General features: G+C 38.2%; 6 protein-coding genes and 1 long non-coding RNA gene across 8 annotated transcripts; 1 reads left to right on the forward strand and 6 right to left on the reverse strand.

Moving 5' to 3' along the window:
* Positions 1 to 25,693: 25,693 nt before the first annotated feature.
* On the reverse strand, positions 25,694 to 27,306 carry LOC116159029. Of its 2 annotated transcripts, none has more exons than XR_004142883.1 (5): positions 27,061 to 27,306; positions 26,466 to 26,837; positions 26,250 to 26,415; positions 26,034 to 26,194; positions 25,694 to 25,982 (listed from the first exon to the last, which is right to left on the reverse strand). It is a non-coding gene; the product is annotated as an uncharacterized LOC116159029 (long non-coding RNA). The 2 variants fall into 2 exon arrangements; XR_004142882.1 differs by having other exon boundaries at positions 25,695 to 25,988; positions 27,061 to 27,304.
* Positions 27,307 to 36,052: 8,746 nt separating this feature from the next.
* LOC116160842 lies at positions 36,053 to 36,673 on the reverse strand. Its single transcript, XM_031473976.1, has one exon. The coding sequence runs from the start codon at positions 36,671 to 36,673 to the stop codon at positions 36,053 to 36,055; it is 621 nt and encodes a 206-aa protein (XP_031329836.1).
* Positions 36,674 to 44,248: 7,575 nt separating this feature from the next.
* Positions 44,249 to 46,104, reverse strand: LOC116159856. The gene is made up of 2 exons (XM_031472941.1): positions 44,701 to 46,104; positions 44,249 to 44,641 (listed from the first exon to the last, which is right to left on the reverse strand). The coding sequence occupies exons 1-2, from the start codon at positions 46,061 to 46,063 to the stop codon at positions 44,256 to 44,258; spliced, it is 1,749 nt and encodes a 582-aa protein (XP_031328801.1). The 5' UTR covers positions 46,064 to 46,104; the 3' UTR covers positions 44,249 to 44,255.
* Positions 46,105 to 51,301: 5,197 nt separating this feature from the next.
* LOC116160855 (protein ALP1-like) lies at positions 51,302 to 53,361 on the reverse strand. Its single transcript, XM_031473987.1, has 2 exons — positions 53,119 to 53,361; positions 51,302 to 52,120 (listed from the first exon to the last, which is right to left on the reverse strand). Exons 1-2 carry the CDS (start codon positions 53,359 to 53,361, stop codon positions 51,302 to 51,304), a joined length of 1,062 nt encoding a protein of 353 aa, XP_031329847.1.
* Positions 53,270 to 55,913, forward strand: LOC116160683. Its single transcript, XM_031473946.1, has 3 exons — positions 53,270 to 54,006; positions 55,509 to 55,649; positions 55,698 to 55,913. The coding sequence occupies exons 1-3, from the start codon at positions 53,949 to 53,951 to the stop codon at positions 55,838 to 55,840; spliced, it is 342 nt and encodes a 113-aa protein (XP_031329806.1). The 5' UTR covers positions 53,270 to 53,948; the 3' UTR covers positions 55,841 to 55,913.
* A 5,324-nt stretch (positions 55,914 to 61,237) lies between these two features.
* On the reverse strand, positions 61,238 to 63,952 carry LOC116160861. The gene is made up of 3 exons (XM_031473999.1): positions 63,105 to 63,952; positions 62,568 to 63,046; positions 61,238 to 61,989 (listed from the first exon to the last, which is right to left on the reverse strand). The coding sequence occupies exons 1-3, from the start codon at positions 63,818 to 63,820 to the stop codon at positions 61,238 to 61,240; spliced, it is 1,947 nt and encodes a 648-aa protein (XP_031329859.1). The 5' UTR covers positions 63,821 to 63,952.
* Positions 63,953 to 64,123: 171 nt separating this feature from the next.
* Positions 64,124 to 67,500, reverse strand: LOC116160869. Its single transcript, XM_031474012.1, has 4 exons — positions 65,553 to 67,500; positions 65,295 to 65,466; positions 64,951 to 65,068; positions 64,124 to 64,870 (listed from the first exon to the last, which is right to left on the reverse strand). Exons 1-2 carry the CDS (start codon positions 67,498 to 67,500, stop codon positions 65,447 to 65,449), a joined length of 1,968 nt encoding a protein of 655 aa, XP_031329872.1. The 3' UTR covers positions 64,124 to 64,870; positions 64,951 to 65,068; positions 65,295 to 65,446.
* Positions 67,501 to 71,903: the final 4,403 nt, after the last annotated feature.

Consider the following 71,903-nt stretch of genomic DNA (forward strand, 5'->3'; position numbering starts at 1 on the left):
AATTAGTAATGATCGGCTGCTAAAAATTACGGAAGAAAAGGTCTGAGCATTCACTGAATTACTTACGCAACTGTTTTACAATACCTTATTGAATTGTACATTTTTTTACTAAAATCAAACAATATTTGTTAGCTAAATTACCAAATCTATTTTTTAGATTGAACCTACAATAATTTATAAACCACCGCCAGAGGTCTCTCTAACTTGCCTATATTTATCTTCTTCACTCATGCAACACAACCATCCTATTTGTTTATCATCTTGAGAATTACTAGGTTTGTGTTTTTTTAAATCTCGGACAATTTTCTTCATTCCATGTCTTTAATTTGTTTCTTCTAGAGGAGATTGTTGTAACAGAATGTGTGGGGTCGGCGCCAGACTTTAATCTGCAAAAGTGCCTTAATGCCAAACAATAATCACCTATAAATTTATTTCCGTTTATTTTCGAGAGTGAAGGACACATTGCTAAAAGAACAGTTATTAGTTTGGAGTTTTTAAAATCTTCTGGAAACTCTGCCATAGTTGTCGCTGATGTGAAAGTTGAACTAAGCTTAAGATCATACTGCTGTATCCATAAAAATTGTACACGATCGTCTCAAGCATCAGGGTCTTTCAAATCCCAATGAGTAGCAATTAGTTTCGATATACCACCAATTTTGTTAATTCCCACAGGTTGTTCTGTGCAGTTGGAGTTCTGTCGTGGATAGCCGAAGAGCAAATGCTTGCCTATTATAACTTCGTTTGTTAATTAATATTTAATAATAATAATAATAACTTTATTGTCTGCGATCAAATATTTTGACATAGACATCGTCATACATTCATGGAGTTGATATAACATTTTTTTAAATACATTTTCTGGGCCTCTAAAATGTAAGGTGGAATCCCTTTTTCAATTCTTTTCAATACTAATTCTGGCAACACACACTCTTTATAAAATTTCTCCAACCTGGAAAACATTTTATTGACCAAAACCCTTCATCCCTCGCTATCCGTTCTGTAAAGAGGGGTTGAATTCTATTAACAAATACGATGAAGTGGCATACTTTTCTTCTCGTAATGTGCAATTGCCCTTGTATTTGGTAGAAGTAGCCATGACTTCGTTTCAATCGTAGGTCTCCACTAGTTACTTCCAAAAATGTGTTCTTATATCGCTTAACGAATTCTTTCAACGTTTCATCTTCTCGTATTAGTTGTGACGCAGTGTACATCCATTTTACTTCCACTATTTCGTCCGATCAAATTAATCCCTCTGGAGCAGCACCAAGGAACCCATGTGTCAATAAACAATCCTGCTTCTTCTACCTTGCGATTTTTTTGTTTTTCGAATTCACGTTTAGCGACACTTTCGTTAATTTTTCCGTGCTCAATTGCAACAGTACTTATCGTCTTTGGGTAAAGTATCATTTTTACCAAAACGTTGCATCCATTCGTTTACATACCACGCCGAAAAGCCGATCTCTCCTGCATGCTTTGTAAAACGAATTATCGAACTGACCAATGGTTTTTCCAGCAATATATGCCTGCTCATCTTCGGAAACCTGCAGTTGCTGTAGTCTATTGCCACATGCATCATGTAACGTTTTGGAGTTGATCTCTGGCTCGGTAGCTCTTTCTCCATAGTCCTTATCTTTTGTTTTCAGTGGTTCGGATCTGTTGTTCGTCTCGTTGTCTATTAAGTGTTCTCGTTTTAGGATTAATCGTTCTAACGCGCCATATATGTACGAATAGAGACCAGAATTTCTCAAATTCGCTACCGTTACGCTGTCTTCTACAATTGAAGGCGTCTCGCAATAGTGTTCTTCGCAATGCTCGTGGGAACCAAAAGTATGCAGAATGCTATTTAATAAATCTTTCATTGTATTTCCCTTATTTTGAATTATATTGCAGGTATAATAAAAAATACTATAAGAAACACAATTGGTCTTTAAAGAACTTGCAACGCGTCGTGCCCTTAAATTCGTTGCGCGTGCTTTAAAGACTTGATCTTGTCTCTTAATAATACTGTTTCTAAAGTTAGTATCTTTTTTTCTATATACGACCTCACACTTTCCAGTAATTTTTTGAATAGTTCTATTGACATTCTATAAAACAACTGAAACTTTTTGCAATTTTCGTAATTCTCTAGCTACTTCAGAAGTCCCATTGCATCTATTGTTCTTAATAAATGGATGGATCCACCATGTTCTTCTAAACTTCCTTTTTCAAGCAACTGATACACAATAAAAAATGTTAATGTTAACAGTTACAAATGCAAATGCAACGTATTAGAAACAGTCACCTCGATAAAGGTAAAATACACTCTAATAAAATGTTGATTCAACCATTGTTAGAGTTGTTTACGATGTTTTATGGTAAAATCAACTCTGTGCACAGTTAAAAAGTCGACGCTTGTTTCTTTAACTTTGAAAGCGTAAAGTTACCCTTTTTTCTCTGTTGTCTGCAACTGTGCGTAAACGGTAGCAGTAACTGATAAGAAAGGCTCATTGTAAACTGTAAAGGTTGCAGGAAATTTGTAAGTTGTTAAGCCACCCGATTTTTTGTTGATGGTAGATGAAATGCGATTAATTTCATAATCCACAGTAGAGTAGCTAGGTATACTTTATACGCGTTTTCAGTGTTTATAAGTGAGTGATACTGGTAATAAATGGCCGACCTGGAAACGGTACAAAAACTTCAAGAATGGGAACTGGGGATGTATTGCCAAAAGTTTAAAGGTAAGTAGACACTTTTAGTATGATGTGTGAGAAAATTCTTCAAATATGTATATGGTACCTACTCAGTACAGTGTTTTATCGATTCGATGTTATCGATATTAAGGCATCTTGTCAGTTCGTAATTTTAATCGTTGCCGCTCTTAATTTTGTCCACAATTGAAATGTACAAGGACAAAGGTTCGTCGACAGAGTAGGACTTTATGGTAGGTTCGTAGGTGAGAGCGAGACAGTAGCATATACAGGGTGTTTCTGTGGGATCTGCTTCTGGGTCGGGAGTAGAGGTCAAAAAAATGAAAAAAGTCAACCATCTCCAAATCTACCGCTTTAAAGCAAGCAAAGAAATTCAAAACATTCACAAAAACACATCTTAAGTGTAATATGGTTCACACCAAATTTCAATTTCCAAGCACATCAACTGACGACTAAGTGTTTCCCTTGATTACCTAATAGTGCGCATTCTTAGTAACAAATTTCCCTTTTAAGAGGGTCATTATTAACTTATTTATACACATTGTTGTTTATTTTTTACAAAGCATTGCATTGGTTTTAGGCAAGTGTTTTACCAATCGAAGAAGGTCAGCCATATAACCACTGACTTCGAAAGTCAAGAGACAGCTGAGGTTGTGCATTGTCCCCAAGTTGATGCTCAAGATAAAAACCGCATCGCAGTGCGAGCATCTAGTTCTAGTTCCTGCTAAAGAGGTTGGTCTTAATCTTGTTAATAATTGACTATATACCTAAAGTATAATTATTGTTATTACTAATAGATTATAATCTCACTAAATGCCATAGGGTGATGTGCGTTTTTATTACAGGATCTAGTTTCTCTATTGTCTGCAACGGTAGAGGGCCGATTTACGGGAGCAGGGGCGACAGCAGCTTTGTAAAATCATCGCAAAAGAAATTCTAAAAGAAAACTCAAGCTCCAATGACATGTTTCACATACCAACACTGGGCGCAACAAATCACAGTTACCTTCATAAGGATTTTTGTAGGTAGAATAACTACTTGTATTTCTTTTTTATATAATACATACTAGCGTTGGGCAAAAAAATCGATTAATCGATTATAATCAAACGATAATCGATAATCGGGTTTGATTATTCTATTAAATTAATCGATTAATCGATTATTTGATTAATCGATTATTTGATTAATCGATTATTTGATTAATTGATTATTTGATTAATCGGTTATTTGATTAATCGATTGTTTGATTAATCGATTATTTGATTAATCGGTTATTTGATTAATCGATTGTTTGATTAATCGATTATTTGATTAATCGGTTATTTGATTAATTGATTTTTTGATTAATCAATTATTAAGTAAATTTTAATTGATTATTATTAGCTGGATCATCAGTTTACGCAAAAAGGAGCACTCACAGCTCACAAGTACATTTCAAGTGTTATATTTTTAAGGTCTCGTTTCTGCTTAATTTAAATTTTTTTAATATGAATGCGGACATTAACCTAATAAAAAGGCGCGTATGCAAAGATCAGCGGTAATGCAACAGATAGTGATTTTCATTTCATAATGTCGTTGGCCGTCTTAACCTTAGCATAATCCTTTTATTTTACCGCGATAAGCACGTTGCTATAAATGTGAATTGTGATGGCTTCCAGAAGAAGTATCTTATGGAGCTATTTTACAAGTACGGATGGGGGAGAATCGTCAAAATGCGATTTATGTGAAAACCTAATTCGTAACAAAGGGAACACGACGAATTTGAGAAACCATTTAAAAAATCGTCACCCAACCCAATTACTTAAATTAGAAAAAAAGGAGAAACACTTCACGAGTTCAGAGGAATAGCGTTGGGCAAAAAAATCGATTAATCGATTATAATCAATCGATAATCGGGTTTGATTATTCTATTAAATTAATCGATTATTTGATTAATCGATTATTTGATTAATCGGTTATTTGATTAATCGATTGTTTGATTAATCGTTTGATTAATCGGTTATTTGATTAATCGATTGTTTGATTAATCAATTATTAAGTAAATTTTAATTGATTATTATTAGCTGGATCATCAGTTTACGCTAAAAGGAGCACTCACAGCTCACAAGTATTATTTTATTTTATAGCGGATGTTAAAACGTCACTTTAAGCAGCTAAAATGAATTAAGATTGTATCATCGAAACTAAAGCACACCTCATCGGAGAGTAAGCTGCCTAATCATTTATTTTTATTTATTTATTTTTATTTTTGACCTTCATTTTCAAATGGGCAGGGTTTCAGCCAAGGCTGTTCTACCAACCAACCCACTATGCATTTGCAAATATCCATGCCCCGAACCCAGATGCGAACCAGGGACACTTTGTTGATTATTGATTAATCGATCTGCCTAGTAATGAACGATTTAATGAAAAGAGTAATGGAATTATTTTTTATTTTTATTATTAAATAATTAACGTATGCATACAAACAGATATTTATCACTCCTTGTATGTGACAATCGACTTTTGATTAAACGATTAGGTGATTAATCGATGATTTGATTAATCGATTATTTGAATAAACGATTATTTGATTAATCGATTAATCAGTGTAATCGATTATTTTTCATAATCGATTATCGATTATTCAAACCCGTAATCGCCCAGCCCTAGTAAGAACTACCGCTAAAATGCGGGACAATTTATCATTTGTATTTGGTAGGTCTCCGTTCTGTCGCTCCTCGCTCTTGCACTACTTTCCTCAGATTTTTTTACCAAAGTATGCCTACCTAAATCACCAATGTCAAACTTTACCTGAATTGCAAATAATTCTAACTTATTTAGTAGTGCACATTTTCGCACATTAAGAAAATGTAGTTCGTTTCGATCTATCAATGTTGACGTTATTATTCATAACACGCTATATAGATACAGGGTGTGGCTGACCGATATGCCATAAATTCAAGGGATGGCGAAGGGTCACAAAATATGACCATTTAGCCAGATTTCGTAGTAATTTTTTAAAGGCGCTCTAGCAATGGCGCATAAATAAATTCTTATTAATATTCTTCTTGGTAGGACGTAAAAATCAGAATGATATAATTATCTAGTTGCAGTTTGGTGGACGTGGATGAAGACTTAATAAATGAATCATCAAGACCAACGCTCTCCGAAGACGCTTCCAAAAACACAATTCGTTCTGTACCATCTACTTCTGATGCAAAACCTATAACTGGAAATGTCACCAAAACGACAAAACAACGTCGAATGGATAATTATACGTGTACAATTAGTGAAAAAACCAAAATTGATCAAATGCTGACAAAATTTATAGCATTAGATATGCAATCGTATAATTTAGTAGAGAAGCCTAATTTTAAAAAATTTGTCAACTCTCTTAATCCGAGTTAGACGTTGCCAAGCCGTAAAACTTTAACTTATAATTATATTCCGACATTATTTCGTAAAATAAGAGAATCGGTTGCTAACTCATTACTAAATGTAGATCATTTTTCCTTTACGACTGACTGCTGGACGTCGATTGCACGACAAGCCTATATTGCGATCACCGTGCATTTTATTAACAATAGTTTTCAAATCCAAAGTGCATGTTTAGGATGTTATGAATTAACCGATGACCATACTGGCGGCAATATTGCTGATGCGTTACATTGTGTCCTAAATGAATGGAACATTGGTGAAACACAGCAGGTTGCGTTCTCTACTGACTATGGCGCGAATGTGGTAGCAGCAATTCGCAATCTAGACAAAATTCATATTCCCTGTTTTGGGCATTGTTTAAATACAGCGGTAAATGACGCCTTAAGTATGGAAGAATTAGTAAATGTTATTAAAAAAATTAAGAAGATACAATCAGTATGTGCACATTCGTGGAAATTGAACAGAGAACTGAAAAGGTGTCAGGAGAATCTAAATTTACCCCTAAGAAAAATTCCTTCATATTCTTGAACGCGTTGGTGGTCGCTTTTACATTTAATGATTGTAATTAATGAACAACAACACGCCTTGCGTGATTTATTTCATTCTTTTGGTAATGGAAAATTTAAAGGTTTTATATTAGACAACAAGGAAATGGAAATCATTGCGGAGATAATTAATTGCCTTAAACCAATTGAAGAGATTAGTGAACATATGTCTGGAGAGAAGCACGTTACAGCAGGAATTATTATTCCGTTGTATGAAAAATTAGTAAATTTATACGGTTCGCAAGCCGATAGTACGCAAATATTTGAAGATGCGATAAATATAAAAAACAACTTTATGTATTCAATACTTGCAAAGTTACGCGAGAGGTACATAAATAATAAAGAAACCTACAACGCACTATGCATCTGCACATTTCTGGATCCCCGATTTAAAACTAAATTTTTTACGACCGAAAAACAAGAAGAGGTTAGACAACTGGTTACATTTGAATGCGAAAACTTAAATTTAAAAGATATAGACAATGATCAACATCAGCCCAATAAAAAAATCAAGACGGGACTTGCGGCCATTTTGGGAGACGTCTCTAATGATACAGAAATTCCAAATGTGAATGATGGTTTGGAACAAGAATTAAATCATTACGTCCATAGTCCTGTTTTGTCCTTGGATGGTGATCCCTTAAATTGGTGGAGCGTAAATAAAGAATTTTACTGTAGACTGGCAAAATGTGCACAAAAATTTTCATCTATACAAGCAACAAGTGTATCTTCTGAACGAGTTTTTAGTAAGGGAGGCTCTATTGTAACTGATAATAGAGCTTCGCTTACTCCAGATCACGCAGAACAATTAATTTTCATTGCGTGTAATGCACTGTACGTTACATAGATTATCTACTTTTCTAGTAGTGAGTAGTATTATTATAAGTGTACCTATGTTATTCAATAAAGAATATTCTGCTATACTGGTACATTATAAACACTAAACAGAATGAGCGTTTCACCAAATCGTTCTTGTAAGACACGAATGCAATAAGAGTACAATGGTAGGTATTACATAAAACCAAAAACCATAAATCAATAATTATAAACAGAGATATACTGTTTGATCATAATGAATAAAAAATTATTTTATTTTATAGCGGATGTTAAAACGTCACTTTAAACAGCTAAAATGAATTAAGATTGTATCATCAAAACTAAAGCACACCTCACCGGAGAGTAAGCTGCCTAATCATTTATTTTTATTTATTTATTTTTATTTTTGACCTTCATTTTCAAATGGGCAGGGGTTTCAGCCAAGGCTGTTCTACCAACCAACCCACTATGCATTTGCAAATATCCATGCCCGAACCCGGATTCGAACCAGGGACACTTTGTTGATTATTGATTAATCGATCTGCCTAGTAATGAACGATTTGATGAAAAGAGTAATGGAATTATTTTTTATTTTTATTATTAAATAATTAACGTATTAATGCATACAAACAGATATTTATCACTCCTTGTATGTGACAATCGACTTTTGATTAAACGATTAGGTGATTAATCGATTATTTGTTTAATCGATGATTTGATTAATCGCTTATTTGATTAAACGATTATTTGATTAATCGTTTTTTGATTAATCGAGTATTTGATTAATCGATTATTTGATTAATCGATTATTTGATTAATCGATTATTTGATTAATCGATTATTTGATTAATCGATTAATCAGTGTAATCGATTATTTTTCATAATCGATTATCGATTATTCAAACCCGTAATCGCCCAGCCCTAATACATACAACTATGATTATGGCATCTTTTGTTCACTACCCGATTGAATATGTTATTACAATCACGGACAAAATTAATGACTTCACATAGTTTAAGATCATTAATTTTATGCGTGACTGTACATTACCTACAATACGCGTTTCGCCTACAACGAGAAAAGGGTTATTACTACGTATATGTTTAGTTAAATTAACTTGCCTGTAGGTGTTGCGTTAACTTTATCTGTTTGTATAATCTACAAGATATAAAAGTGAAACGAATTTTCAAAAAGTTGAAGCAACGATTTTGCCAGGAAACCGAAACGTCACATTAACACGACTTTCCAGTACAAATAAGTTTGTCACAATTAATGTTACTGTATGAAGCGGTAAATCAAAATCCTTTCATAAGTTACTTTAACTCTGGCTTTTATACAGAGTAACGCTTTAACACGGGTTGAATCAACTTGCTAGTAGGTTGTCAACTACGCCATGTGCGGTATATCTGACTTATTTAAGCGTCAATTGAGAAACGGTAGAATTAACTGGTTGATATGTTCATTGAGCAGTATTCGTTTTACCGTTTAATATCAGTTATATCAACCAAGAAATATGTAGGCTGAGATGGAACCGAATTGGTCAGGTAATATCACTTATATTTCTTTTGATTTGACTGATTTTTTTTCTCAGTGTAACCGATGGTCGCAAGCAACTTTTTAATTATTCGAATCGCAGTCGCGCCGGTGGACGAACGGCTTAAGCTGTATGCTTGTGAAACCTAAAGTGTGCGTTGTTTTTGAGGTTTTGTATGTAGGTGTCAGAAATAGACTACATAAAATAAAAAAGACAATTAATGATACATACATTGTGTTTGCTCTCTTATCCAAGTTGCTGGAGCTTAAGAACATCGATAAAATCTTTGAGCAATTCCTTAAAAATTTTGTCATACGTTCATTTCAATGAAAGCCCGTTTTGTTAGATCCTTGATTCGTTCCAATATTAATGAATTTCTTCGTTTAACTCTGGACAATAATGGGATCGATGATTTTCTTTTTGGAGGTGATCTCGAAGAGAAAGTCAAAGCGACCAAGAATTTAGAGAAAGCTTCCAGGGATTTAAGTTTGACTAAGCCTAAGTCCAGCAATCAACAATCAAAAAACGGACAGAATCCGTTTGCATTCAATCGCTTCATTACAGAGGAAGGGGAGCCTGCAGATCACAGAATGCAAGTGGACCGAAACGCAACAATGCAAACAAAATGCAACAATGTACTCACTCCATATACATAGAAGTGAATATACCTGCTTATATATTTTTAAAACCAGAACCGCAAACATTTATATGAACGAATCTCCCCCTGGAACAAGAGAAAAGCTTCTTGGATATCACAAGAAATGGAATTTGGACTATGGCTCCCCATCTATAAAAAAAAGGGTATGTATAATTATTATGATCGATTATTTGTAAATATTAATAAAATGTTTAGGCTTTGTATTACCAGCTTTAACATGGATTGGTACGCTGAATTTACTAAGTGTTAACTATAGAACAGAGGGGCAAGAAAAGCGTGTTATGTTTTGATGAAATGTCAATTATTAAGATTTTGGAGTATTCATTCGATATGATTGAGGGTTATGGGGATTTGGGACCGGTTGGACGAAAAAATAAATATGCAAATAAGGCGTTGGCATTTATCTTACGTGGAGTTTACTTCATATATATCTATTTAATTAAGTGGTACTGAAAGGGCAGACCTATTATGTAAATGTTAGAACTTCTAAGCATTAACTGAGGCTAAAGTATTCTGTAACGTTTGACGGCGAGTCAAACGACATTTCAGCATGTATGTACTATGTAGTACTCTCTTAAAACGAAACACCTAACCTTTTCTCTTAGGCAAACAGAAACTCCCACACTCGATCACGAGACAATCTTCCTAGGATTACGTATCGATGACAAGCTCATTTGGAATACACACAGCATACGTCAGGGATAGAATATCTAAAGCCACGTATCTAATTAGGGCTCTATCTAAAACGGTATCCAGGAAAGTGCTAATGGTGGCATACTACGGTAAAATTCAAAGCATACTTTCCTATAACATACTTTGTTGGGGGCACGCGACTAGTTCAACTGACGTATTCAGAATTCAAAGACGAGTAGTGCGAGTAATAGCGGGACTAAAATATCGTGACTGTAGAAATGCATTTATCGACTTGAAGATACTCACTCTTCCATCAATATACATCCTTGAATGTGTTGTGTTTGTGTGCAAAAATTTTAACTCTTATGTTACGAACAATATGCTGCATAGTTACTCTACAAGACAACAAAGCAACATTGTGCTCCCTCATACTAGGTTAAATAGATCAAGAAACTGTAGTAACTATTATGCCATCAAATTTTACAACGCCTTACCTCCTGAGGCTAGATCTTTATGTCCCAAGCTACTGAGGAAAAAGTTAAAAATGCTATTGTTAGAGTTGGCAATTTTTAACATACACGAATTTTTAAATTATCGGTTTGAGAGTACTCAATTTTTGTAGGTTTGTCCATTTATGTGTAGGTGTGTCCATTTTGTTTTTTGACTTATGTAAAACTATACTGTTATCACACCAATAAATTATTATTATTATTATTAGTAATTTTCTATTAAGCGTGCCATATGATTAAATTAATAAAATGCAACTTGCGAGACAAAAAATAATAAAATGTGAAAACTAATTCATTTTTATGAGATTATATAGTGTGAGTGATGATAACAAATAAACATATTAATTTTAATGATAATAGAATGAATGCCAAATTAGCAGCACAGGTTTTGAGTCGAAGTACTGCAATTGCGAATGGAAATATTCAAACCGAAATGATCACCAGTGAAACTTTTGATGTACTAAAGGAAGAGAGTCAAAGAATAATAAAGTATATTACCACATTAAAGGATAACAATATAGATTTAGTTGAAGTTCATAGCAGGAATGATTATAATTTATAAATCTTCTTCAACTATATTTGAATAGGCCCCAAAGGATTATCTCCTGACATTTAAACTCTCACAAGATTTTTTAAAAGATTTTGTAGTAGAGGGGCGTTCAATAACAATCCAAATAATAGACACTAAACAGTCTGAAACTGCATTTAAGATTGTTGATCAAGCATGAAATTCATCAATTTTAAAATTCAAACGTTGTTCAGTCAAGCAGAAATTATTTATTTTTTTATTGATTATTTGGTGTAAAACTGAAATTTATATCAATGTTAATTCTTTTAAATATTTCGCGGCTCTACATGTTAATCGCGACAGCAAGACAGCCTTGTTAACCGCCCGGGAAGAGTCGCACGCCTTCGCCGGAGTCGAGAGATTGATTGGCAATTGATCGAAAAAAACAGAACAAAACGGTTGCGTTCAACCAAGCCATATTTCTCTTCTGTGTGTGTGAAAACTAAATTTTGCAAAAACGCGAACGTGTACCGCAATCTTCAACAAAGCAACAGCCCAACAACGAGACAGCACGGTAGGCCATGTTTTTTAAATAAGGTTGTCTTATGTGTTTTTATTTTGTTAATGAATACAGTCCATTTCTCTACAAATGTATTGGAAGGACGTGACTATTTTAAATGTTTCGTATAATAGAACGGTAAAAAAACATTTTACTTCAATGACCATACACATCAATCCGCGTTATTCAATAATAGTTCTGTGGCAAATAGATGTAGTCTAATGCTATAAAAAAAAAGCTTACCGAAAAAATCTCGTCGGGTGAGTTTTTGTTCGGACCCAATTTAGGTGAGCTGGCCAAGTCTATTAAGCCCTTGGAACGGTCAGGATTAGCACTGCGCTCGGCTCCGAGTACGTCTCGACTAAACCGTCCCTTCCAGCCAAATTAGCAAAGTTACCCGTATGTCACAGGAAAAACCTTTTTTCTACAATCAATATACAAAGTAGGCATTTGCGCTCGTATTTGACAACGCAAACGTCATCTTTTTCGAGGAATGTCACTTTGTCGCTTATAAGCGACAAAATAGAAAAAAACGCTCGCTCTCCCAATTATTAAGTATAAATCAAATATGCATTGCTCAGAGTATCCAATGACAACGAGTAAATGACATCTTTCATTTGGGCATAAGATTAATATGATTTGAGTGAAAAATTTAAATTTCTGGAAATATGTGAACTGCTCGATTGTAGAAAAAATCTTGTGTGTAATTCGAGCGCAAATTGATTGTCGATTTCAAGAGATTGCCGCGCTCCTTCGTCGCGCGTCAACTGTCTCTTTCAATCGACAATATATCATTTTGCGCTCTTAATACACAAATAGCTATTGATTTTAAATTAAACTGTATGTTCTGTGGTGAAGTGGCGGATGTGCAGGCGGAGAAATTAAAAAAATTACCAGACTCTACTTTTTTGCTTAATTTGGAACGTTTTTTCCCTTTTTTCTCAGTAAAATCCATTTTTTCGGAAAAAAATTAATTATAATTAAAACTGCATATTTCTTATGTTTCATATTTTTAATCATCTGCATATGAAATAAGCTTTCGAATGATACCTAGACGAGTACTCTAGCACAATTAGAACTCGAGTTACAACAGTGGGGGGTGGCGCCTAGTGTCCGAAACACAAGGTACAATAATTTTAGTACAAATGAAATATGTGTTGTACACATCAATATCTTTCATTCAGCTTTTATACAATTTCTGGTAGGTCAAAACTATCCACGACAACGGATAGTTGGAATGTCAAAGATAACAAGACAATTAGATTTGGTTTTCAACAAAGATAATGTTCTTCTTGCAACGAACAGGGAATCTGTTTTTAAGCTGCCTATCTTAGACAGCAATGAAATGAAGGAGTTAGAAGATATAATAAAACATGAAGAAAAGGGTAATGAGTTAGTAGGTAAGTAAAAGTCAAAAGTAACTTTATAAGATTTCACCCCTATTCAGCGGTCCCCATAAGCGCAGTCCCTGATAGAGCGGTCTCAATACAGCGGTCCCCAAATGAGCGGCACCACCCCGTTTTAGCGAGGGATATTTTCATAATGAGGTACAAATACAGGTAGAAATTCAAGGAACCGACCGATAAGTCATGACTTGGTCGGTTGGTTGGATCTTATATAATCTATGTAATTATTCAGTAAAGAATGCATTCGAAAATATCCGAATATTTACGAATTTGTCAAAAAACTCTTTGCCGAACAAGCGATGACAACCACAACGTTGCAACAAATTCGAGGCGGCCAAAATGTAGGCAACAATAGAGTCTACCTTCAAATAAATAACAGGTTAATAGATTACAAGAACAATTTGACGATGGCGTTCTAAACATCTAATTTGACCGAAGCCGGTGGCGCAATGGTTGCGTTGCTGCTATTCGGGAGGTTGTGGGTTCGATTCCTGCTGCCGACTGCTCTGTCTGGGGTTTTGTGAGAGGGTTTTCGCCAGATATATATATATATATATATGTCATTTTTTAACGTAAACCTTTCCTGACAACGCAATCGGACATGTTTGCTATATATATATATATATATATATATATATATATATGTTTGTTTCCTTGCATGTGTGAGCCTACAATATGGCGCATAGAGCATAGAGCGCCATATTGTCGATAAGTAAAACGCCTTTCGCCGGTAATAGTAGGCTCGTAAAATGACGAAACATATTGCATTTAGTGTCGACTTTGTTGCCTACCATATCATGAGTGTATTAAATCGTACTTTTTGTATGTTTATTCGTCCTTGTTAGCATTCGAAAATGGTGGAGTTCTTTACATTTTGTTTTTGCTTATCAATACCTTATGTTTGGCGCTTCTGTAAATTCATACATAAGCAAAATCGGAAGGATCTGCTAGCTTTCACTTCTTCATTACCTGCTGCATTTGTTATTATGGTCTATTATAAATATTTTACACATCTGCGATGCATCTTTACTGCACATAGCCACCAAAGTGGCAAAATCTTTTTACAAAATATACCACACAGCAAAAACGACGATTTTGTCTCCCCTTTTCCTCATTATCCACCTCATCCACTTCTCCCCTCTTCACTCCCTGTACTTTCCACCCCCCTGCAATTCCCTTGCATGTGTTCTATGTCTTTTTCTTCCTCTCCACATAGGTATACATTATTTTCTTTCACTTTCTTGTCTCCATTTCTCCTTTCCTCCCTCCTCATTTCCACATCTAAACCTCGCTATTATTTTTATATTTTTACTTCCCTCCCATAATGTAATTCGACAACCATTCCCTTATTATTTTGGTACCATTAATATTCTATTTATTTTGCCTCTTGTATTCTTTCCTTCCATTTCGATTCTATGTCCCCTTTGCTCCCACCCCCACTTCCCAAATCTCATTATCTTAGACTTTTCTACATTTAGCTCCATTCATTTCCTTTCCCAATATCTCTCCATTCTTCCCATCATTTTCTTCAGCTTTCTTGTTCCCACTACAATCCCTTGGCCCTGTCGTAGTACTTTTTCCATATCACTAAAGATTAGATACGGTTGGGCTGAGAGGGCATGCCTGTCTTAGTCATTTACTTGTCCAAAACACTTTTGACTCCGTTCCTTCTATTATTATTCCTCAATCTGGTCTCTCCATATAGTTTCTTGATTCTGTTCTTTAACTTCTTGTCAATTTTTACATCTTCCACATTTTTCTCTTTCCAAACGGCCTTTAAGTCCAAGAAGAAAGCGAACACCTTTCCACTCTTTTCCACCAATCTGTGTAAGATGTAAGCAGTCAATAGTTCCCCTCCCATTTCTAAAGCCAATTTGTGTTTCCTGCAACATCCCCATCTCTTCCATTTCTCTTTTTAATCTTTCGTTCAGTGTCATTGCATAGATTCAATACGACGGTGTCATTGTATAGCAATTCCCCTATAATTTTACACAACTTATGTCACCTTTCTTCAGGCAACCCCTGCCTCCTTGGTAGTGCTTTGCCTACGAACAAAATGATTGAAAGTCGTGCTGCAAAAGACTCGAGTGCTTAGTTATTGCGAATTACTTTTAAGAATAATTGGAAATCACAAGCACTTATAAGGTACAGGGTTTAATGATTGGAGCTTGCACGCACTATCTCAAACATCTTACCGTGCTCTGGTTGAAGGTAAGTTCTCTAGTCATTTCAGCGAATTTTATTGCTTAGCTTAAAAATATGTTAACTCCAAAATGTAAATCCTAACCGCTAGAGGTAGACGTACAAATCAATAGCATTCTCATAAAAGTGAAACTCGTTTTGTAGCCACAGTGTAACTTATTAAGAAACTCTTGTCTACCATTTTAGGGATTTTCGAAGAAAAATCACCTATTGCACCAGGTTTGTGCATAGGCCATCGTCCGCAGGATATCTCGCGATCTTTTCGGTTATGTATTTCTGCCGTCCCGGGGATGAACGGTATTGAGTTTGAGCCGGATCGGATAAGCCGATCCCGGCGAAAATCCCTTGCATTAGGCGATACAATCGCATGCTTCTTTAACTTGTTTAATATTCATTGAGTGTTCCTATGCTTGTACTATCTACTTACATCTTGGTTCAATTTGAATTTTTTTTTCAATTAAACATATGCTAAAGGTTTTACAAAGACTACAAAATATCGGTAGAAAATGAAATACAGTACCAGTTCATTAAACACAGAATCTATTGAAAAAAAACTAAGACTAAACAAAATATATATACTCTAAAATAAAAATGAAACAGTAAACAAAACGGTTGACTTTCTCCACGAAAAATAACATTTAAACAACTTAAATTACATTCCGTTGTTGCGTACCGGGCAATCTAGGAATCTGAAAAAATATAATTCAAATCGGAATTGCAAATAAAAAACTTACTCTTCGTTTAAGTTCATTAGCCACAGCAGTTTTAATGCTTGCAACTGTCCTGTTCGCTAAGCTACGATTTTGTTCCAGAAAAGCGCGACATTCTTTGTTTGATGGTAGCCTGTTATTATTTAGATGATTACTAAAATATGATAAAAAGGCACGTTTTGCATCTTTGCTCCATGTGCACCGCCCATCTTCTAAACAATAACATCAAATGAATCACGTTATGTGTACAGACCAGAGCAACGATCTAACTTCTAACTTCACACAGACACAATACCTATACTATGACAGCAGTGAAACAATAGTATGTTATTCAACGAGTGAGAAAGTTGGCAATTATTCAAGAAGATTTGCGCTACGAGTCGGAGTGGCATTATTTATCTGAGTGAATAATGCCTTTCTTAAATACTATACTTTTTCTACTTGCATTAAATAATTAATAAATACAGTAATACAGTAATAATTTCTCGTAATTTGTTTGATTGGCATTAATGTTTGACAACAGGATTCATAGTGATGTGCATTGTTAACAATTTACCAGATCCTGAACCGGGAGAGGATTTCGTTGATGAAAGGGAACTCCAAAATATTGAAAATAATGTCATTGCTCGGGAAAATAACGCCAATCTGGATTTACAGAGAGGAAGAGAGCTGCAAAATCAATTAATATATAATTATTTTAATAACTAACCAAAAGTATATTTTTTATTTATAAAATACAGCTACTTATAAAATTACTGAAATTGATGTTTAATAGTATTTGAAATGTCATCCAGAATTGCTACTTTTTTAGCTTCTAATTTTAGTTTTTCTTGAAAATACACTTGTTTTTCTTGCATAAATTTGATTTTTGCTTCATAGTAACGATTTAAAAGATCATTTCGCACGTTCACTGAATTGAGTAGATTATTGGAAATGGCCAAAGAATTATTCAGACGAGTAGTTTTGTTTGTTTTTCTTTTCATAGGTGTAACTGAAGGTGTTGCGTTTTCCTTGCTGTAACAGTGGTCTTCTGTCTGTACATACAGGGTGACAATTTGAAAACTTACCACCCCCCATATCTTAGTAAATAAACGAGATATTTAAAAAAATCAAAATCCGTTTCGGTAATTCGGAGGGGGAATCACAATGACATAGTTGGCGACGCACCCCCTCCAACCCCCTGCGCCCCAGCCACCCCAACTTTTAAATCTTAAATAGTGACCCCCATGTGTGATACGTCGTTGGAAAGGCTCTGAAAAAATGCTTTCCAACCATACCAAATAGCATTACATTTAGGTTAGTAATTATCGTGCAAATCAAAAAATAAACATGGAAAATCGTATTTAACTTGAACTTCCAAAGCCGACTCGACAGCAACTCATTTTTGATCGCCAGTTATAATCTATTCTCAAACTCTTGTCGAACCTTTTCAAATGTTGGTTTTGCAATATTTCGACATTCTTGAATTATTCTCTGTCTTAGTTCGAAAATATCCGAATATTTACGAATTTGTCGAAAAACTCTTTGCCGAACAAGCGATGACAACCACAACGTTGCAACAAATTCGAGGCGGCCAAAATGTAGGCAACAACAATAGAGTCTACCTTCAAATAAATAACAGGTTAATAGATTACAAGAACAATTTGACGATGGCGTTCTAAACATCTAATTTGACCGAAGCCGGTGGCGCAATGGTTGCGTTGCTGCTATTCGGGAGGTTGTGGGTTCGATTCCTGCTGCCGACTGCTCTGTCTGGGGTTTTGTGAGAGGGTTTTCGCCAGATATATATATATATATATATGTCATTTTTTAACGTAAACCTTTCCTGACAACGCAATCGGACATGTTTGCATATATATATAAAGTTACCAACGTAACCTACGCCATTCAGCCTTACAAGGCGGGAAAAATGCCATTGCACTGCAGAAATTCAAATTTTACGTCATTATTTTGGCAACTTTGTATAACAGACATTGTTAAATGGCTGTTCACATTGGCACGTATCATTATTTTGGGGCCCTCCAGTTTCTTGAAATGGTAAAGCAGTGGGTAAAAACCAATCTTCGAACATTTCAGTCTCTAACCAACCACTTTGCGTACGATTGTATCGAGAATACCACCTTCAGTGCAGTTTTGCTTTGTACACAATATGGTGGAAGAAATGGTAAATCTCCTGCTACGGCGAACATAACACTTGTGCTCGTCTTCGAGGTGTCCATAATTCTGTGAGCGTGTTTCATGCCACGTTTGTGCTGCTGATCCGCTTCATCCCATGTGATACGCTTCGCCCGTTTTGACGGCAAGTGCCCCAAATACTCTCAAGCGCAACTCCTTCGTGTACCAAGAATGTACCGAGGCTTTTATAGATGACGAAACGTACGTACGTTGTTAAGAATATCCCTAATAAATCTAACAAAAAAGTGACATCCCACAGCAGTTGGTGAATTAAAATTCTTTTCCATGCCTTATACATAACCGCCTAGCCTTTTTAAAATTAGTTTACGTTTTGTACGAGTATTTAAGTTTTTCTTTGCGCTATGGCTTCTCATTTTAAATTATTGTGCACTGTGTTCGAAATGGGACTCTTAACGGATGATTTAGTGCAGGCATGTAACTATATGTCTAATCTAATCACTTCCGGAGAGGTAGTACCGGTGGCAGATGGCATGGAATGCTTTAGACGAATATGTGACGCTGTCATGGCTCTCCAATTGAGATAATTTACGGTAAGTCAAGTCAAATATTTGGTTTTATCAGTATGGGATTATCGTAATTTATTATAGACTGCGCCACGCCACATTCTACACACGCACCATCTTCTAATCGGCTCCTCTTGACCTGACTACATAAGAGTGTTTATTTATTTATTCGATTGTTCAGTTCTTAATTGCGATTTTATTACAGAATGTTCTGTACGACACATTTTAATTTTTTTTGTTGTCCCAAACATCTACGACTCACACTCAGGCTCTTAAGCCTGCTATAGACTTTGTGTGGTGAGCAGTGCATCCATACCATGCATAAACATAAAATAAAGTTCTCTCCATAGAACAAGCTTCAAATATTTTTCATAATTACCAAGCAGCAGACGCACCCCTATAATTGTAGAGAAAGGCAGATGCATGGACTACCGGGATGATTATCGTGAGTATCTTAAAGATCACCAACGTTAATTAAAACATTCGAATGAAACCAGCAACGGATCTTCGTTTCAAACATATATCTTCAAATGTTCTTTGGCAGTGTAACTTCATTTATTCATTAATCTTTAATTTAACAAAAATATCTAAACATGTAAGGACACCGGTAGCGACACCTACCCCCACGCAGGTATAACCCTAACCCAAACAGGTATAGACCACTATCGCTAATAACCCTCGCGGTACCAACACCCACGCAGATGGGGGCTCCGCAAGAAATACCAACACGCGAAGTACCAGTCAACCCAAAATAAGCTTACCCCGGAACAATCGATCATTAATGTATCATACATAAAATGTAAATAAACGTATTTGATTGATTGATCCATGTAACGGTTAATTTTCTATATTTTCTCCATTTAATAGGTTTAATTTACATTCAATTCGGGCGGCAGGTTGGGAATGTTTTAAGAGCAGGTCCACCTTAGAAGTTCACTTCTTTCATTTTCCTTTCGAATGTAAGTTTCGCTTCTCTATCTGAGCTCTTCCGAGGAACCATCTTCATAGACATAACCATCGGCAACTAAAATATCAACAGGTCAGCAACCTCTCCAAAACTACCCCTGAAGTTACTTACTTCTCTTCGTCTCTTCCCTAACTCTTTTGAGTAATTTTGTTTCTTGCGGAAGTGAGGTTCTGGTTTGTTCTCTCCCTAATATCCGGATGTCTTCTCATGAAGCCCCCATACCACTTACGCCCCGGCATGGTGCTGTCGCTGGACTTCCCGCCGATAAAGGTTTTCTCCATTCGAGTTGCCAATTTATCGACACTGAAGAAAAGAGTCTCTTTGGATATAGGGAATCCAGCATTGGCATTGCTTTGACCCATTTTACTAAAATCTCTTCTTCCTTAGCATGGAAAACAGTTGGCGCGCCTGCTTTCGTTTCCAAAGGGTCTGTGGTTTTTCGTAGTAGTGTGGCAGGACATTGATCCTATGCAAAAGAGTCCAGCGTAGTTTGTCAATTGGGAACTGGTACTGAAAAGCAAAAGAAGCGTTTTTGTTGTTTGTGGGTTTGTTGAAAAGGGTTGTGCTGAAAAGTTAAGGAAAAATTCAAGAGTCCGTGGAGTACATCCGACATCTGTTCACCAACTGATTAGGATCCACGTGATCGAGGTCGTCACACAGTCAAAGCACTTATTGTGAATCTACGGTTTTCTTTAACCACATTGTCAACTCGTTCAACAAGGTCGTCTGTAGTGACAGACTTGCGTCCTTGATCTCCTTCATCATGCACGTCAGTTCGGCCATCCTTAAACTTACGGCACCATCCCCGTACAACACTATCACTCATAATGTTTTCTCCGTAAACACGGCATATTCTCCGATGGATTTCTACTGCACTATTCCCTTCTGCTTGCAAGAAACGAATAACACTTCTCCAGTGGGAGAATCAATAGACGCGGCCATGTTTATGCGACTGCAGCACAACACAAACTGGCTACTTGAACTCGGCAGTGACATATGTTGTAGTGGGGAAGATGCGCGATCGACTACTGCGCACACCGCCGGCCTGCGACTTTTCTAGCCGTCACAGTATGAGATCGGAGGTTGAACAAAAAACGGCCCTGGTAGCATTGCGGAATATTTCGATATCATGTAGGGGCCAACACGTGTAAAAAGTTTCATTTTTTCTTATTGCTGAAGTTAACTTCTCCCGAGTGTATGGTGGCCAATAACATTGATTATTTATAATCCAGCTGGTTGGAATAGCTTCAACTGCTGCATCCTCGCTTTTGAATTTGACAACGGTCCACGGCTGTCGTTCCTCCATAACTCCACATGTAAAAAAGTTACCATTAGTATTAATCCTATAAAAGACTTTAATTTTTTGAACATTGCATGTAAGATACCGACGTTATTAAACCAGGGCCGGTTTACCATCTCCCAATAAATTTATTTGACGAATAACTACCTTGACAACAATTGTATCAACAATGACATCCATGGAGTTTATTCGAAGCAGAGACTTGTTATAACGTCTCTGATTCGAAGAATCAAGTTATTGAAAGATGCAATAACCTAGCCAATTAAGGGCCGGTATTTCCATCTCGGGGTACAGTCAAGTATATCTTCCAGGTAAACCGACAGTTAGCGTCGCTTCGGGTATTTCGAACTTCGTTTAAATATTATCGGCAGGATAAGCTCTAGATAAAGTTATTGGGTAGATTTTCTGCAGTTATCAACATAACCCCAAGATATTGCGTCAAATTTCTAGTAGACTGATGACGTTTTAAAAATTTGCGGAATTACCAACCGTACCTATACTAAATAGGAAGAAAGAAATTGAAGGATGTAAGTAGAAGTACGCAAATACATACTATGTTTTCTTGAAGAATATAGGTACCTAACCTATTTTAGATTCCAAATGGATCAAGATTTTCTGGACTTATTCGAATCCGATGACGAAGAATTATTTGGGGTGATCTTTGTATACGGAATTGAACTGTTATTGAAATAACTAAATATACCTTCAGCTGTACCATTATTAATTCCAGACTTTGCATTAAATTGGTGGGCAATATTCTCCCAGCAATTATTTTTTTCTGCCCAAGTAACACCATCACTGCGTTTATTTTCCAGGACGTCCTTGTACTCGATAACCACAAGCACACGATTTTCATATGTGCTGAAATTAGCAGTTCTTTTTTTTCTACTCGGAGCATTTACATCACGATTTGGGTTCATGTTCAGAGTACTCATAAGTAAAGCTTATTCTGTAATTTACGTTCGACAAGTATACGTATTACAAGTCACTGAATTTCTTTCAAAAACAAAAGCATTTGTTCAAATTGTCAGGTAGTATGCTATCTTTCTCTAATATGTGGCTCTGCCGTTCGCTATCTTTTTCTATTACAGACTTCTAAAATCGGCAACATTGGCTATGGCTAGGTAGCTATCTACGGGATATATTTATACCGCACGCCGATGGAAATACCCGCAGATAGATAAACGGAAGATATCAGGCGGTATAAGTTATTTTGCAGGTACGAATCTAATACTTTATCCGAAGATGGAAATACCGGTCCTAAGGGTCGATAAATTTATTCGGCAAATAAGTACCTTGAAAACGATTGTATCTACAATCTGCTTCCTTGTGGTTGAATGTATTGCTGTGGCGATGTTGAAGGAAAAGTTGGCGGAATGTGACGGATTGTTTGATTGCAAACAGATTCTTCTGCTTCGTGGATCAATTTGAAAAATTTCGATTTCATTTCAAGCTATTTTCTTAATGGAAAAAATCGCACCGTTTCTTCAATTGACTCAAAAAACTTTCAAGGGAGATGTTGGTGTTTGTGGTGATGTTCTGATGCGCTTTTTTTCTTGTAAATATTCCTGCAATACGCTTACCGTTGCTAGGGGTTCTTTTGACTTTGATTTTCGACTTCTGGTCTGAGGAGTTGTTTGCGGAGTTCTCGGATCGCGCTGTGGCTGGGAGGTAGCCGAATTTGTCTGTGAACTTAACTGAGATGGATTTGATGAAGCACTGTGCGGTCTCGGAAACGCAATTTTTTTCTAGCAGGATCTATACATTTTGTTGTGCGCATATATATGTATATATGAATTTGGAAATATCAATATTTTTATAAACCGAAAGGCATGTACGGAGCATTGAGTAATTTGGACCACATTGTGGAGGACTTTTTGTTGTTACTCATATTATTGAAATATGCTAATAAACAGTTTTCGGTAATACAGGGTGGCGCAGTGGGTATTGATGGTTTTAGGAGTGTTATTATGGCTATACTAATTAAACGACTAAGGTCAGAAACATATATTTTTATTACACATATAATGCAGTTTTACAACAAATTTTATTTTTTAAAAACAATGTCTTTTAAGTGGCCACCACGTTTGTCTAAAGATTCCTGCAGTCGTGAATGAAACAAAACTCTCTGTAACTCGTAGCAGCATCTCCTGGTTTATGGCTCTGATTTCGCGAGTAATGCTGCCTTTTACAGCTTCTAGCGTTTGAGGTCTATTTTCGAAAACCCTAACCTTCAAATATCCCCATAAGAAAAAGTCAGGGCTGGTTAAATCTGGTTCGCACCGAAACTGTCGCTGGACCACAATAACAGACTCCGATCGGTGATGCGCTCTATTGCAAAAATTGCGTTGATTCACTGGCCAGTTAACCATGGTTACTAAACTGCATTACATGAGGAATATTTTAAGCGGTTGATTACCCCCTCCACTTTACTCATATTCGGACAGTGGCGTCTCAGAAATCGTCAATACCCATTGCGCCACCCTCTATTTACTACCTTATTTGCCTCACACCAATTATTGAAGGTTTTGTATTCCTTCTCGTACTTCGGCCTTGATTTTGTAGGTAATAATTTTTCTACTGCAGAGTAGACTATGTAACATCAATCTGACCACGCCATTTCATTTCGATCCTTTTTGCTTGAGTCATCTCACCTGATAAGACCCAACTCACCTCTACAATAAAGGTGAGACGGCTCAAACAATAAACACAGACGCAGCTCGGAGGATGACAGGCATCACGTGTCTACGAAACTCTTTAGCAGGCCGTCAACGGTGGAACAGAAGCCACGACATTCGTATAGCTATCATATCGCATGTCTTGAATGACACGGGACTACTCCCGAAGGAAGATACGACAAATGATTTGAGTGAGCATCGAATAAACAAGAGCACAGATAAAACAATTCACGGAAAGTGTGAATAACAGGCTGAATCCATTCTCTTCAAACTTAAACGAAAACCAGACAGTTTCCGATTTCTTCAGGGCCAGAAGAAAATGATCACATTGGTTTCGGATTACTTTAAAGCAAAAATCTCAAAGAGCAATTACTCCCGCAAAAACCGCAAATCATACTCCATTACGTAATGTCGAAAATAATGCTGCATCAGAGGTTGAATTGAAATGTGACGGTAAGCAATAGATTATCTACCCATTATAGTTTCCCGACAATGATTAATTAATAACGCATTTCTAACAGAAAGAAATCTACCAAAAGTGCTGTGGATGAGCGAAGATGCGACAAGGGTAACGCGTAAAATCGAATATGATACTAAAAGCAATAAGTTGGTTGGATTTACCCTGCCACTGGTTCATGGGATCTGTAGACGAGCTAATTTGGCTACGTGAAGAGAAGGTTGTTGATGGAGAATGAAACAAGCAGGTGACCGGCGTGATGCTGAATTTAATTGAATCTTATTACGTACACACAAAACATCTTTCTGATTACGCTAAGTATCTTATACTACTCGAAGGGAGGCGAGTCTCCTTCTCGCGTCGCCACACAATAAACCCCAACTCGGCACGTATAGGATCCCTAAAACTGACGAATTTTTAGCAACTTCAGCGAAAGCCATACAAGATCATTTTTCTCAAGGAATTAAATCAAACTATGCTTATGTTGTTATGGACCAACCTCTCTCGATGGAACCACCTCCATATTGTCTTGTAGTTTTTGGTACGGACAACAGATTTAATTCTAACGATGTGTTGTCCACCCGGTTCGCCGTCGCCAGTCCGTCGGCGGGCCTTTTCGCCGTCGGGCCAGTCGACCGTCGCCACTCCGACGTCTCTTCGCTTCGTCGCCGCCGCATGACCAGTATGCTACTTAATAACATTAAAGTATTGTAAGTTCTCGCTAGATATACATCCAATAAACTACAGTTTTTTATTTACAATTTTTCTTTCAAAATATCCAAAAATGTAGATAGTGTTTAAAAACCTAGTTCAGAGTTCCAATAATATCAACACACACGTGTACATCGTAAGAATCACATTTAAGGCGTATTTATGCTCACTAATAATAAGTAATAAAAATAAATAATAATATAAGTAATAGTATTTCGCTCTTCCATTAATACTTTAATAAATAATAGAAACTTCAAGCCTGCAGTGGCGCCAGCTCTTATTATCATTGAGGATGCGCCGAGATCCATTGCAGTAGCATCTTGAATAGATAGTGATTCTTATCATAAAAGTTTCCTGAAGTGGGTAATCAAGGTTATTCGCTGTTCATCACCTACAGAAAGGTCTTTTTATCACAACCTTTTTTTTGGGTAACAACGATATGTAAATATGATATTATGACAAGGATTCAAATATCTCCACTAGCAAGGGTTGAAAGTGGAATTATTATTCATCCCCTTTGGTACGGGTGCAGGGTAGGAACATTTATACCACGATAAATTCAAGATATTTTCTCATAAAACTTTTAATTCTAGAGATAAATCATAACATTTGGTTAAAACATCTACATACAAATTTCAGAATTCTTAAAAATATAACCAACTCTCAAGCTCTATACCTTTTTTAATAAACATCTCACAAAAAAGTAATGTATAACAAAGTTGTGTCGAATTTTGTGATCTACAATTTCTGATAACACTATCTTTTTGTAAAGTGTGTAAGGATTAAAAAAATTCAGTAATTTTATAATTCAGATTTCGTATAAAATCTTTTAAAAATTATGCGAATTTTGGGCAAGAGAGGGCAGGAGCACTCCATATAAACATTTGACTGCGCAGATATCCCTGCCACTATCCTTACCCCACTACAACGGTAAGGTGTATATAAACAAGAGCACAGCCAAATGGAGATCAGATCCCAGATCCTGCAACTATAAACGATCACCCGAGATCCACGCCTGAATTATAATATTTACCATTGTTCTTTCTACCACCCTTCCAGATTCCGATTCAGCGTATGGTCGAGTATATCACCGTCGCTGTATCAACCCCGCAAATAACAACCCGATTCCATCTAATTGCTTCAACGTATGGTCGAGTCTATCACCGTCGTTGTAGTCCTTCCGCAATCCCATCCCTGGACAACGTATGGTTTGAGTTAATCACTGTCGTTGTAGTGTATCCACCCTTACCGTAATCCATTCCTGTTAGCCCAACGTATGGTCGAGTTTATCACCGTCGTTGAAATTACCATTCTACCAGTACCTCGGTAACCCTGAGAACTCTCCCTTATTCAAACCCCGACCAGAACGTTTACGCTTCACGTAGACCTCCCTTCCTGCACGAGGAAAACATAACCTAAAACCCGCCCTGTATAATTACAATTTAAAGCTTGAGCGAATCATTACCATAGCTCCCAGGCAACACATCATTCATTGTAAATAATCTCATCTCATTTGTAAATAACTTCATCACACTAATTCACCAGATTTCTAGCAACTGCCGTAAACCTACAACCTCCGTTTGACGGTTGACAGCGCAGATCCGGCTGCGTCCACGATAGCGGTGTCCACGAGTCGAGGAGAGAGGATCGAGCGGAGGAGTGAAATACAATTACTGCTCTTGTTAATACATAACAATTATAAATAAACATTGTCATATCCTTGTACTGTACTGTGTCTACGCAACCCGAGTCTACGACTGTCGACTACCCGAAACCCGCTACGTGCCCAAATCATCCACAATACCAGGGGTAAACGTAGCGGGCGTTGCAAGTGAACCTATAAAAAGATATGATTGAAAAACTAAGAAACCAACCAAATTTCAAGGGTTTTGGTGGTGGTACGGGGGAAGCACAAGGTGGAAGGTCGAAAACTTAGATTCTTAACCACCAGATGACTGTCTATGACATGCAAAAGAAATTGGAACTACTTCGCATTTTGCAAGTTAAAACCCTGGACTATACTCAATTATTCAAACTTCTGGAACTAAACCCTAACTTACACGCAACTGCCGTTCACTGTGATTTTGAACTCGCCGCAATTTCAGCGATCAGGGAATGTTTTCCTGGAACCGCGATAGCTGGATGTTTCTTCCATCTTGCCAATAATATGAGGAAACATGTACAGGCGCTGGGGTTGATGCCGGAATATCAGAACGATGAAGAGTTTTCATTGAAGGCTCGAATGGTCACTGCTTTGGCGTTTGTTCCCGTGAAAAGATTGGAGGATGCAGTCGATCAGCTCAGTAATTACCTTCCCAACCAATTGCATCCCCTCTTGGATTGGTTTGAGGACAATTACCTGGGAAGGGCGAACAGGTAAATTGCATAAATACTGAAAACTTTAATAATCATGTTGGTTGGATAACTCTACGAAACATTCCCTTCAGATCAATCCCTCTGGCATTTATAGACCTGTTGACCTTTATTTATCGCATACGCAAGCTTATTAAAATATGTAATCCTCAATTTTCTTCTAACGGCGCAACCATTTTTTAATTTTTTAATGAAGATCGTATAGAATATCCAACCATCATGGATAACTGAAGACATGAGTGGATGAAGGTGATGTGTAACATTTTTTCCGATTTTTGTTTTTTACCATGAATGAAGGTGTTATGTCTATTTACACCCTATATAAGAATGTTCAATAGACGCTTATTGATCAAGATAAACAGAGGATGAAGGCGTTATGTACATCTATAAGTGCCACCATTTATGAATGATAGTGGTAAGGGACCTTATCCCGTTTTTCAACCTAAAAATAGTAACATTTATGGCTCAATGTCACAGATGAAGGTGCTATATGTGTACATAACACCTTCATCCAGAGAATAACACTGTTAAGGATACTGATGATATACACATTAGGGTGGAGTGAAATTCTAAAAAAAATATTTTATTTTAATGCCAAATTTCTAATAGTGGGGAAAAGTTGTGTATATGTGACTTTAATTTACTGTAAAAATTATAGGATTTTGGGATGTTATCTTCAGGGTCCCCAGGCGCCTTAAATATTTTAATGGAAGTAAGCATATCAAACCGTAATGAAATGTAATGTTTAAGTACTATGTATTCTTTTTATTAGTAAATCTTTTATTTTTACCAATAAGTGTTCGTATTTCATAGTACAAATAACAATATTTGCTTTTCATGACTGTTCTACTGCACATTATAATCAGCTTTCGTGTTAAAACATGGCATAATTTTTCTTGATTCCAACGAAGCTGCTATGAATCCATCTCTTGAGTCTGATCCGCACACTTTTTCCGATGCCTCTGTAACCATCTTCACACACCTCTCTACAGCCTGTGAATGACATGGGAATTTTGGGAAAGTCATTTCTTCAAAATTAGATTTGATCGATTCTATTATTTCTTCATCTGAGTAACACCGTAGTACGGGAGGTTCTGTCACTTTAACATTTTGCCAATAAATCATTTCAACATAGTCATTTGCTTGGAAATTTAGAGGTGGTATAATATATTCACGGACACCGACTCTTGCTTCCTTTCTTGCCTTCAAAACCCGACGCAATCCCAGTTCCCTAATATGGGGACGATTGTCTGTAATCATTGATAGCAGTACATTCTCAGGATGGCTTGCGTAAGCGTTTCTCTGTATAACTGGGTCAATAATTTCCTTCAATTCATCAGACAGATATCTTGAAAGTTGAATTAACTGACATAGGTGCCGAGATCCATCTTTACACGATGGATACCGTTTTATGAGAAACCACATCGGGGCATACACTTTTACTACAAATGTTGCAATGGTTTTTAGCTCGAATGTTGGATTATAGGTTGCTATATAAAGCCGTAGAACTCTGTTGGCTGTAGTTAACCACCTTGAATGAGATAACTTCCCTGGTTGCCTATTTATAAAGTCCGATGGGCATATGCCCGTCGATACCGCTTTCCATATTTCCAGTAAGTACCTTTGGTCTGCACTAAGATCAGATGGAATATCAGATGGTATATCAACTGAGATTGCTTCAAACCGAACGACACCTTTTTGTTCACAATTACTGAGAGCCTTCCCAATTGGCCCAGAAAATGCACTAGGTCCACTTGTAACGCCATCTAAACGCTGCAGTAAATGTCGTAATGGTAATTCATTAATATGCAAAAGGCACACAAGCCACTGAAGTGATCTACCACAGTGCATTTCTAACAAATGCATAATTCCTCCCTTTCTTCCTGTATTTACAACAGTTCCATCGCATCCTATTACAGAAAGATGCTCTGTGGAAATGTTTTTATTTCTAAGGAAATCTACGATACTTCTGTGGATACTTTGAGATGAACCGCTTGTAGGAGTACAGTGTCCAATAAAAGTAGAATCAGGCTCACTTACTAGAGATATATGTTCTTCCACGATAGTTCTTTTATAGTACTTGTTCCCTTTCTTTTCATTGACAATGGTCCTATCTTTTCGTCCGTCAAAAAATAACCCAATTAGTCCCTTCTCACGGTCTCGTAAAGCAAACTGCCTTTGTTGTACTCTTTCCCTTCGAAGTTTGCTCCTATCGATAACACTATGTGAATCTCTTTTTGATATGAGGCCAGCATCATGAAGCACAGCCGTTGCTACAGCGGCAGCTGCTCTGTCAGATAAACCATACCGATCAGAAACTTTTGCCAAGTTCGGAAGGCGAAGACGCATTTGTTTTGGAGCGACACGATCTTGAGACAGTTTAGCTTTAGAAGTTGAAGCTGAAACTTTATCGGGAGTCCCACAGTATTCATCTTCACTGGATGTATTTTCCACTGTAATGGATCCTACAGGATCTTCTAGTAACTTTGATGTGCTAGCAATGGCGGATGAGGAGGAACCAGCGCGAACTATCCTATTCTCTTCCAGTACGTTTCTTTCGCATCGTTTCTGTAGTTTTGCAGTTTCTCGTTGATCCACGTTTCCTATGCACATTTTCCGGTGGCAACGTTGATCGTCGAGGAACTCGCGTTCTTTAGCAGGAATTTTTTTAGATTTCACACACATACAGTTGTCACTAGCGCACTTGCAGGATGCTATATCAAACAGTTTTTTTCTACATTCTATCAGAAAATTCGATAATTTCTCCTGATAATTTTTCTCGTTTTGACGTCCCTTAAATGGTTTCAAAAGTTTAAGATATTTGTCATTGTGTGCTCGTATCAGCTGTAAAACTCGCGTATGAGACACTGTTGGAATTGATGCCTTTTTCCATATTTCTTCCAGCTTTGCTGCAACTGATTCACTTATCTCAGATACAGTCGGATCTTTAGATCCTTTAGAAGGCTTTAAAACTGATCTTGTAAACAAATAAAATTTTGCTACATCTTCGTAAGTCGGTAAAACAAGTTCGTTTAAAGTTTGTGGTGCTCCGAATATAGGACACTTCACCTGTTGTCTCGTTTTAGGTGGATTATTTGGCAACATTTTTAATATCTCTACACAAAAAAAACAGTCACAAGCAACAAGCACGTTTCACGAAATTATTCAAAATGCAACAACATTACACGACGTCTTGTATTGAACTACACTAATACATCGGATTTGTGGGCAGTTCCGTGATTGTCACATGGTTGTCACGTGATTGCTGCCTGAAAGAGAACTATTGTAGACTATTTATAACCACATACAATAAGAAAATGAAGATTAGGATGGAAAACGTTAAAATAGAAGCACTCATTAGTCATTATCCCTCGACTCAATATTACGAAACATTTATGGGCGCCGGGGACCCTCTTGACATTGTCGAAAATACAATTTCTTTTTTTTAAATTACAAAGCATACAAGTACGCAAGTTTCTGCCGCTATTAGAATGTAATCATAAAAAACTCATTTTTTCACTCCACCCTAATACACATACCACCTTCGTCCACTGTTGTAATGTGAATATGCACTTTTGCACTTTTCTATATTTTTAATTAACATCATTTCAGTCTCGTGTGTCTCGTTGTAATGTTGTGCAATAGATGTGTATTCCATTTTATATAGTCATATTGTATATTTTATATAAATCTATTAAGTGATCATGTCAAGAGCAAGAAAATTGGTGGAGGCGGCCTTAAAAACATTTAATGACAATGCGATTTACGAAAGGGATTCTGAAAATCAGAGTCATAACCTCAGACATGAAATCCATGGTGTGTGATATTTAGATAGATATTTTCTTATAGCAGTGGTGTATTAAAAATACGATCACAAGATCATAGCGTGTCACTTCAGTCATAGATCTAATCAATAATCTTTATGACTAAAATTTTACTTTTTCTTGTAGATCGCAGTGAGTGTTTAGGTGTGGAAATCCAGAATGCACCTGATAAAGAACTACTATCAGTTGGTATGACACTAGACGCACTTGAGCCTTTAATCCAACCTTCACGATATGTAGCATGTGCTTCTTTTAACCTAATCGACGCCGACGGACCAAACTTTGTCTCAGAAACTATCAGTTCAAACGCTATTAGTACTACAAATTGTGATGAATGTGACAGAGATAGTTCAGGTACTGTGGGATGTTCAAACCATGGTGAACCGAACACTTGTATTAATAATGAAAAACGTTACACTGTTCTTCAGAATGTCTCATATACACCTCCAGATTATCACGAGGATGTGGAAGAATTTTCCGACTTTTCTTCAGGTAGCGATGAAAATTACATACCAGACAGCAACCATTCAGGCACAAGCTTAGAAGATACTGCCCGTGTCATAAGCAATCCGGGTGTAGCGATTGATGAAGAGGGTAAAATTCAAGAAGATGTACAAAATATCGAATCAGAAGTTCAAGAACCTTTACAAAAACGTAAAATCTTCCCCTCCAAAGAAAACAAATCCAAGAAAGCGCCCTAGGAATGAAAAAACCTGGAATGAAAGGCAGCATCGATGGCTAGAGAGAAGGGCGAAGAATATCAGTCTTATAAAAATGTCACCGTAGAGAAGAAGTCTATACTAGAAGGATCATTATGTCATCAGAAATGCAGACTTGATTGTTCCAGCAAGTTTAACGCTGAAAGTAGAAGAAAAATTCTTAAAGATTATTATTCGCTGGACGTCAACAGCAAAAACGCCTTACTTTTTAAAAGCGTAACCACCCGACCGGTGGAAAGACAACGTGTAAACGCAAAGAAGCACAAGACGGCAACGTATAAGTACTTTGTTACTTATGGTGGTATTACTCAGTGGCGGCTCGTGATCTCTAAAGTTGGTGAATCACACATCATTTTTTAGTCTCCTACAACCCCACCCCTCCCGATGACCTCCACCATTAATTATTATTTGTTCTCGGGGTGGTCCCATTCGGTTCCTGCACCGCGACCTTTTGGTCTATTGTGCTCCCCAGTATTCTCTACCCCTCAAGAATACCTGTATCTTTGATAAAGTCCAGGATTTTGGTAGGGTGGATCTTCGCTACCTCTTCTTGTGTAACCTTCTCGTTTCCAAGTAGGCGTTCTCTTGCCTTTGTGTATGCTTCACATAGGCAGATAACGTGGTGTGGTGTTTCACTTTCCTCACCACAGCCCCTGCATAGAGGGCTGTCAGTCAGTCCCATGTTGTGCAGGTGCTTGTTCAAACAACAATGGCCTGTGGCCATCTCTGTTGCAAGTTTGATCTTCATCCTACTTAACTTTAAGATGGATGATGCTAGTCCCTCGTTTGGGGTTTCCAGAAAGATCTTGGAGTGACTCTGTCCCGGAATTTCCGACCAATGTCTGCAATGCTCTTTTGTGAGTTTCGCTTGTATCTCCTTTTTGGCTGTGTTATATGTAATCCCACAGGCCGGTTCGGGTCCTACGAGTGGTATCGCGCTTGCCGCTCTCGCAAGTTCGTCAGCGACCTGGTTACCTGCGATTCCCGCCCAGGTGCCCACACTAGCGTTACTGTATTAAGTCTGCCTAGTGCGTTTAGCACTTCAGTGCATTCAAGGACTAGTCCTGAATCTACTACATATGAGTTTAATGCTGCAATCGCTGCTTTGCTGTCTGTAACTATAAAGATTTTCTTTCTGTTAAAGTTCTCTTTTAATAGTCGAGAAGCTGCAGTCAAGATTGCATATACTTCAGCCTGAAGCACGGTTGCTTTTTGTCCTAGGCTTACAGAGATTCTGCAGCCCTGTCCATTGCTTCCGTACACTCCACAGCCAGTGCCCTCCTTAGTTTTCGAGCCATCCGTGTAATACACGATTCCATTCAGTTTTATCTTACTGGAATTGTCCTCCCAGTCGGATCGAGTGGGGATTGCCGTCTTAAACAGTTTTGTGAGACAAACTGTTTTGGTTATTCTCTCGGATATCATACCGAGGGTTTTATGCCTGGAGATTTCATCAAAGATGAGCGAGTGTCCCACCCTTGACGATCTCTCCTCGCCATTGACTCTCAGCCGGTATGCCCCTCTGAGCGCCTCCGCCCTAATTACTAGGTGTAGTGGCGGTAAGTTCAAGAGAGTCTCCATAGCTGCAGTAGGGGTCGTTCTCATTGCCCCCGTAATTCCAAGGCAAGCTCTGCGCTGCACCTTGGTAAGTTCCTGTATGTTCTTCTGGGTGAAGGTCTTATGCCACCACACCAGTGACGCATACGTAATGACTGGTTTAATCATTTTAGTGTATATCCAGTGGGTCATCTTTGGCGATAGGCCCCACTTGCTTCCGAACGCTCGCCTACAGGCCCACAGGGACTTTGTGGCTTTGTTCGCTATTTTCTCCAGATGTGATTTGAAGGTAAGCCCTTGGTCTAACGTGACGCCCAAGTATTTCCCTTCTCTCACTAACTGTAGCTTGGTGCCGTACATTGCTATATCCTTTAGCTTTGTCGGCCCTTTTCTACGTGAGAAGAGAATGAGGTTTGTTTTTGTTGGATTAACAGACAAGCCCTCTTCTCTACACCACTTTTCCACCAGAGTCAAAGCTCCCTGCATCACTGCTGACACGGTCTCCTCAAATCTTCCGCGTACCACAATCACTATGTCATCGGCATATGCAACTGTAGTATATCCTGCCTCACTTAATCTCCTCAGAAGTCCGTCCACCACTAAACACCACAGCAGAGGAGAAAGGACTCCCCCCTGCGGGCATCCTCGTGCGGCCCGGACCACTACCGAGTCGTTGTTAAGTGAGGCTGTAATGTTCCTATGTTTTAGCATGGTATGTATCCATCTACTAATGGTAGTGTGTACTCCCTTGCTTTCTATAGCCATGTTGAGCGATTCTAGAGTGGTGTTATCAAACGCCCCCTCTATATCTAAAAACGCCCCTAGAGCCACCTCATTACTAGCTATCGCTCTTTCAGCTGCGTCCACAACTCTGTGGATAGCCAGTTCACAGGATTTTCCTGGTTGATAGGCACATTGGTGTTTGCTAATGGGTTCGGACCCCAGTACCTCATCCCTTATGTGTCTGTCAATAAGTTTCTCTAACAACTTTAGGAGAAATGACGTTAGACTGATGGGTCTAAACGACTTAGCCTGGGCGTAGGAGTCTCGCCCAGGTTTGGGTATGAATACGACTTTTACATCCCTCCACGCCATAGGTATGTATCCTAGGGCAATACTTGCCCTTAGTAAAATACATAGTGTGGAGGCTATCAGGTCGAGACCTTGTTGTAGTAGAGCAGGGAAAATTCCATCCATGCCTGGGGATTTGTACGGATGGAACGTCCTCACTGCCCACCTAACTTTGGTTAGGTTCACTATTTGACGAGCCAGGGCCCAATCTCCTCTGTTCCCTCTGCAAAGTGGTTCCAGAGCATTTGGTTCACACACGTCATTTTTAACGAGGGTCTTTGATCCCGGAAAGTGTGATTGAAGCAAAAGCTCCAGGGTCTCCTTTGCGGTCTCGGTATAGCCCCCCTCTATTTTGCTCAAGGAACCGATTCTACCCTCTGTTCCTTTTTGTAGAGCTCTTTGGAGTCTGGCACTTTCTGGAATTTGTTCAATTTCCTCACAGTACCTCCTCCACGAGTCACGTTTTGCCTTTCTTATGGCCTTATTGTATTCGGTGAGTGTGGTTCTGTATGAACCCCATTCCCCCGTGTATTTTGCTTTGTTAAAAAGCTTCCTTGTCTGTGCCCGCAATCGAGAGAGTCCCTCATGCCACCAGGGCACTTTGTTTGAGGTTCTCCTTTCTTTTGTGGGACAGCTTGCCTCATAGGCACCTTTGATGGCCATGCGAAGGTTTGATTCCATGACCTCCAATTCCGCCGAGTTACTGACTCCTGCAGGACAGTTCTCGAGATTGACCTTTAGGTTCTCTCTATAGAGGTCCCAGTCGGTTCTTCTCGGATTTCTATATACGGATACAGCCGTTTCGTTAGATTCAATGTCAAAACGAATATATCTATGGTCGGAGAGCGATGGCTCTTCCGACACATGCCATTTGTGTACTGAGCTGCAAGCAGCAACAGTTCCAAATGTTATGTCAATTACCTGCCTCCGCCGACTGTTGACGAAGGTTGGCTCATTGCCTACATTAGCTACCTCTAAATTATTATTAATAATATAATCTAGGAGAGACTCACCTCTTCTGTTGACGTCAGTACTGCCCCACACAGTGTGGTGCGCATTGGCATCACATCCGAGAAGTAGCTGCCTGCCTTTACGCTGGCAGTGTTCCACCAGTTTGCAGACTTCTATTGTTGGTGGTGGACTAGGTTGATCGTAAGGGAGGTATGCGGATCCGAGCACAAGCCCTCTCTCGCTCCCATCCCTTTCCACTGCCAGCATTACTGCCACCAGGTCTCTGCAACAGAGTTCCCAGAGTGGCAGTAATTTAACGCTATCCCTAGCTAAGATGCACGATCTGGGATTGATTTCGTTTGGCTCAGTAATGAGCCGCGCTCCTTTCAGTCCCAGACCTCGTATTTGCCCTTTGTAGGTCCAAGGTTCTTGTACTAGGGCTACATCAATTTGATGTTTATTCATGTATGCACAGAGGGTGGCAGATGCCGCCCTGCTGTGATGCAGATTAATTTGTGCTAGTCTTACCATAAAGAGAAGAGTAAGACCGAACCTACCTAATGAAGTGCGGTGGTTGGCGCAGTTGGTTGAGGTTCTTCTGAGAGCCCCTCACCTGCTGCTGCCTCTTCGCACTCCATTCGTGTCACCTCCTCTTCTTCCACCTTCGTCTTGGAGAGGAGTTTGAACGTCACCCTAGTGAAGTTCACATAGGGCCGATGGTTGCACGTGGCCCCCATCTTCTCCCAGGAAGTTTGGTCCATAAGGACAATCAAAGTTTGTCCCTTGGGATCCTCCTTCCTGTCAACCACGCGCCAATTGCTGGTTGTCACACCAGCATTCTGGATCTCGATCCTTTTCAGGATCTTCTCCGGTTCAACTTGAGCCCCGGGGATCCAGACGTGAGCCCTAATCGGTTTTGGGAGGTTCTTGGCTTCGACGAATCGAAGTTTCGCACCCTCCCACGGAGCTACACTCCCTAGCTCCGACCTCAGCCAGTCCACCGATGCCTGGTCTGCGCACGTTATCAACAGCGCTCCCCCTCGGTGGCGACACTCTGTGAATTTGGGCGAAACCGCCCCAACGGCCAAAGCGTCAACTCGGTCAAGGATCCAGGTCTGTAGTCGCCCTGTCTCCTCCTCCGACAGCGTTCCCTCCAGGTCTTCATGGACGAAAGCCATTCTGAAGCCTGTTGCTGCTTCCCTAAAAGTTCTGGTGTCCTTTACGGTCCCAGTTTTAACTTTTTTGGAGGCACCTCCTTTTGGAGTGCTGCCCTCAGACCGGTGTCGCTTTTGCGTCCCAGTCTTTGGATGACCTCCACCATACTTTTTTGTTTGAAAATTATGTGAGAATCTAAAATTAAAAAAAACACACAATTTTATTTTTTAAAATCAAGGTCAATTCTCCGGTCTTTCAAGTTAGCAAACTTGTTTATAATATCGTTATAAAATGGTTCATTCACTAATAGTTCGTTAAGTAATTCTTTTTCGATTGAAAGTTTTGCCAAGTTTGAAAGTCTTTCTTCAGAAATTTTGTTACGAAGATAAGTTTTAATTCTACGTAAGCACGAAAAACTGCGTTCCACAGAAACACTTGTAGAGGGTATAGCAAATATTAAAGAAAAAAGTTTATAAGCTTCTTTAAATACGTCCTTATCTGCACTCACACGTTTTAAAAATTGAGTTACATCTGTGAGTCGGTACTCGTCACTAGCATAAATTAATTGCAATTCACTTTTGAGTCTCTGGAGTTGAAAGTCAGAAAAAAAGTTGGGATAACTCTCCTTTAAATTTTGTAAGGCCTCCGTTGGAAATTTTTCTGAATAGTTCGAGAAATTTGAAATATCCATTAAAGTTACAAATTTTACTCTATGTAAGTCGGCGAATCGAGTGCTAATTTGCATTGAGACTATATCCAAAACTTCAAAGTATAACAATTTATATTTTTCGAAAGCCTGATCCTTTGTAAGGGTGATTCGAACGCGTCCTTGGCGATGAGTAGTTGGAAGAATTGTTCTTGCTTCAGCCAATACAAACAGTTGCTTAAAAGATAGTTCGCATCTTTTATCGTTTAGGAGTTTTTGAGTTTGAAAAATTTTTGAGGTGCAATAGTTAATGTCTAGTGATTTTTTTTGCAACACATCAAAAAGAATATCTGTGTAACTAAAAATGTCGTTAAAAATAACACACAGTATTGTAAACTCAAAGTCATTAAATTCTTTTAGAAATCCTGCACTTTGTCGAATTGAATTCTGGTCAGAATTTGGATCGTTTATAATTTGGACGAACACTTCTTTCAAAGACTCCCATTCATTACATATTGTAGCTAAAATCTTTGAATTGGAGGTCCATCGTGTAGCAACAGCTGTAGGTATCCGTACCCCAACGATTGTATCAGCTACGTGAGTACGTTTTGCAGAATGATGAAAAAAAGCAGGTAAACCGCTTACTGTAGCAAAAAAAATTCTGCAATTCGAAATAGTTTTACAACTTTGTTCCAACACTAAATTTAATCGATGCGCTAGACAATGGACAAACACCGCTTGCGGAACTATTTCTTTAATTTTCGCCTGAAGCCCGTTTAAATGTCCGGCCATCACACTAGCCCCATCGTAGCACTGAGCAACAAGCTTTTTTTTGTAGTCATACTTTTCCATTACACTTGTCACGAGATTAAATAAATAATCAGCACTTCGATCAGAGCTCACGTCGTAAAATCCTATAAAGCGTTCCTTAACCATGTCCATATGCACGTATCTAATAATAATGCTACACTGTGATTTTTGACCGATGTCTGTAGAATCATCCACTTGTATAGAAAAGAAATTGCATGATTTAATTTCATTTTCGATACGTTCGTCAATGTATTCAGAAATGCAATTGATTAACTCGTTTTGAATTATTTTGGAATTTCCTTTAAACACTGGAGCTATTTTTTTATAATGTTCTTGAATATTTGCCGGACTAACGGATATTAGAGTTTCTAAAAGTTCCTTAAAGTTTCCGCGGTTACTTGAGGATTCATCTTCACGATGGCCCCTGAAAGCTAATTCTTGTTTTCCGAAAAAAAGTACAGCGCGAATAGGTAACTCCATAAAACTTCTATTTAGTCGAACATTTTCATTAAATTGTTGAATATACATTCGCGAATTTTCTTTAATAGCATCTTGTATGGTGCTTATATTTGATTTTAATTTCTTAAAACCCAAGGTAGAACGTAAGTGCTCTGCAGACGATTCGTGTTTATGTAGAGAACGGCTTACATTACCAAAATCGCCAAAACCAGAGGAATTCCATACGTTTGCTTTACAACTAATAATTAAACATGGCAGACAAAAAAGTTTCTTAAGATAATAACTTCCACATAACCACATAAATTGGGAATACCAAGAAGTTTGAAATTTTCTAACACAAACGCGTTCTTTCCATTTCGACACTTTATTAACGTCTAATTTGGGGGTCGGTTTATCACAATTTAAAAAATCTTTCTGGTCATTTTCTGTCCACCTCGAAAAAGGAGTTTCTAACAATATACACACAGGATCGTAAATGGGCAATGATTCCATTCTTATAATCAAATCAGCACAGATTATAGAATGTATGTAATCATAATCACTTCACTCGTAAGTAAATCAAAACTACGGAATTAATTTAATTAATCAAACGTTTCCGCGCCGCGTTCCAATTGCAATTGCAAGCCTACTTTACGCCGCCTTGCTTACGGGGATAGCATACACATTACACAGAATCACAGTATTCCGTTGATGCACCTGATACGTCATAGGATATACGTGTCGTTACCATGACAACCCTCGTAAACAAGCGGTACGGAATGAATCACGGCAGTCAAGGCCGGTATTGTGCTTCTCTTCGAGTGAAAACTAACATTAGACGCACGCAGCTTAAGTATGTTGTGTTGGTTGCGCTCTATTCAGGGGCTTGTTTCGTATATTGGGCTTTGAATACAGAATAAGTAAACATTTCTGTGCTAATAAATATTGCTTAAACAACATGAAAAAAATTAGATTTGAGGTGAATCAGTGATTCACTTGATTCATGCCACCAGCCGCCACTGGTATTACTACGGATGTATGTAAACTGGGTTTATGTGGTTTGTACAGAATTGGGAGAAAGAAAGTGGATATCATTATAAGCTGGATCAAAAGTGGTGCTTCTGCACCACCACCTGATCGTAGAGGTCGACATGCGAGTAGACCTCACAAAATATGTGATGCAGTGTTAAATAAAATTAAACAACATATCTCAAGCTTTCCTGCGGAGCAATCACATTATTCGCGCAACAAAAATGCGTATAAGTTGTACTTGTCACCATTACTAAACCTTACAAAGATGTATAACCTGTATCTTGAGATGTGTGAAGAGGAGAAGTTGCCCAACAACTTCAAGATAAAGAAGGCCACTTATAATAAGATTTTTGTCACACAGTTCAACTTGTCGTTTGGGTATCCCAGAAGCGACACCTGCTCTACGTGTGATGCTGGAGAGTCTAATGAAGAGCACATATCAAACTACCATGCAGCTGTTGAAGCCATGGCGACTGATAGAAAGAAACTATCTACCAACAATAATATACTCTACATCACGCTGGACCTACAACAAACGATGCCTTTGCCAAAAATTCCTACCTCGAAAGCGTTCTATTTGCGTCAGGTTGGGTTCTATAACCTAGGAATTCACGTGGTAAGCGGAAGCAAAAATAAAGCAGTTTGCTGTACGTGGACAGAAGACGAGGCCAATCGCGGTAGTATTGAGGTTGCAAGCACATTATTACGTTTTGTTCAAGTGAACGACGCTTGTCGTGACAAAGAGCATTTGCTAATTTGGTCAGATTCCTGCGCAGGACAAAACAAAAATTTTAATATGATAACTTTGTACTAATATATCATTTTAAAAGGTTATTTCAAAGTAATTGACCATAAATTCCCTGAGGTGGGCCATTCATACCTCGATTCAGATAGGGACTTTGGCAGAATAGAAAAATTGTTAAGAAAACACGAAACGGTCTCCGTTCCTCTCAAAATAACACCGTCATGGATATGTTCACCCACTTTCGCAAAATAGACGATCTGCAAAACAAATTCAATTTAATAAATAGAAAAAAAGATGTTAATATTTAATATATATTAGGTTAGTTTCAGAGATGGAATAAAATGGATACGTGTAGAGGAGTTTGGCTCATATCTCTTTAAAGAAAATTACGATGAGATGACTTGCGGACGCTCAATGACGATGATCGCACGAATAATTTCGTCGAGGCTTCTCATGTTCGCTTCATTGATGGATTAAGGATGGTACAAAAGGGACGAGACGCAGCGTTGGAACATCTTGTTGCTGGTCATCCACCACCTCAAAAAAAGAGGAAATATCGGGAGGCAGATGCCAGACTTTTGACACTGTTGCGAAGATGGGATAATCAGGACGTTGACATTACACAATATCTTCGCGGAGTTGCTCATAATTATATGTGACAATAAAATATTTACTGATGTGATTGAAATGATTACACCTCCATCTTCACCCAACTTCTATTCCCATTCATAATTAATTTATGAACGCAGCCTCGCCGACCGACTGGCGACGGCGAAATGGGCGGGCTCGATTCTTGTCTGATGGAGACTCTCGCTTGCTAAAAGCTATGCGTCAGAGTTCTGGCTTACCCAACCCCGAAACAGGAAATAAAACGTACGAATGGGAATGGTTTCAAGCAGGGTTCGAAAGAGATCCAGCTTCGATTTCTTTTGTCCAAGATACAGTGCATATCGGCACGAAACTCCGGACACGACTATTAAACAGCCGAATAAAATGACATTTGGATCATTCATCGTATCTTCAGCTCATTTTAAACACCAGATACTGCATAGCACCAAAGACGAGCATATGTTGACACAGTCAGACTTAAAATTGGAGGACAAAATGAATTTTCGAGCTGCGGAGAAAATTTTTTCGCTGGCTGTGATCGACTTAATGGAAAAAGTACCTAACGGCCAGGGTACACATGCTTTTGTGAAGGTAATGCGCCAGGCCTTAGACTCATACTTAGACCCCAATTTAGACAGAGCAAGCCGAATTTTTAATATTTGGAGTAGTGTATTTTTCCTGCGTATTTGGCGGAAGTGGTTGGTCACAAATAATTATAAAATCGGAGAGAGCTTTATTTCGACCAATTGCTATGTATATCTGAAACTGAATGCAAATGTGCTCATTAATATTATTGTCAACTTTCGAGAAAATCCCGACTTGAACAGCAGCATGTTTTTACCTTCGCTCTTTAGCAGCCAAAGCTGCGGGCAGAAAAAAAGGGGACCCCGCCCACAACAGCATCGACAGTCAAGACTCGAGTGAAGAAAGTCGGCAGAAGCCCAAATAAAAGGCGGAAGACAGGAAAGAGGAATAGGAATACAAATGTGGTATCTTCATCCTCAGAATCGACATGTCAAGTAGTTTGCGATGACAGTACCGATCTCAGTAGCGATAGAGAAAGTTTTTCTGAAATCGAGGACGAAACAGATACAAATGGTATCTTGGCCATGTTACAATTACTCGTCAGGAAGGAAAACAAAATGAAACAGTTGAGATCAAGTTTCTGAAGAGATCGAGAAAGAACAAGTTGGAGTTCTTCTGGCCTAAAGTGGAAGATACTGTCGTAGTGGAGCAACAGTATTTACTCTACGGACCTTTGTTAAGGATACGTGCAATAAGTGCGACGCGTATTCTGCACAAGTACACAATGCAAAAGATGAAACTCAAAAGCAAATGTTAAAAGAAGAACATGACCTACACCTTCAAAGGGCGCAGTTGGCCAGAAATGAATTGAATAAAGACATAAAAGAAGCAGTTCAGAATCCTCTTCTTGAAACGCTTACTTATGACATGGAAAAGGTTTTAGGATTGCCTAAACTGCCAACAAATATTGTTTATTACAAGAGGCAATTAAGTATCTATAATGAAGGTATTCATTCGGGATCGTCAAACACTCCTTACTGTTTCCTGTGGAAAGAAGGAGAAGCGGGGAGAGGTGCTCAAGAGGTGGGATCCTGTATAAAAAAATTTGTTGAGGTGCATCTTAAAAAAGGAGTGGAGGAGTTAATACTGTGGTCAGATAGCTGCGGGGGACAAAATCGAAATATAAAAATAGTATTAATGTTGAAAACGGTGTTAGTACAGCATCCCACACTAAACAAGATTGTTTTGAAGTACCTAGAATCTGGGCACAGCTATTTACCCAACGATACGGATTTTGGGCAGATAGAACGAGGCCTTAAAAAAATCAGGTTCGTCTTTATACTTTGACAGACTTCATGTCTGTAATTGGATCTTGTAAGAAAAACAATAAATTTGTAATTACCCTAATGCATACTGACGACTTTTACTCTATCGAAGATATGGAAAACAAAATTTCTAATCGAAAGTTGAGTATTGGTAAAGAAAAAATTAGTTGGTTGAAAACAAAAAAAATAAGAATTGAAAAATCAAAACCGAATTCAATCTTTTTGGCGGAATCACATTCGGCAGAAGAAAATGATTTTAAAGAAGTAGATATATCGAAACCAGTACGAGGAAAGAGACCACAAACCTCTATCAATCCACACCTATTGAAAACGCTTTACCCTGAAGGGAAAGCAATTTCCAAGAAAAAATGGGACGACATAAGGTCATTATTAAAGTTTCTTCCGAAAGATGCAACTGCATTCTACAACATAAAAAAAGTGGAAAATTTTGAAGACGATTTAGAAGGCTTTGGAGCCAATCCGGATTTTGAAGTAGAAATAGAAGGACAATGTTCTAAATCTTAAGAAGTTTATTACTGTACATCTGTTTTATTTTTTGAAGAAATAAACAAATTTTGTTTTTCTATAAAGAGTCCTATCGCATTTTCCCCTTTTATTATAAAGAGAACCATGGTATGTGGACCTTTTTCGAGAAATAAATCAATTTTATCCAATTATTGAAATAGAACCATCCACCAAAAGTTGTTAATTTGTTTATATTTTCAAACTTAGAAAACATGTATTTAATTAATACTGCAATTTACTCACAAATTTGGCGGCGCTGGTAAGAAGCTCATGCAAACACAATTGCAATTAAACAAAAACATGTTCATTTACAAAGCACTAATTTACTCAGATAGACAGTTTGGTACATGGTTCCTTATCAATTAGCATCATCCAACTTTCTATGGCTTTTGACCAGTACTATCCCCCAGAAGAAGATGTGCGTGCTGGTAATCTGTGGATAATCAATCCATTTATTGATCATTATAATAACAATCTTACTACAATTGAGGAAACAGAACTTGAACTATCTTCAGATCTAGGTAATTATACCTACGTACAATTTTGAAACAAAGTGTATCCTCCAAAATATAGGTTAAGATGAGATTTAATTTACACCAAAAAAATTTACTGTAGGGATACAAAATGAAGTACCAAATTGCAGGGTTGGCAAACAAAAACCCAACAAAAACCGAGTGGGTTTTTTACAAAAACATTTCGTATCAAAAACCCGGGTTTTATAATTTTTGAGCTTTTGCAAAGGAACTGTATTTTTATGCCTAGAGTACGTTAGGTTAGTTTTTATTTTCATTAACAAGTACTTCATACAAATACCTTTATTTCACATTAAGCCAGTAATAGACATACATTACTTAAAAATATAACAGAAGAGTCTTCGACTAGAAAAAAATAATACTTCTATAATCTTATAATGATATTTGATAAATTATTATATATTGGCTTTCTAACTTTTATTTATTTTTTTTTATTTGACAATATCGATATATTTTAACAAGTTTTTCAACTTTGGAAGCTCCAAGTTTATTGCGTAGTTTGGACCACACCAAACCAAAAGTTGAAAAAATTCGTTCAATGGCTGCTGAACTGGCAGGACAGCTGTGCAGCTGGGAAAAATACACTGCCATCTTCTTCCTTTCCTCATCCTTGAATTTAACACTCATTACAGTCCACCATTTATGAGCAGGCATGCCTTTAACAACTGAATCAGTAAACATAGCTTTAGGATAAAAGTCGGCGTCTTTTATTTTAAAGAGCAGAAGTCCGTTCAGGAAGTTGGGATGTTGTTCAGCAAGCCATTCTTCAGCTTCAGTTTCATATTGTTCGGGTAGAGGTTTATCTGTTAGGCGATAGACAATTTGATTAAAAAATAACTGACACACGAGGCTTTAAACTTACCTAAATATTTTGGATCGGTCAAATATGCAACATAATGAAATGGTTGCATTGCCTCCCGAAATTTAGAAAGAACATCATCTTTGTAATGTTGCATACTATCACTTTCCAATAACTTAATCCAGCAATGAACTGCATCAGCTAATGAGACATTGTCACCCTGTAGCGTGTCTAAGGCAGTACCAACAACTTTTAACTGTTCTTCTAAATCCAGGGAATTTTGGTAGATATTAAAATCGTTAATTTTTCTTTTAATGGGCTCTATAATTTCTTGCGGGTGTTCTTTTATAATTTCTCTATATGTGAAATAATTTTGATTGTAAGTCCTTACACAATCTAATTGGGAATTCCACCGTGTATCGTTTGGAATTTGGGGCATTTTTCCATTTTTCTCACGTAGCCAACCATGCGGTTGATGATGATTTCTCCAATAAGTTTGTATTTCAATAATATGTTTCAATACTGTTTTTGGCGAAATAACATTTTCTAGTAAATTCAAGTAATGTGAGCTGCACCCATAGGTTAAAATTTCCGAATACGTTTCCCGTATATTTCTTCTTAACATCTTCATCTTGTTCTCATTATCGGTGACTAGCGCGAATACATCTTTGTTGTATTTTCGTTTACAATCTTCAATGGACTGTATGGCCAATTGAGTACAGTATTCTGCTGTTTTCTTTTCTGCTCCACAGTCCGTGGCGGAGAGTAAATACGAATCTTTCCCAGTATGTATGCTTGTTGCTATAATAGGATCATTTCGCACATTTGACCATCCATCTTGTAAAATTGTTAAAGGACGATTACTATTACAAAGGTCTTCAATCATCTGAAGATCAATAGATTCGCTGACGTCGTCTAGTAATTTTCCTCCCAAATCTTTCCTGTTAGGACACTTATAACCGGGTCGTAATTCATGAATCATATCAATGAAACTGGGATTGTTTGCTACGGAGAATGGAATGTTACAAGAATAGAAAAATAATGCTATTTTTCTATCCAATTTTTTTGCTGTCTCGGCATTTGTTTTAACAACATGGCCGGTGATCGATTTTTGTTTTAAATTAAGATGTGTCTTCTTCTTTTCAAAAGGTTTTGAAGTCGGCGTTTCATGGAGCATTATATCTGTTGTTGCTGATGCACTTGTAGTGGGTGGCTCAACAATTTCATTTGTAGCTGTATGTGAATGTGCATCGCAATCCATAAGTTTGGTCTCTGTATCACTTTTACTATCTGCGTCTGCAGATGCAGAACTTGCACATACAGTTTGCAAATATGTTCTACATTTTTTCAAATGTATCCTCACATGCTCAATTTTCAATCTTCCAGCACTTATTACAGTTTCACAGTATTTACACTGTTTCTTCATTACATTCACGTGATTCCAGCTACAATCTTTCCTTCGACCACCACCATGATTTGAACCACCCACACCCACCCTCCCATCCACTTGTTCTGTCGTGGTCTTTTTCTTTTTAGAAAAATTAGTTTCTGATTGTGCCCGTTTTCCTTTTCTGCTGTTTGCCTTTGCATGTTCATCAGGTTCATCTCCACCTGATGATAATGTATCTGAATCGAACTCAATATTTTCTATAGCAATAACCTCCGCGTCCCTATCTGTGTCCATATGCGTATTTGCCATCATCTGTAGTGTAGAAGAAATTAAGAATAAGAATGACGCACCACTATTGACATACCTGTTTATTTTTCTCAAGAATTATTTAATTAATATCTTTAGGTACCTATAGATAATGGTACTTGTAAGCTGTAATCTACACAAACACACTTCACACCGACAACGATTACGTAATAAGCTTACACTCAGAGTTAAACATAAAGAAAGAGCACGCGAACGCTATAACGCGAACGTTTGTTTTGATTTTTTTAACCAACATAACCCTAAACAGTTAGCTTTGAGGTGTTTGTTTTATCCTGTAACAGATGGCGTGGTGATAATGCGGACGATATTCATACAAAATTGCCAATTGCCCAGAAAAACCCAATTGCCCAGAAAAACCCACAAAAACCTCAAATACCCAAAAGCCCATGGGTTTTTATACAAAAACCCGGGTTTTTGCCAACCCTGCCAAATTGACTTACCTTCAATTTGCTATTGAAAATGTTTGAGTATATATTTCAAAATAATACACTTACCATTCTCATATGATCAGAGGGTATCCAAACTAAACTCTAGCGCCATCTAAACGGACTAAGACACATTTGTTGAATATCTCTTCGGTTTCACAGAAAATGTTTGCAATAGTGCGAAATAATGTACTTCAATTACTTTTAAGATGTTATCCAGCTAAGTCAGCCCAGTTCTCGCATCCATAAATCTGCAAACAAAATAAAATTCCCAAGCTGCAGAGCTTGGAACGCAATGAACTGATCAATGCTTGAAGGGCAATGCCTTACTCGTAGTAAGCTCACAAGTACGATACTTAATCGGCCAACCGCTTATTCTTCACAGAGATCGCAAGATACAAGTGACCACATATATTCCGGAAGGGGAACGGGCAAAAACAGTTATTGATTAATACGCAACCGTGGACCGAATCTTGTTAACAATTCTGATGCACGACTCAGTTACCTAATTTCAGCAAATGGAAATGCTGTCAAAAGGTGTCTGCAAATTAGTTCAAGGTTACCCATATGCGAATGTAAAACGTATCCGGAATTATACTACACTGGCTCACTAGATGCAGCAGCACCCATCGTTTGATGGTAAGAAATCCATCACTATTCCTGTATTATCATGCCCCGGCGGTTAAAGAGAACCACATGCATCGCATCTTCGACCAAGGTTGGCCTTTCTCCATTCTGCGTACCATTACTTTACAGAACGCTACTTTAGATTTAAAGATGAATTGGCTATTTCGGATTCGTCCAATTTCTAGCTCTATTTCTTCAGTATGGTAATTAACTGATAATGCAATTTTTGAATATTGTTTTAGCATCATCGTGAATTAAAGAGTTAAATGTTTCAAAGAACGAAACCAATTCTTGATACTGACCGGAGAAATGTGGTAAATTCAAGCGCGGTAACTGAATTGCTGATCCTTGTGATTGCTCAATTAACGATGCAGAATTATTATTACTGACTAAACTGGGAGTTGCAGATGTGGACATTTTACTTAGAAATTCCTCGGCTTTTGTTGTAAGCTCGAAGTATTGGAACTCAAATGCATCACGTTCGTCCTTTTGTTGGACCGAATCGTCTAAATCTTCGATTTTATTTTGAATCGTCTTGAATTCGTCCCAGCTGCCCTCAAATTTCGTTAAGCGAATTCGAGTTTGCGTCAAATTACTGCCGTCATTTAATGAATCACAATAAGTTTTAAATTTTGTTACCGTAGCCTTAATGTGACCACGCGCCTTAATTAATGATTTAAGGTCGTTAGCCATTTTAAGTATAAGTAATTGGATTTCTGCAAGTTATTTGTCTGATTAGAACCCAATGTTAAGTTTGATTAGATGTACACCTTGCATGCGACACAGTGGAAAGTATTAAAGGAGAATATATAAAGAGATATCTGACCTTTACTCCGATGCCACGATGATTACGCACTGGTGGAGTTACTTGATTGATTAAATATCCATAGCGTTTTGGATCATCCGTTGCTCGAATGGACCAATGTTTGAGATCTTGGATCGATCTCCGACTTCGAACGAAGGACCAGGTTATTGAATTTGAATAACAAGCATGATTAAATTAAAAGTGTATAAACTTGAATTTATCATGTTAAGATTACTGGATTACATTATTTGCTAAACGACCGATCCCGGCGCGGTTCAGAATGCGCCTTGTTCAAAACTGCTTAAATTAATATCCTCGAAAACCCCATGTAATGTGGCCATGTGTTTATGGTCCACCTGGTCACGCATTCGGAAACATAAATTAGGAAGTTAGGGTGACAAGTTGCTCAATATTCTAAACAGTTTCGACTGCCAAGTGTTACGTTATAGTTTAAAAAAATCAAAGAAAACTTGGGAAGCGTGTTTTAATATATTTGCCCTCAAATTACGCCGCCAAACCAACTTGTGCCTCTTGGTTCCATAGTTAAAGTTTATAGGAGACGAGTCCCCACTTCCGCAAATCAGCCCTTCAGTTGTGTAACATCCACAATGATATTCACAATTCTCATATTATGGCTCCAGGCCATCGAAATGGGAAATGTGTGGCCAGTGTAGTAAAACTACGGCAAAAAGAACGACTTTTTCACTGTTTTTGGACTTTTTAGGCGCCATCTTGATATTTAGGCCCCAGGCATATGGCGCTACTGGAGGTCCCCACATACTTAAATATTAACTTGACCATATGAATGCATATTGGACGCCGGCAACCGGTCAGAAAGAAAAAAAATGATGCATTTTTGACGTTTTTAAGCGGAGTTTAGGCATTTATGCCCTTAATATGAATACGAAAGTGTGCCTAAACAGTGTCGTCGTGTGTACTAGATGTTATTCTACCCTTAAACTACTCAAAACGTTCAGTGGCTACCTTGTGGGCTCGAAATAACCGAAAAAACGGCAATTTTGGCCGCCATCTTGGATTTAAGGACTTAAATGTCAAAATCGGGTCTGGCAACAGGGCGCATCGTTTTCAGCGGGGGCAAATTAGTATAGAACCGCCTGTTGCAAGTTTGTAGCACAAAACGCCTTTAGACATGATTTAGAGAGCCTTTTTCAGAAATGTCTCCCTGACTACAGGACGTCGTGGCCCGGAAATATTCAGGTGCCGTACCATCGCTACTCCATAATTCGGATGGGCACCTTTTTTTTACTCCGGCTAGGTAAAGAAGACCTATAAGAGCTCGTATTTCATCAAAACACGTGTCTGGGCAATCGCTCGCTCGATCGTACCGTTCGCGCATCAATTTCAAATAAATATTTGTGCATGTAACCAACTCTTCTATTACACTGTCTGGGAAATATAGGTCCCAACATTCCAGCGGTGATTTTGCATTTTTTGCTATAGCCTTTACAAGTGGAACGTGGGATACAATATTATGTTTCTTCGTACGCCCAGTGACAGGTGGACAATGTTTGAGCCATCTTTTCCGTAAAAATATCCTGCTTTGCGGAATTTATGAGGTTCGTCTTCCTCCATTGCTTCATCATTTGACACATGGGATTGCTTCGAATTTGTATCATGGGAACTATGTTCACTCGCACAGTCACTTTCCACATCGTCTGTTCTATCGCTTGCATCTTCTATATCCTCTACTTCCTCATCTTGCCGCACATCTAGAATATAACCCAAAAATGTACTCTTTGTATAGGTACATATTATATAAAAATACATTATTTACTGTTATTTCTTTCCTGATCGGTCTTCAGCAGGGCTAATTCCACTAATTTTCTTGCACGACTCATTATTATAACACGAAATGGCCCTTGTAAACCAATTAAGCAATATTTTTAAATAATGAAGGTCCTTTCTTACTTTACAAAGATTGATTGAGGATATGAATAATGGGTATGAGTTTACCTGTGACATTAACAAATTTATTACAAGTTTTCTACATCTGTGAGAGAAAATCTCATAGCGCGACCAAACGCGGGTTAAAAGTGATTGTAATAATGAGGATCCTTCAATATTTCGTTGTATTGGTTTATTTAACTATCTCATTTATATATTTTTCTCAATCAGTATTCGTCTTTGTAATCAGTGCTGTATTGGAGGGAATACGGCGGCGGCGGTATACGCCGTATACCTTTAGTACAGACTTGAGCACGCACGCGAATGAGGCAAGCCGAGCACGAATGAGCATACTAGTGTGGGCGCGTCGGTCCGAGGCAGAATGAGGAAGAAAAATCTGCCTCGCCTTGTGCGCCGTATGTGCTCGGGGCGAGCCAAGTGCTGTCGGTCCATCAAAGAGATTCGTGCTCAGTGGGGACGTCTTTTCGTAGCGCGTGCACTCCAACGGGAATTTTCATTTAAACATCAGCAGTTCTGTAGGTAAGTTCGCATACATAAACAATAAAATTTGATTTCAATTGAGAACTCGTGTGGTGAATTTCAGCAATACCTAAATTGAATATTTACGATGCAGTGGGACCAGGAAACGACTATACGCCTCATTAGTGAATATAGGAAAAGAGAAATTTTGTGGAATCCGCGGAATGCAACATACTACAATAAAATTAAAAAAGAGGATGCGTGGAGCGAATTAGCAGCAGAAATAGGGAGCAATATCGAAGAAGTAAAAAAGAAAATGGACAGTTTGAAAGGATCTTATAGGCGAGAAAAGGGAAGAGTCAAGAAAACCGTGGCAACAGGAAAAGGTAAACAAAAATTCTTATTGAAATTTCTTAAACACGGTGGTGCTTTTCTGCGTATGTCTTCCTTATTACTTACACCGTCTATTCTTAAAAATACTTAAATGACATAAGGACTTACGTCTATTTTCCAGGACGAGAAGAAATTTATGAATCGAAGTGGTTCGCCTTTCGTCATATGCAGTTCTTAGATGATAAGGATGAACCAAGGAATACTTTCAGTGTAAGTATCTACTTTGATTTATTTTGCATCATCCTCCCAGTAAATTAAACCAAAAAAAGGGTGGTTAAAATTTTTTATTGAAGGCAATTTACTTACATTCATTTACGCGTAATCGTTTTGCCAAGGCACCGTACCAACATTGCTAAAATATTTGGAAAACTCCTCCCTGATTTCTTGCGAACTTAATTTGGCTCTTCGAGGTACATTTTTTAAGTCTAGTAAGGATGTAGCGCCCTGTTGCTCCCTTCTCCAACTCCCAGGTTTCAATCCCCCATTGAATTCCGTATCTAATAATGATGGTGGTGAATACAGGTCTCTCGACGTCTTACTTCGCCGTAAGAAATTGTGCAAGCACACTGCAGCCATTACAACAAGCACTGTCTTTTCGGGTTCTAATAGTAAGGGTTTTCGCAAATCTCGAAAAACACTTGACAGAATGCCAAATGCATTTTCCACAACTCGACGCGCCCTGCTTAGTCTGTAGTTGTAGATACGTTTGGGTGATGCTTTTGGATGCACACCTACATAGGGTTTCATTATGTTGTCGCTCAGGGGAAACGCGGCGTCTGCTACAAAAACGTAAGGTACGCCTATCCCTCCTTCCACCAAACTTGATAGTTGAGGTAAGTTTAAGTTGCCCCTGTCCATTCTTTTAAAAAGCTCACAATTTTTAAACACGCCTCCATCCGAAATGCGCCCTTGACAACCAGTATCCACAAAAATAAAATTGTAATCGGCGTCCACTACGGCCATTAAAACAATACTGAATTGTGATTTATAATTATAAAATTCGCTACCACTTGCGGTTGGAGCTTGCAATGTGACGTGTTTTCCGTCTATAGCTCCTATACACCTTGGAAAGTTCCACTTCTCCTCAAATTGTTGAGAAATCTTCTTCCATTCTTCTGCAGTTGACGGCATCTAAAAAAAAATGTAGCAGAAAGTTATATTTACCTCACAAATTCTAAGATAATTAATTCAGTACTAAATACACTAATTAAGAATTTTTAATGCAGAACGTGCAGTCTGAACATGATGACGACACAGAAGGGGACTCTGCGGATCATGACCTGGACGAAACTAACTCCGAAATGATTCAGGAGGTCAATGAAGAAACGGTAACGACCCAAGCAGCGGAAAATCGGGAACCATCAAATTTAAAGCCCCAAAAAGAGTTTAAGTCTCCACAAAAACGTTTTCTGAAAAGAGCAAGGACGGAAGAGGATCCACGTATTGAGAAAGCGTTTCAGTGCCTCCAAGAGGTAAACAATAAGTCAAAGGTACAAGTACAAAAAGATCAATGCAGCCTTTTTGGCGACTACATTGCCGACAAAATTCGTGCATTTGATCATCGACTTCGTGCCATTGCCCAAAATAAGATTAGCAATATTATATTCCAACTGGAAATGAGCGCGTATGAACCACAAAATAGTGATGTTACAACTCATACTTTTCCAAAAAATCCCGTTCAATGTATGCCTTCCCAAAATACTGAATTTTTATATTCCCAGCAATTCCATAAATCACAGCCACATTTACGCCAGCACCATTTAGCCGCAGTTTCCTCGCCAACCCCACCATACGAAAGTAGCGCGTCCACACCTACAATCAATTTACCATCGCCTTCTTCACAAAATTCTGTACGAAACCCTTCGCATCAATTCCACAATATCCCTTCACATTTACGCCAGCATCACGTAGCTACAGCTTCTCCAACCCCCTCCCAATACTCATATGAAAGTGAAGCGTCCACCCCTCTGTGTAATTTATCCTCGCCTTCTTCTTCCCAAAATTCTTCGCCAAATCCTTATAATTTAGAATAAATTCCATAACAATAAGTTTTACACACGAATACTAATATTCCCATTTTCAATAATAAATACAGCTTAATAGTATATAAATTGTGTTTTATTACTTACCTTGACGTAATTGATAAGGGAATCAATTATTGCCTGGCACACTTCCGGAACAATTTCTGATATCAGTTGTTTCGATATTTTAAAAAGGTATTGCAAGCTGGTGTACGAATCGCCAGTTGCAAGAAACCTGAGAGTTACTGCTAACCGTTCCTCCGGAGGAACTGCACGTCGAAAAGTTGTATCTTTTTTGGATATTGTATCTTTAATGGCTCGTAACAGAAAATTGAAATCATCTTTGGACATCCTTGAAAAATTTCGAAATTGACCACTTTGTTTATCCGCCAGCAAATCATCTAACAACGTAGTACTTGCAACATTTCTTGATAAATACAAGTTTGATGACCATCGATGTCTTCGCCTCTTTTTGCTGTCCTTTTTTTTTTTAATAAACTGTACATTACAATGAAACTAGCGCTAGCAACCGCCACATCAACGTTATCCATCTTTGAACGTACGCAGCGCCCGAGCACGACTGGAGCAGCTTCGCACACAGTTGCGCATCTTGCCTCGTGCGTAAACAAATTTCAGAAGCAGAACCGAATGCCTCGGCTTGCCTCATTCGCGTGCGTGCTCTAGTCTGTACGCACCTTTATGAAAATTTTTTACACCACTAGGTATACTATTTTGTTCTTGATATAAACTTTTGAGATAATACATTTTTTGCGTATATCCTTTGATGTTTTTACTAATACAGCACTGTTTGTAATATGGATAAGATAAGTAGATAAATAACTATTTTAAGATGTATCTAATCTGTTATACCTCTTGATGTAGGTATAAATGCGTGTGCAGCCTGTCTCATAGACAAGTATTATCATCATTTTGAAGACATGTATTTTAAACTTGTTTTGGCTTGTGTTGGTTTCATGTGTCTAGGTATTGCCTCAGGTATGTAACCACACGTTTATAACTTTATGCACAAACGGTATCTAGTTGGAAGCCTGATTTGCTGCCACACCCACTAACGTTAAAATAATACTTTATCGCCCTCTGGCTACAAGTATTTAGAATTAACATCGCTGTACTGATCACAAAATTCAGTTGGGCTGTTTAAATTGTTCGGTAGTAGGTTCCTTTACTAGGAATTGCTGTTCAGAATTATAGTCGAAACCGAAGAGGAATTTTGATAACCTTCAGTTTTAGGGTTCATCAGGAAGTAATCTTGAAGTGAAAGAGTAAACTTGAATTACATGGAGTTGAGATAGGTTCAAAACCACCACACACTCTGTCTGTACCGTAAGAAGTTTTATCATTGAAAATATGCCTGTTTGCATATAATTTTTTAACTGTTGAGGAGTATCAAGTTGATTGTCACCAAATCTAAATCGGTTACTTATACACGTGGTGCTTGTAGTTAAGTGTATTTAATCAGATTTCATCATATTTGTTACATAACAAACTTGTTAAGAGACTATAATACAAAACAACAATAAATCACTTGAGACATGATATGGCCAGATTAATAGATTCGAATTCGCAATTAAAGTACTTCAAATGGAGATAGCTTTATTCTTGGAGATAAGAGAGATAGTAAAGAAGTTTACGAATCTCTATATTATAATCATAATTTATGGAAATTCTTTATATTTTGCTTACAATTCAAGTAGCACTTCCTGTCTTATTTCAGCCATTACCCAGTATTGATAACAATTGACTAACAAACAGCTGCAACGCACCCAAACCAATGTAAACAAAAGTTTTTGAGTGTTTCTTTCCAGTGGTATCAATTGAAGTGGTCTTAAAACACACTAATCCAGTAATATTTTCAATCGAAATCGGGAACATCATTTATAATAATCCTGCATTATTTTATCCAAAACCGTTCAATAAAGAAGTCGCAACTCGATGGAAACCTCGTCTTAAGCATCTTTGATTTGTTTCATCTAGGTAAATGAATTTATAATTGTCACAGTTACAACCCATTTCGGAAAACGTGTTTTAATACTAATAATTTGCTCATTGAGCGGTTTTAGATAACATCTTGTGATTGATGTACGACTCCATGTAGTAATAGGTCATTAATCAAGTGTGTATTCTATATATTTAGAACTACCTATTATTAAATAAAAGTTCCTCTTTAGGCGATCGATTTCGACTTTATTAACGTCATCATCAGGCCGTAGCGTCTAAGAAGTTATTATTATTATATTTTAACTTCTTAGACGCTACGGCCTGATGATGACATTAATAAAGTCGAAATCGATCGCCTAAAGAGGAACTTTTATTTAATAATAGGTAGTTCTAAATATATAGAATACACACTTGATAACATCTTGTATTTGCGTGTGTAATTGGTTATTTATCCGCTTGAGAAATTTTCTCGCCTGAATAAAGAACCTTATGACACAAATAAATGGCTATTAAATTTCTTTAAACGTATCGTATTTTAGGTAAATACTCATACAAGTGCTGGGAGTGCTATGGTATGTACGACCACGATCCTAAAGCCGTTGACGACTGTCGCCACTTTGTTAATGTTACCGAAACTAGCACTTGTGCAGAAGGTGGGATGTGCGTATTTTATTATGGAAGTAAGTAATATGTTATCTAATACACATATATCATCTACCTCTTTTTAGAAGTTAAAAGAAACGGGCAGGCCGTTGTTAGAACGGGAAGAATGTGTTCTCTATCTTCTTGTTATAGCAACAGCGGATGGAACGCAGAAAACATATACTGTTCGGAGTGCACAGGCAACTATTGCAATTCTGATAAATATTGATCAATAAGACCAAGCTTGTATAAGGATCTTTCTGCATACTACTATCACTAATTATGTTATTGTTCTTTTTTCTTTGTCATTATCCTCTAAACTTAAAAATGGTATAGTTATGTGTAATATACGTATTTACAGCAACAGCCATTGAAATCCGTTTCTTAAACACCTTATTCCTTCGTCCTCGCCGACACTACTTCTGACATCTCAAGGATCTGTAAATACGTGATGTGGCTGATGTCAAGGCAAGATCTCCATAACCCGAAAATATTAGCTCTAAGTGTTTGAGATTTTGCGAAAAGATGGCGTAGACATTTTATTCAGTTTTGAATTTGTCACCGCTCCGCATCCGTTGGACACGCTGAAAGAGAATCAAAACGAACACAAAAGCAATTTGGACAAAATACGTAGCCTGGTCACAGCGGTGATCAAAAACATCTGTGGCCGGCCGCTCGTCGGTGTAGGTCGAGGTCAAATTAAGAGAGTATGAAATCCCAGGCGCCAGAAGCTGTATAATATCAGATAACAGATCGAAGATGGCTCTGCTCCCGTTTCCAAGGCAGACGAAACTGGCTGAAGTCAGACCCAGGACACTAAATGGAAGTAAAAGAAAGTAGGAAAGATAAAGTAGGCGAAGAAAGAAGATGCAAAGAGTAAAACGCGGGGCGTTCTGGAACGCGGATGGGAACGGCACACATAGAAGTGTCCTTGCACACAAACGGAAAAGACAATTCACCCGAGTGAGTTTCCCTTTTTAGAAATCTGAAAAGTTTTGCGTGGCGTGTGACTAGTGTACGAGAGTTGCGTTTATAATATTTGTTGGTACCGAGAAATAATGCTTAATATTAAACGAAAAACGGCGATTATATGTGGTGTACTACTATATGTTGTTGTGAAAACTTCCTACGACTGAAACTACCCACACAACTTACCCTTGCTAGCTCAATCTCACAAAAACTCTTTAAAACACTAATCTCAGGGCCCGTAAAATGAGTCCGACCACCCCTTTGTTTCGTCCGGACAAGGGGTAGCAACTTCGCCAGGTCGGTGGCTAATACCTCCCTTAAATTCCAAATAAAATAATCCCTTGTTAACTGACTTCTGGAATGAAATTTAAGTCCCACCGATGATCCAAACCTTTTTACGTTACCAAACTCGTTGCACACTCGGGATAAAAAAAGAAAACTTTGAGAAACTCGAATCCTGACCTTTACGTAGACACACACAAATAATAAATGACAAACAAAAAAAAATAAAAATTTTATAAAGCTAAATTTACAAAATCTGAAAAAAATAATTTACACAAATAGAAACACAAAACCGTCTCAGACGGCGATTCTAACAATTAAATTAAAACAAAAATGACAGTACTCACGGTGCTAATCCTTTTTACAAATGCCCAAACTACCGATGCACAAAAAAACACAAACACAGCCCCAGGTATGTGCTGACACAGCTACTCCAACAGCTCCTCGGCGATGCTGGCGTTAAACAAACGTTCCGCCTACTCCAGATGTTGTAAAATACAACGCAAACGAACTTTTGCTGCCAAAATGGCATTATTGTACCGCTCGTTTCCCTTCAACAAACTCCTTCCCAAAGACCTTCTTAAAACTCCTCGATGCCGGCGTAATCCACACGTTCCCGGACTTTCAAACAACAATAGACGAAGAATAAACTGGCGTAACTTTAGCAAACGCCGCTACAATAAACTTTCCAAAAATCTTCACATAAAACAAACGTAGGCTTCGCGAAACGGTACAATAAGCGCCTTCTCTTCGCTGTTCAAAACCATTCATACCCCAGTATCGTCAAATCTCGTTGCGACGCTTTTCCATGAAAAATTCGAATTTCGGGGCCGATAAAACTTAACGGTCGACTCCGCGGACCAATACCATAATTGCATAAATAAAACTATTAACGATCGTAAATCAACTTAGACTGGCACTTTTACGAGTTTTAACACGCCAAAATTCTTATGAAATTCGCTCTTAAACAACTAAAAGTTTCCTTATCTAAAGTAACACTTGTGCAAAGCGCGTGCACTCTGCTAACTTCCACGAATTTAACAATAACAAGACAAAATTTATTACATTTAAACACACTAATTACAGATTCGATTTTCCCAGACTTAAGTTTCTTAATTAACTCCGGCCGAGCATTAATTGAACTAAAACAACGATCCTCTGCATAAACATGGGAAATAAACTTCTTTCCAGAGTAAATAAATGCCGTCCAACTGCGGCCTAATAAAAAAACACAACAATGTATACGTATCACAATTAAGACAAAAGAAGATAAAGAACTGGTTGAAAGAAAGGGCGAGATATAGTCACATGCACATCCCGCTTCTGAGAGAACTTAGAGAGAATAATCCCTCTGATTTTCGTAATTGTCTAAGAATGGATTGTGCAACGTTTGACCATCTTCTCACTACAATATGTAGACCGGCATACGTAGCGGTAGTTACATGAAATATCTTGAATACCCCGGTTAGAAATACTACCTTGATTGCTCTTTGGTGGCTCATGTGACTTTCTTTTAGTTTTTAAACTGTTTTGCCGAATACCTAAAAATGTTATTAATGATTCAAGACGTGGAACTGTTTCATTGCCATCCACTTCGTTACTAAGTTTGGTCTCCCACTCGTTTGGAAATCTAGTTGACTTAGGGGTTTGAGACATTGCACATCATTTTGGTTAATGTTGATTATTTGGCTTAACGGCTACTAGTGGCGTACTAAAGGTTCACCTGTATGTGGTTATTAGTTGCGATAAAATTCCCACCTCTGTTAGTGCTAGGTCATGGTTTTCATTGACTAACGTAGTAAATGAATCGTAATATTTTTTTTCTACGGTCACGTATAAACTTCTTGGTTTACGCATTTCTGGCGATGCGTAAACAAATCTATTACGATATAGTAACTTGTTTACACACTCCATGGTTGACACCTTATCATGGAATGATCCCAGCTATTCCACATTATTAGTTTAGTTACTTTGACATGGTTATGTTTGCAGTAGTGCCATATTTATCTACCTGTCACTTTAATTCAAAAATTTGAATCAAAGATTCAAAATAAAATTTAGACGTTAATTTTTGTAATACTAAACGAGTTTTTGTACTTTTAATAGATTATTTGGTATGAATACATAGGTACACATCAAAATTTAAACACAATATAAAATTTGCCGTAGAAATGGAAGATTTAGATGCCGTAGAATACGAGAGCTGTACGCCTCCCGATGTTGCTGAAACTGCAAAAAAAGTTACCCTAGAGTTGTTGCCTTCGAAATCACGGAAAATTTATGAAAAACGTTATGACGAGTTTATTAAGTGGTGTAACTCAAATAGGATAAACAAGTACTCGGAGAATGTGCTCCTTACATATTTCTCAAAGCAAGCCGAAACGTATAAGGCTCCGTCACTTTGGTCATTATTTTCAATGTTAATGGCAACTTTATTGGCGAAGAATGATATAAACATAGGAACATATTCCAAATTAATAGCTTTCCTTAAACGAAAAAGGGTTGGATATCAACCTAAAAAGTCAAAAATCCTAAGTTTCGAACAAATAATTCACTTCCTAAGTCAAGCTCCTGATGAACAGTTTTTAATGATAAAGGTGGGTCGAAATCTTTCATACCTATAGACGGCAGCATGCAAAAGTCATAAACTCTTTTAGGTCGCATTAATCTTTGGAATTTGCGGAGCCTGCCGACGTCAAGAGTTATATAACTTGAAATCAGAAAACATCACGGAAATCAATAATTCTCTCATCATAAACATTGAGGATACTAAGAGGCAAATTCAGAGATTCCACTTAAGGCGCACTCGCACTTAAGTCACACTCATACTCAACTTTCTGATTCAATAAACTTTCTATCTGCCCTTACACAGTAAAGGTGAGGGTAACCTTAGTAATATATGAGTGGTAGACAAGGGAACCAGTTAGTACACTTATTTGACACTTATCTGAATGATCCGCATTTTTGCATTTAAAATTAAGTAAATTTGCTGCTTATTTGTTGAAATGGTCATGGATGATTTTTGGGAATTTGTACAACATGTGGAAGATGATAACAATTATTTGCCAATTCCAAGGTAAATTTTTAAATTAAGAGCTTATTATTATGTATAGTTCTGAATTAATGAACAATAAATATAAATAGTTAATATAACTGGTATAAGCTCACAAAATAGCAATAATGTAGGTACTTAACTGCGTAGCTCATTTTTTTAAATTGATTGTTGTACTGTACATGTATTTTTAGTTTTGTTTTTACTCCGTAGGGTTATAATAAGAGACATGCAAAATCCATTGGAAAGATACACCAATACAGAATTGTTGCAAAGGTTTCGGTTTTCACGGCAGACCATTGAAATGGTCTTGCTGCCGTTGATTTATCCTAATGGAAATGCTCCTGATGACATGCGAGGATTACCTATACTTCCCATAATTAAACTCTGTACAGCTTTACGGTTTTATGCTGTTGGTAGTTTACAGGTATCTAATTTTACCAACTAGGTAATTTGTAGAAATGATCATTACATTATTATATATCAGAGACCATGTGGGGATCTACATAGCATAAGCCAGTCAAGTGCATGCAGAATTATTAGAGAGGTTTCTGAAATTATTGCTCGGAATCTTGGACAATATATAAAGTTTCCTGATAATCCACACGACATGACCAGAAACAGGGAAATGTTTTATGCAATGGCAGGATTTCCTGGAGTAGTAGGTTGTGTGGATGGAACACATATCGAAATAAAGAATCCAGGTGGGCCTACAGCAGAGGTGTATAGAAATAGAAAATCCTGGATGTCGTTAAACGTGCAAGCTGTTGCTGGGCCCCAAGCAGAATTTTTGGACATCGTTATCCGTTGGTCAGGGTCGGCACATGATGCTCGGATATTTAGAAGCAGCTCAGTGGCACTAAAGTTTGAGCAACGACAATTGGAAGGTATTCTCCTTGGAGATAGTGCATATGCACAACTCTCATACTTTTTTACACCCATGAACAACCCACTGACACGAGCGGAGAGAAGGTACAATGTTGCCCAGAAAAGTACCAGAAATGTAGTAGAAAGAGCATTTGGCCAATGGAAGCAAAGGTTCCGTTGTCTAAGCAAGTGCTTAAATTACAATGTTCGAGCAGTTACTAGGATAGTAGCCGCTACAGCTGTATTGCACAATATAGCTGTAAAAGGGCGGGAACAATTTGCCCCGGATCCACATTTTCTGGAAAGAAATGTTCCTGTGCCACCAGCAACTCGACGTGCCACTGGAGCAATAATACGAGCAGCCTTTATTGAACGGCACTTTACACATCAACGATAATAATCAGACCATTATTAAATGAAATGATGTTATGTAGAGTATAATTACTAATGTTAATTTTAAAAAATACATTCTTCCATTTTAGCTGTGCGGAGCTTCTCCTGTTTCAGTTGCTCTTTTGCTACTTCGACCTTGACCCGCTGCTCCTCCAAACGCAACCTTTGCTCTTCTAACCGCAGCAGGTGGATCTCCTGATCTTGCGCCTCCAACTGTTGGTTGCGACGCAATCGAACCTCCAATTCCCGTTCTATGCATCTACCCCTGGAAACATATGTTGACTGTCTTTTATTGGGGGTAGCAGTGTTGGAGACAACAAGTGAACCGCTGGTGCTAGGCGCTTGCGCAGTTACCAAGAGGTGTAAAATATTGTTCTCATCGACAGTGTATACCCTAGATCCAGTTACACCCTCCGGTGAAATTATGGTGTCGCTGTCGATGGTATCTTTAATTTCAATATCTACAGTATCGAGAATATCGTCGACGAGGTCCCCGTCGCTACTCTCAGGAGGCTTGTATGTTCCTCCACCGGTTTTCAACCGCAACTGTTTTTCCTTAGTAATCTCTTTTCTGCGACGACCCTTCATGTTTTCCCAGCATTTTTTTAATTGCTCAATAGTCCTATGACTGTTTCCTGAAATTGCATTGTATTCTGCAGTCAGCCGCACCCACGTCTTCTTCTTGTGTGACAAGCTAATGCAATCTGTTTTCTTGCATTCTATGATGCTCTGGTACTTCACAACAAGTTCTTTCAAACACACCTTTTCATCGGCAGAAAAACATACCCGTTTCTCCTTCTCTTCGCCCATTGTCACTAATCAACTAATTTTAATCTAACTAAACTATCAACTTACGAACAAAGAACAGTATAAATAATGAGATTATAGAGTACGAATGTGTAATTCAACCGCATGTGACAAGCCAGCAGCACTTGGCACGTTTCAACTGCCACATCTAGGCGCTGTTGCCAAATATTTTACCTACTCGACTCAAACTTACATGAGGGTGTGGAGTCCTTACTTTATGAATCTGGTTTATAAGTATAAGGCTTTCTCAAACTTCACTAAGGGTGACATGAGTGTGAGCTAAGTTGAGTTTCAGTGACATCTCTGAATTTGCCTCTAAAACTTACAAACCTAGAAGCTAGAACATTTACAGTCATAAATGCAGATAACATTGACTATTCAATTCATCTGACATTTGTCACATTTCGACCAGTGAAATGCCACAATTTCAAATTGCTGAGCCAATGGGAACAAATTATAGTGATAATTCCACGTGTGGTAATTTCAGCGATAATTCCACTAGAGAAATAGTGACAATTTGAAACGAATGAAGTTACTTTTATTCTGAATACAAGTTACTTATTACAGTTAGAGGAATAAAAAGTACAATTAGAAAAATTAACAGTCTTGCAGTTTTGCACTAAGGCTCCTGAAGAAGAAATTGAAGAATTGCTATCATGTACAACAATTCTGTTTGTTTCATTGTTGTGGGCAACGTCTCGGTTTTCCCTCATCTTCTCCACAATTGATGTATGGTGATTGCTATCAAGTTGAAGATAGGATTTTATCGAACTAACACTGCTGTGGCCAGTTATTTTTAATAATTGATTTTCTCCTACGCCTGATTTTGCTAAATTGGACACTGCTGATGATCGTAAGGAATGGTTCGTTATTTTCCTCCTCTTTATATCTAAACCGGTCTCTTCAGCAGCATGTTTCACCCATTTAGTAATTTCGTTAATACCGACAGGAGAGTTTTTGTACCAATTGCTGCATTCGGTATTTGTCCAGTATGGATTTGGTGTCAAAAAAAATCTGTCCGTTGTAATATTGTCACCTCGTTTTTTCACAAGTAAATGGTACAATCTGAATTAAAAACCATTGATCATGATTACTGTGATTGTTCTAATTAGAAAATACTTACCGCACAGGGCATACAGCAGATTGCGTCGTATTCGGAATTAACCATTTACTCTCGGTAAGTGGTTTTGCTCCGCCTTGCGCAGTTTTTGAAAAAATAGGATTGTACTCAATCCTTCCTGTTGGAGTTCCGGTGTTATCAAGTTCTTCATTGAAAAAATGCGTCAAACAGCGAGCTCCTTCTCCACCACGCCAAGCAAGTTCGTACGACGCTACCATAAAGAATTTCTTTTGTAAACCATCAGGGGTCTCTTCGTTAAATTTTGTAGTTAGAGTAGAACATTCTTTTTCAGTAAGAGACGCCGCGCTCCTTTTCCTTTTCTCTGGCAACGCCTGAAGGGTTTTTCGCATTACATCCCTGGTATCCCTAGCCGTTTTAAATACGAGGTCAGTAAATGGGTTGAACTGAATATTCCATTTATTGAAGAACATTTCTTGCACCATTTTTGCCGTTACATTCCACATCTGCTTTAATACACCTTCTTTGTAACTAGACCCATCCTGTTTCTTCATATTAGCGGCCCAACTTTTTAAAATATTATTAATTTCAAATAAGGACGTTGTCCTATCCAGTTTATAATTCTTTTCGTCCAAAAACTTAGAAAACTGATTCCACACAGAGTCGCGAGATTTTTTTGTGTTGACTGGAATATTTTTCTTAATTTGTTGATCTATTTCACTAACGGGTTTGTCACCAAATCTTTTAGTTTGATTGCTCATCGTAACTAACAAGCTTGGAGCACAATGGAATAAAATCAAGCAAAATGAAACTTAAAGTAGTTAGAGCGCCTAGGTAAAAGTAACAAGAAGTTGATGAAAATTTGGTCACTTATTCTCTGAGAGACGCACTTTCCAATGGTCAAAATAAAAAAGAGATCCTATGTGCCGTTTCTGAGATATTTGACAGTAAAGACAGGGTATTTTAACATGGGCTCTTATGGACAGACTCGGTTTTTTTGTACTAGCGAAGGTGTTTGTATCAAGACTTAAATGAGATGGGTCTCATTCGAAGCGAAATTTTGTGACGAATCTAAATATGCACGGAAAAGTACAGGTTCATGATGAAATAAGGAAGATATTTGCCACCGGCGCGCTATACATTTCGCGTTCAAATCTGGTGACTTTTCCATCAGGTCTAGTATATCATTTCCGAAGCTTTTAAATGCAGGTAAAAGTAACAAGAAGTTGATTTCTGCATTCCCTCTTTGCACTTCGAGAGCGATCTTCTGGCGTAAGAAGGTGGTAGATCTTGGGTCTCAAATGGTCTCTTTTATTATTTGTCCTAATTGTTTGGTGAAGGTCAGTGCTTCCTGTCCCAACACTGCACACACCACTTGACTCCAATCCAATAGTGAAGAAATGTTTGTTTTCTAAAAGTGTGTGATATTTGGTTTTCTTATCTGACCCTGCTTTGCGTATTATCGCTCCAACTCCCGATAGTGCTAGTCGTCGATATCCATGCGTGAAAGTATCTCTTATGGTAACATCCCAAGTTACATGTTTTCCTTGCGTTCATGGTTGCAATGTTCTTCCATCTGGACGACTTCTGTCATTGTGTATCATATTTGAAGGTTCCAAATTGACCGCAAGACCAGCCTGTCTCATTGATCTGCCTATAATGACGTTTATTATTATTATTATTATGGTCGTTGTTTCTTGTGAGAACTCAGGTTCAGGGGTCCAGCCTGGTTAACTAATCGCACGGATTAAAATCAAGTAACGATTAGTGTCTGTCTGTATGTCGCTCGTCTGGTGAAATTATGTCGGGTCCTAAAAAAAATTAAATAAATAAATAAAAAATTCACACACGCACATTGGAAATCTAGAGATAGTATGTAATTCATACGTACCAACATAGCTTATTATTGTGGTCGGTATTTCTTGTGAGAACTCAGGTCTAGCCCGGTTAACTAATCGCACGGATTAAAATCAAGTAACGATTAGTGTCTGGTGAAGTTATGTAGGGTCCTAAAAAAAATATTTAAAAATTTCACACACACACATCGGAAATCTAGAGATTATTATTATTATTATTATTATTATTAGTAGTAGTAGATCTGGATATCATTCCCGAAGCTTTGAAATGCAGTGGTAAGGTTGTTAAACAGCATTCATATTATTATTATAAATAATTTATTGTATAGTTACTAGAGCCATAAAATAATGTTTCTTTTCATGATGAAAGTTTACTTACATGGAATAGGCACCGTAATTGACTAGGAAACAATTTGTAATAATAATTGGAGCTGGATTGTAGCGCAGCTTTGGTAAGTATCATTCACCAACATAGTGTTGGTATGTCAAGTGAAAATATCTTCATTGAGATGTTGTCAATATGGTATTCAGTCACTGTTTTGAAGCTGCACCTTGAGAAGACAAAAACAAGAAATAATTAGATATATAGTTAGTTGGGATGGGTAGTTGTACTCATAGAATTATTACCACTATTTACCACTGAAGAAGAGCTCCAGTTTTTCTATTGTCTTTTTCTGTGTTGTGACGCGAGGTTTGCCGTCTACTTGGACTCCAAGGCAGACAGTTAGCCCCTGCACTTTGTTGGCGTCGTACTCCCTCTTCAGCTCTTCTATGGTGACACCTGCTGCAGCCATTTTTCCAACCATAGCCTTGCTGACTCCGACAGAAAAAAGAGCCTCAAGAGAAGGCATAATAGCTTTTCTCCTTTTGAGTTCAGCTTGACGCTTCAAGAAGTCTCTGAAGGTCACCATATTTTCTCGGACACGGGTTGGAGATACTTTGATGGATGACTGATTCAGAAGTCTATCGAGCACGGAGCAGTCAGTAACAGCATTGTGAGCTGACTTATGCAACTCCTCCCAGTATGGACCAGTGAGGTAGGTTTCCGCTAATGCTGACTGCTTGCACACTTTGCCTTGCTTCAAGAGAGGCATTGTATCAGAAAACCCGGCAACACACTCAGCAAAAGCTTTTACTTCACCGTGCTCTTTGAGAAACTTTATTAATCTTGGGGCATCAAAGCGGATGATATTGTGCCCAACCAAGAAGACAGAGTCGCCACACTGCTGCAGAAAATGTAACAGCTGGTTCACAATTTCTTTCGGAGGAGTTGTGGAAACACAGACGCCATGGTGATAAAGCTTCCCGGCTGTCATTTTGAGACCAGTCACCTCTGCTGCTTTCACATGAAAGTTCTTTTTGGGGATCATATACCAGGACTTCTCCATGCTTCCACACTTGACGGCAATTTGAACAATTTCATCAGCAGCTTGAAAACCAGTTGTTTCCAAATCGATGATGACTGGGACACAACTTTCAGTCGGTTGGAGAGCATCAGGCAACCAGGCACTGCCGACAGAAACCGCTGCAGAAGCACGTTCCATAACATTGCCCATGCCACTCTCGTATGTCAGGCCTTCATTATTGTTTGTTGCTTTCCAACTATTCTTCATTTTGTTATGGAGACGTCTTGCCTTGATGTCAGGCCTGGCTTGGGAAAGAGCTTTGACCATTTTACGGTGTTGAAGTTTCTCTCTAGTTCTGAATACAGAGGGCGACAATGTTGCTTTCTGGAAGACAGCCTCAGCGTACGTCGATCCCAAGTTCTTCTCACACACAGCTGCTGAGACACGGAAAAAGTTTGCTTCCGTGCCACAATAGTGTCTTGATTTGGGAGCACGAGTAACACACATGTGATTAAAACTCTCATTTTGTTGAGTTGAACCACAAGGAGCCAGTGTGTGGGCCATCGCTGCTTGTCCAGACAGAAGAACATGAAGAGCAGCACGCCATCCAGGTTGATCAGTCTCACTGAATTTCTTCTGCCTCGGAAGACCCTTGTAAACATAGTTGTCAGGGTCTTCTTTGGCTTTGCACCAGTCACTGCATTCTTCATGCTCTCCGAAGCTGTGATTCTCAATGTTCATGATGGCAGCACGAACGCCTTCGACATCGCCTTTGTTCTGTTTTATGGCATATCCAAGTTGTCTCTTCAGATGGGCAATGTGAGAAGTTTGTAGCCACTTATGTGTTGTCTTCAACTTGTAGAGAGCATTGTTGAAACCAGACATGTTATGGTTCAAGTCGACCACTTTCTCAATGGGTGTAGAACACTCTCTGAGAAGCGCTGCTATGGTGGAGGAGTCTCTGTCTTCGATGAACTGGCCAACCACAACCCCAGCTTCTTTCAGGTCTGGGTTGTGTGCTATCAGCTTTACAGCAGAATGCGGCTCCATGCCCTTGGCACTACCTTCATAATTTCTGGCACACTTGTGATCACCTTCCTTGGCACCAAGAGCACACTTTCGGCAATAATTACTGACAACATCATAGCCAAGAATCTTGTTTGAGTGAAGGCCTATCATCGATCGGCGACCACTGTGGCTGTTGTAAGAACGGCCATTGCCTCTCTTATCCCATCCCATGTCAAACTTGACACCAATACTGACAGCATCATTGAGGCTGAAGATATTAAAAAAACATATTAGAAGAAATTGTGCATACAATAATTGGATCTGAAGAGAAGATTTTGCGAATAATAATGCATACCTGACTCTGCGTGGAGTCGAATTTACATCAGTAGTCTCATTTTGAGGAGCAGGGTCATCAGGTTCGGAGTGAACTGGGCTAATCTCCATTGCATCCTTATCATTTTCGCTGAAAGTCCTGGAATGTACACAAATAGATTAGATAATGAAAATATTCTTCAAATATACAACACAATCAAACCAGTCCTCTGCTGACCCTGGACAAGCAGGGAGAAAACAAGTTAGTTCCCTGTTGGAAAAACCAGAACAAACATAGGCGACGAAAACCAAAAGGGAATTTGCATACCTTCGTGACTGGGATATGTCCATGGCCATGTTTTTCTCAACCAGAATAGCTTCTCTGCAGGACTCTTTGACCACTTCTGCTAGGACTGGCCCAACTCGGTCCTGGGCTCGGATTATAGTAGATCGATATACTGGAGGCAGATTCAGCACAGAGAAGAACTTGTTCAGTACCTCAACACCCAAACCACAGTCCTGTAGGCCTGTAAAGCAACCAAGATGGGGTTAGACCAACCTACAAAAAAGGAATTTCTCCCTGCGCGAAAGAGATAACAATTATAAAATCCATAGCTTGGTAGCAAGCAAACTTACCGGCAGCAGCTTTCAAGTTTACGGCGTACAGCGAATGGCCAAGGTCGTGGGGAGAAGGGACTTTCGAGTCTGTGCTGATCTGGTGCAGATCCAAACAGTTGTGGCATCTTACATGAAAGATGGAGGCCAGACCGTGCCGTTCCTCCTTTTCAAGAAAACGTAAGCTAAGTGCTTGGTCGCACAGATTACACCACAGAGACTCGCCAATAAGTTGAGGTTTTACAATACGGCGGCCTAGGCAAACAGACGCTCCTGGGTCCTGTTCCTGTTGCTCCTGCTCAGCGCGTATCTTTGACCGGGCCTCTTCCTCGCGACGCTTAGCGTGCCGCAGTAACTGAGCTAGGACAATTTTCTCCTTCTTCTGCTGCGCACTTTTCTTCACAAAAGGCATGGTGGCTTTCGGAAGGAACACCAAAACCAGCGATAATTATAAAGACACGCAACCGTCTTGTTGACACACTGATCCGCTCGAGATCAAGATAGCGGCTGGGGATCTCTGACGCCAACATCGAAAAACCAAATCCACTACACAGACTTCACGTAAAACGCCAAATTATTTAGTTTCCCGACATTTACATACGTCTCGCATACGTTTTGATTAAAAATAAATATATTCGTTTAGGATTTACCGCTTACACTGTGAATATTTAGTCGCGGTGTGTCGGCAAAAGTTTAGTGTCCAAAGGTTTGAAACAGGGCCGAAAACTAGGGAGACTAGTCAAGTTGACTACTGTATATACCTTTTTAAAAATCACGTATAACGTTTGCATTGTGCTGAGGTACAAAATACCACTCATATCGTATTTCTAATTATGTTTCCTTCATAAAAACATTTTTTTGGAGACTTTTGCCGTAAGTAATACGTAAGCCGAGTACATCGCTTGACTTCAGCCGAACGCGCTCTAACTACTTTAACCGTAATTTATTTTGACGGTTATTGTAGTCATGGAAATAATCCCATGGGCTTCGGGATTATTACGTGTAAATATATTAATTGGCGTGGATAATTACGCTTAAAGTTTCTTTTGATTCATTGAATAGTCCTCCGAATACCATTCGTAGTCGAAGTATTTGTAGATTATTTTTGAGCTGCTGCTCCACTCATGCTAGTTACGCTTTTTAATTCCACTCGCGCAAGCGCTCGTGGTATTAATCAGCGTAACTAGCATTCGTGACAGCACCTCAAAAATATTCGACAATACTTCGACTACTTATGGTATTATATATGACTATTTGGCGTATTACAGAAAATACTCGGCTTTAAGAGCAAACAAGTCTTCTGCAGAAAAACGCTTCTTTTTAAAATATCAGAACGGCCGTTGTATAAATCAGGTTGTTGGGATTAACACATTTGGTAATCTACCTAAAATTATTGCTTCATATCTAAAACTAGAAAATCCGGAACTATACACTTGTCATTGTTTTCGGCGATCGTCGACTACTTTGCTTGCCAACCGAGGGGCCAATCTTGTGGAAATCAAGCGGCACGGTGGATGGGTTTCGTCAAGCGTAGCAGAAAATTATATTGACGAATCAATTGCTAATGAACTTGAGACGACAGCAAAAATTCTGACGTCTAAGCCGAGCACTATTACTGCCAGTACTTCTCACCAAAGTAACGTTGTTAATATTCAACAACTAAACAGCGATGAGATGCAAATACCTTCCACACCCGGTGTCAATTTTTATAATTGTTCTTTTGGCACCTTTAATTTGTATAATAAATAAGTAATGTTCAATTTATTAAAATACATTTTTCTTGTGTTCTGGTAGTTTGTATAGAATATACCTTCTAACCTATAAAACGCAAAATAATATAAATAAGCTTTACACCAGTTAGTATCTTACCCACTTTAAGACGATAAGCTCATCAACAAATTAACCGCTTAATGTAAAAAAACGTTCCTATGAAATTTCAAACACAAATTATTATAATGTGGAAGCGTGGAAAGGCGATGTGATTCTTACTTAACCTAACTAACTTCCTTGGTGTGGTGTGGGTGTCACTTCGCTCACCCGCGAAATTCAAACTTGACATTAGTATAAAAGCACTTTTGCACTGCTTTTATGTCCGTAGAAAAAATTTTGTATGCACCACGTGTGTAAACTAGCTTTAAGACATTCGTGCAAACATTTTCGCGACTCGGCAAGCCTCGTCGCGAAATCCTTGCACTCATGTCTTAAAGCTTCTGTTTACACACTTGATACATAAATAACTATTTTTCACTACTAGCGTCTGATGGCGTGATTATTAACCCTTTTTCCACTTGTAAAATAGGCTTTCTCGGCATTTGTTCAGAGTGGTTAATAATGTGGACATTATTAACTAGTAGTCAATAATGAGAACTGTCACGCTGTCACTTTTAGAAAACACAACCCGAAATTTGGCTCAATAAACGTTAGGCAAGTTCTCTAAAATGAATAATTACCACCATCCGCCATTTCCAGAGAAATTACATACCTACAATTATCACATTTTGAAAAAATTCGAACGAAATTACTCTTTGAAAGATAAAAAGGTGCAGTTACTAAGAATAACGTTATTGTTAAACGAAGCTCCAAAACGTACTAATATCCCCGAAAATATTAGCATTATCATTGACATCCTAAGTAATGTATCATCCTTCATAAAAGATGACTGCCCTGGCTCACCAAGCCTCGGTTCAATATTGGACAAAGCCTCTGGAATTACGATTCTATACCATTCCATATGGCCAACGACCCAGAGCTCGTTACCAAATTAATATTCAACACCTCAGGCTGCAAATTATTGGTATCTCATAGTCAACTTTTAGTTTTCATTTGTTTGTAATTGTTATTGCAACGCGGTACGAGGTGTCACAGGGTTTCTGGGGGGATTTAATTTATTTTAGAATATTTTGTGTGTGTTTTCTCAGTTCATGGCGAGATTTTATTTTTATTTGGCATACGTTCAACTAATAAATACTCGTTTGTCTTGTGGGTCAATTTGTTGACTCTTTACATGCTGCAATTACCCTTCCTAATTCCAGTAAATGCAGACAAAATAGCTAGGAATTGGGTGGCGCCCGGAAAACTTAGTATCGAAGCACGAAAGTAAGTATAGGTGGCTGGGATTTGACTGAAACATTTTCTATGATCAGTGGTTATCACAATTTTGTAATTCACTTACCTACTACCCTGAGTAAGAACATCTCTCTCTATGCTGTTACATTTTTGGCTAACAGAGCTAGCTGGCCGATCAGCGGCGTGTGTGTTTCGCACATGGTAAAATATTATAGTGCCCTGCCTTCACAGCTTGCGCGTTATATATACATATAAATAAAGTTAGTTGTAATTGAAGGGTATTTTGTTTACTTATAAGCTTACGTATATATGGAGTTGAGGGAGGAAAAAAGTGTTTCCTAGTGCAGCTTTCGACCCTCAAAACGGGGCGAGAAATGATATTTTCTTAAGAGGTAGTAGGAAAAAATAATTCCACACTCCTAACATCAACTAACTAAAATGCTCAAGATCACGGTCTTCTTGCGTAACGAAGCCCAAACCAATCGTTACTATACCGGGTGGTCCTCGTAAACGGCGAACTCCACTCCAAAATTCCGGTTGCTTCGTTACACACTCCCCTTTCTTCGGGAAGAAAAGAGTGAAACTATTCGGCACGGTATAAAAATAATTCCTAAAACAAAAAAACTCGGGGCGGGAAACAG

This window comes from Photinus pyralis, unplaced genomic scaffold (assembly GCF_008802855.1).
Source record: "Photinus pyralis isolate 1611_PpyrPB1 unplaced genomic scaffold, Ppyr1.3 Ppyr1.4_LG1, whole genome shotgun sequence".
Lineage (NCBI taxonomy): Eukaryota > Metazoa > Arthropoda > Insecta > Coleoptera > Lampyridae > Photinus > Photinus pyralis.

What these genes read in the sequence shown, in the direction of transcription:
- LOC116160842 (XM_031473976.1), bottom strand. Translation starts at nt 36,673, where the DNA reads ATGGCTTTCGTCCATGAAGACCTGGAGGGAACGCTGTCGGAGGAGGAG.
- LOC116159856 (XM_031472941.1), bottom strand. Translation starts at nt 46,063, where the DNA reads ATGAAGAAACAGTGTAAATACTGTGAAACTGTAATAAGTGCTGGAAGA. An exon ending in GACCGATCCAAAATATTTAG is followed by an intron (nt 44,642 to 44,700) that starts GTAAGTTTAAAG and finishes ATCGCCTAACAG; the next exon opens with ATAAACCTCTACCCGAACAA.
- LOC116160855 (XM_031473987.1), bottom strand. Translation starts at nt 53,361, where the DNA reads ATGTCCAAAGATGATTTCAATTTTCTGTTACGAGCCATTAAAGATACA. An exon ending in CCCTTATCAATTACGTCAAG is followed by an intron (nt 52,121 to 53,118) that starts GTAAGTAATAAA and finishes ATTTTTTTTTAG; the next exon opens with ATGCCGTCAACTGCAGAAGA.
- LOC116160683 (XM_031473946.1), top strand. Translation starts at nt 53,949, where the DNA reads ATGTATTTTAAACTTGTTTTGGCTTGTGTTGGTTTCATGTGTCTAGGT. An exon ending in GTGTCTAGGTATTGCCTCAG is followed by an intron (nt 54,007 to 55,508) that starts GTATGTAACCAC and finishes ATCGTATTTTAG; the next exon opens with GTAAATACTCATACAAGTGC. An exon ending in GTGCGTATTTTATTATGGAA is followed by an intron (nt 55,650 to 55,697) that starts GTAAGTAATATG and finishes ACCTCTTTTTAG; the next exon opens with AAGTTAAAAGAAACGGGCAG.
- LOC116160861 (XM_031473999.1), bottom strand. Translation starts at nt 63,820, where the DNA reads ATGAGCAATCAAACTAAAAGATTTGGTGACAAACCCGTTAGTGAAATA. An exon ending in TCTGCTGTATGCCCTGTGCG is followed by an intron (nt 63,047 to 63,104) that starts GTAAGTATTTTC and finishes TTTTTAATTCAG; the next exon opens with ATTGTACCATTTACTTGTGA. An exon ending in GACTGTTAATTTTTCTAATT is followed by an intron (nt 61,990 to 62,567) that starts GTACTTTTTATT and finishes TTAGTTGATTAG; the next exon opens with TGACAATGGGCGAAGAGAAG.
- LOC116160869 (XM_031474012.1), bottom strand. Translation starts at nt 67,500, where the DNA reads ATGGGATGGGATAAGAGAGGCAATGGCCGTTCTTACAACAGCCACAGT. An exon ending in ACTGGAGCTCTTCTTCAGTG is followed by an intron (nt 65,467 to 65,552) that starts GTAAATAGTGGT and finishes TGTCTTCTCAAG; the next exon opens with GTGCAGCTTCAAAACAGTGA.